Consider the following 72,089-nt stretch of genomic DNA (forward strand, 5'->3'; position numbering starts at 1 on the left):
ATGGAAGACCATCAGAAATGCCATGGTGAAAGAGCATTCAGTGGTGGTCCTCCTCTGAAGGTAAAGGCTGACAGCGGGAGAGGCAACCGCAGTAAGTAGCTTATTAATAGCAACACTGATGAGTCCCTAAAGCACCAGCGACCAGATTATAGTAATACATAACTGCCCAGCAGAAGTCTCTCATAAGATAAAGAGAATACATCCGGGCTCAAGCCCAGGGAGAACCAGATGACATGAGGAGGTGGTCCAGACTCCCAATTCAATGCTGCCCCTATGACTTACACCTACTTCTCACATAGAGAGGCCCATAGGGCCAGCCAAAGCAGTAGGACAAAGCCTTAACTCGTTTATAGGTGGGTGGCTCTGTGTGTGAGTAAGAGCTAAAAATAAATGGAGACTGCAGTGCTCCATTCAGGGCAACCTTGAAAATAGAGGAGAGACAAAAAACATTCCAATGGCAGGAGTTTCAACCAGTACGCTTGATCGCTCGCTGGCTTTGTGTCGAAGGAGAAGTGGTCCAAGGTGAGAATATATATAGAATCATGGGCAGTAATGAATGACATGGTAGGCTGGTCAAGGGTCAAGAAGGAAAATTCTGGGAGCCTGACATAGGGAGTCATGAAGTAGAGGCAAGTGGATAAACATAAGGAAATGGCCATTACTATGGTTCAGACATAGAATGTTCCCTGGAAGAGCTCGTGTATTGATGTTCAGATGTGATACAATTCATTTGTGAGGGTTCTAATCTCATCAGTGGATAAATGCATTGAGGGAAGAATGAGATTAATGAATTAATTGGGCGGTAACATAAGCGGGTAGGGTGTGGCTGCCTATGTTAGGAGTGGCACAGCCAATTGACACTAGCAATCTATCACTTGAGGACCAGAAAGATGGGGGAAACATAGGAGCAGGCCACTGGGTATGGCCTTGGGGACTATATATGTCCATCGGCCCCCTTCTCACTCTCTGATCCATGCTGCCAATCCCTGAGCCCCACAGATGTGACTAAAACCTCCTGAACTGTTGGCAAATAAATCTACCTCCCTCTAAGTCGTGATCATCAGGTATTCTGAGTCATGGCAGTGAGGATACTGACTGAAACAAGCATGAAGTGTAAATTTTTATACCACACATTAATGGCTACTACTACAGAAGAAGCAACAAATATCTAAGTAGATAGAATGGCACAGACAGTTAACATTAGCAATCCATCATTTGAGGACCAGAAAAAATGGGCATACAAATGGAGTACTCACCGTGGCAGAGATGGGGACAACCTATGGGGCCATGGTGCGTGAACTTTTACTCAACCTACCCACAATAGAGATCAAAGTTGAGCTGGTGATATACTATTCTTCAAGAGGAACAATCATTTGGTGGCAGATTGGCTACACTGGACCCCTGAGTGTCATGTAAAGGCTGGTGATTTGTTCTCTCAGGAATAGTAAGGGCTTGTCTTTCCCACCTACAATGTTCCTGAAACACCATGATCTAGGGGCTTAGAATAGCTATTCACACACAACATAGCATCCAATCTACTTCATAGCCAAAGAAGTAGATTAGCGGGCCCAGGACTATGGTGTCCTCTGGTCACATCCTGAACAAAACCATTCAAAAAAGAACTAACCTTCTAGAGCCAACTGACTGTTCAAATGGCTGTCAGGTGCACACTTAGAAGCAACACCCTGTAATGAACCCTAGGAAGTTGCTCCTCACATGTGTATGGAGAAGTGGATGAGTCTGCGTGGCACAAGAGAGGTGCACATCTTAGATCTTCCTTCAAGATGAACTTGCCGCTCAGCAGCCAAGAGTACAGTCAAGTGACAGTCTCCAGCTTCAGCACCTTTGGGATCCACTAAGTGTTTGAGCTGAGCTCATAATCCTACTAGACACCCCTTAGCCAGTAACTGAGCCCTTGCTGTTAATACGAAACTCTTCAGTGTAATCTTTACACTAGAGCTCTCTTGAGCCCTACTGGATACTTTCTCAGACTGGCAATGGTATATGGCTCTTCCACTCAACCTTCTTTCCTTCCCACTCTCCACTCATCAGTGTCAAACTCCACTGCATCTGCAGACTCTCTCTGCCTACCTTTGCTCCCCTTTTTCCTTATGTTCACCGGCAGTTTTGACAGATATCTTTCATAACACAATCCCCCGCATTACTAATTCTATCCCAGGGTCTGATTCCTGAAGGACCTAAACTGACACATGTGATAATTGTATTTTTCTTACCAACCAATATAATATGAGCAACAGATTTCCTACCTCACCACCACCCCACTATGCAATTAACAGGCTCATTAATGATCTCAATTTATACTGTTAACTATAGCACCTATAGAAAGCCTAGAGTCATTAATTCATTCAACAATTATTTATTGAGTACCTACTCTATTCTAGATACCCCGTGGGCACTTGGAATATAGCAGTAAATAAGACAGAATGGAACATATAGAAAAGAAAAAAGAAAAAAAACACCAGAAAAATGCATATCTGTACTCTATTGCTTTTTTTTTTTTTTTTTTTTTTTTTCCTCAGTGAAACTGCCTTTCACAGTACGACAGTACAAACTTCGGCTTAAGTGTAATATGGACCAATATAAGAAAGAGCCAAATGTGAAATCTATGCTGCTGGGTTTTGGTTTTTTGTTGTTGATGATGATGGTGGTGGTAGTGGTGGAGGTGGTGGTGATGGTGGTAAAACTAAAATGGAAAATTATTCAAGAGAATTTTTTTTTCAGTACTGGGGGGATTGAACCCAGATGCACTCAACCTCTGAGCTACACCTCTAGTGCTATTTTTATTCTTTATTTTGAATACAGGTTTCACTAAGTTGTGGAGGGCCTTACTAAGTAGCTGAGGCTGGCTGCAAACCTGCGATCATCCTGTCTCAGCTTCACAAGTACTGGGACTATAAGCATGTGCCACCACGCCCAGCTTGAAAGGATTTTTAAATGAAATTCAGTGAAAGAAGAAAGAAAAATAACTCTCTTCTGCATAAGGAACCAAAAGTTTTGTGGTGGTTGGTAAGAGATTAACCCTTCCAGAATCTTAGTGCTATGTGTTTGAATTTTAATATATACAAATTATACACATAATTTATATATATGTATAATTTTTAAGTCAATCATTAAAAAGAAACTATTACTCCAAATCTACATTCCTCAATGAATTTTCCACCTCAGGATCCAGGTGTTTGTAAATTAAGAAAAAAAAGTATAAGACCAACTCATCCCATACCAAAACTTTGAAAATTAAATGGTATCTAATCAAGATCTAAACTTCAAAGTCTTTAAGGAGAATCCCAGCCAGGTGAGAGAGAGGCACCCAACAGGTCTTGATTGACACTCCCACTATGGATCAGGGACCTGAAAGGCAAACACAGAAAGCCACAGCCAAGGCTGGGTTGACAGGTTTGACCAGGAAAGCCAAACAAGTCTTTTGAGATTTAGACCACTTATTACTTACAAAGTGTGGCCATGAGCTCCAACTCTCTGGATTCCTGGTCCCACACAACAAAAAGGATGATTCAAAACAAAGGGGCCATCTCATTGCAACATGAGCCCTGGGACATCCAGGACTAAGAAGCTAATTGTAGACTGAAGCCAGGCAATTTTAAGGTCTGTAGCTATATTTCAAAGGCGTGAGGCAGAGAAGTCCATACCCTACCAATACATGGGAAGCAATGAGAAACTCATGAGAGTGGTGAAGCAGCTGACTGCAGACTTCCCACCCTCTCATACTCTGGGAGAATAAGATGCTCTTGGTGTTAGCGCTCCATTGCTCTGACTAAATACCTTGAAGGAGGGAAGGTTTATTTTGGTTGATGGTTTCAGAGATTTTAATTTGTGGTTAGCTGACTCCATTGCTTTAGGCCTGTGGCAAGACAGAACGTCATGGCAGAAGGATGGGGCACGGAGAAGATGCTCACCTCATGACAGCCAGGGCATGTCCCCAGTGATCTGCTTCCTCTGACTAGTCCTACCTCCTACCATTTCCACCACTTCCCAATATTCCATTCAGCCACGAATCCATTAATAGACTAATCCATGATGAGAAGAGAGCCCTCAGGATCCAATCATTTCCCTAAAGCTCCTACTCTAAACAGTGGGGACCAGTCCTTGAACACATGAGCCCTTGGGGGACAATCTACATCTAAACTCTAACACTTTGCCAAGACTCAGGTTAGCTGTGGTTCAAGCCTTTGCCCGCATGACTTCTAAGTACCTATTCAAGGGGTCACTCCCCAAAGGCTCCATGTGAATTATATCATTATGAATCTGGTGTCAAAAGTCAAATAAATATTTAGAGTCATGTCTATGCTCACAGGCAGAGTGGGAGAAAACCATTTGTTCAGTCAACCCTACTCGGTAGGGGCAACCAGAGAGGTGAGGACTCCTGACTCACCAATCTTCTGCTTGTTAACCTGCAAATAGTTTACTAACCAAACCAACTTAACTAATAGTCTTTCCCACCTCTAAGATAAGAAAACTAGTGTGTGGTTATAGGAACAACAATAATACCTAGTGATAACACCTTACAGTGGTTTGTGAAGATGAATTTAATAGTATATATAGGCACACGCGTGTAATTTCAGTACTCAGGAAGCTGAGACAGGGGAGGATTGCAGGTTTGCAGCCTAGTCTTTATTTTAAAATAAGGTCTCAAGCTGGACGTGGTGGCACATGCTTGTAATCCCCGCGCTTGGGAGGCTGAGACAGGAGGATCACACAGGTTCGAAGCCAGCCTCAGCTACTGAGTGAGGCTCTCAGCAACTTAGCGAGACCCTGTTTCCAAATAAAATATAAAAAAGGTCTGGGAGTATAGCCCAGAGATAGAAAGCCTCTGGGTTCCACCCCTAGTTCCATCAAAATAAATAAATAAATAAATAAATAAATAAATAAATAAATAAATAAAACAAGATCTCACTAAGTTGCAGAGGGCCTTACTATGTAGCTGAGGCTGTCTGTGAACCCACAGATCCTCCTGTTTTGGCCTCCCAAATACTGGGATTACAAGCATGCACTACCACACCTGATCAACACATATTTTTTTTAAACTTACTTTCAGATATTAAATCATATACTTGATAAATATTGATGAATAAAATAGGCACAGCCCCATTCTCCTGAAGTCTCCTTGCAAAGGGGACATGGACACAAAGGAAATATATTTTCACAAGTTACAAGGACTAAGAAGGAAGCTCATTAATTACACTAGATACATAACTATTACACCTGTGAGGAGACTATATAACCTAGTAAAGAGGACAAAATGTATACATTTTTATGGAAGAAGTATCAAAAGATTTTTAACTCCAGAAATTTTATTTTTTTTCCTAATTTCTCTCTATTGATATTCTGTTTGGTGAAATGTTCTCATGCTTTAATTCTTTGGACATGGTTTCCTTTAAGTCTTTGTTTTGTGTTTATAATATTAATACTTATAAATTATGTATTAAATATGCCTAATAATTTAAAGTCTTTATCTAGTAAATCCAACATTTAGGCCACCCAGGAATATTTTCTATTGACTGTTTTTTTATTTTTCTTATGTATGGCTATACTTTCCTGCTTCTTTATTTCAAAATGAGTGTTTTATTTTTAATAATTTTATGGGCAAATTATAATTATATATCATAGTGAGGCTCAAAATGATACACATATATATTCACACAGGCCTTGGTGTGTTTCCCTTTAAATCCTACCCAGCTACCCACCCTTTTCATCCATATTAGTGAGATTGGTAGTATGACCATAGCATTGGTCAAAGTTTCCTTCAGTTCTCATTCTTCCCTATTTCCCTCCCCTATCTCCTTCCACTGTTCTACTGGTCTTTCTTCTCATTTATTTAAAGTCCCTTTTGTTTCCTATTTTCTCTCTAGCTTCCATAGATAAAACATTTAAACCCTTGCCTTTCTGAGACTGGCTGATTTCAACATTCTCGAGTTCTACCCATTTTCCAGAAAATGACATAATTTTGTTCTTCTTTATGAGTAAAATTCCATTGTGTGTCTATAGCACATCTTCTTTATCCATTTATCTGTTGACGGACACTTAGATTTGTTTCATAATTTGGCTATTGTGAATTGTGCTGCAATAAACATGGATATGCATGTATCACTATAGTATCCTGAGCTAATTCTTTTAGAAAGATGCTGAGGAGTATAGCTAGGTTATATGGCGGTTTCAATTCCCAGTCTTTTGAGGAAACTCCATACTCATCTCCATAGTGGTTGTACTAATTTGCAGTCCCACCAACAGTAGACAGGGCTACACTCCCAGACACCTATTTTTTATATTTTTATTTGGAAACAGGGTCTCTTAAGCCAGTGAGGCCAGCTTCGAACCTGCGCGATCCTCCTGTCTGCCTCCCAAGCGCGGGGATTACAAGCGCGGGGATTACAAGTGTGCGCCATCACACCCAGCTAGACACTAGACACTGGGTATTTTTTGTGTGTGTGTGTGGTGGTACTGGGGTTCCTGGAAGCCCTTCTACCTCCGGGCTACATTCCCAGACCTATTTTATACTTTTTTTAAATTTGGAAACAGGGTCTCTTAAACCAGCATGGCTGGCTTCGAACCTGCGCGATCCTCTGTCTCTGCCTCCCAAGCGCAGGGATTACAAGTGTGTGCCACCACACCACACTAGACACTGGGTATTTTAGACAATATAATGTACAAATTCTGAAAGTCAGATTCCACTCCCCCCTTCAGGATGTTACTATTGCCGTTTTATTGTTGCTCTTTGATAGTTTAATGACTTTCACTAAGCTTAGTGATCAGTCATTAACTGACCAGAAATTTCCTTAGCCAAGCGTGGTGGCACACACTTGTGATCCCAGCATTCGGGAAGCTGAAACAGGAGGATTGCGGTTCGCAGACAGCCTTAGCTACTAAGTGAGGCTCTTTGCAATTCAGTGAGACTCTGTTTCACGATAAAACATTAAAAAAAAAAAATAGGGCTGGGGATGTAGCTCAGAGGTAGAATGCCCCCGGGTTCCATCCCCAGTACCGAAAAAAATTTTTTCCTTAAATGACTTGAAACAATGAATATGCCATTATTTGTTGAGAAGCTCTATATAGCTGTGTGACCTGTCCTCAACACTCAAACAGCTTAACCTCAGCCTTAGCTTTCATTTACTGTGTATGCAGAGCCTCTAGTCTACCAGAGATGAGACACTGGGGCCTACTCGGTCTTCTCCCTGAACATGCACTCAGCCTTGTATATTGTGCAACCTTTTAGATCCCCAGGAGTACCTCAGAGCTTTTCAAAGGCCCCACGGACACCTTGCTCCAAAACAGTTTCAGTGTCCTAGGGACAGGGCTTTGGGAAGAGCCCCATATACGGTCGGCCCACTGTGGTAGCTGCCATACTACCGTTTTCACAACTACTGTGATTGCAAGCTTCGTTTTCAAGGCTACAGTGGAGCTGGAGAGAAGGTACTGGAAGCAAAATAGATTAAAATGCCATAAAGCCCACTCTCTGTACTGAGACTCAACTGTTTCCGTAAAAACTCCTCCAATTATTGATCTAGAATTAACTCTGGTTAATTTCTAGAGTTCTAAAAAGTTGGCTTTGACTATTTTTACCAGAGGTTTGGGTGTGTGTGTGTGTGTGTGTGTGTGATGTGTTACTAGGAATTGACCCCAGGGGTATTCTACCTCTGAGCTACACCCCCAACCCTATTTTATTTTTAAACAGTGTCTCACTAAGTTGCTGAGGTTGGCCTCAAACCTGCAATCCTCCTGGCTCAGCCTCCCAAGTAATAGGATGATAAGTATGCACCACCACACCTGGCTCCAGCTTTTGTTTTATGGAGCAGATTTCAAAGTCTTCATTCATCATTCCAGAAGTCCCAGGTTCTTTTAGAATAAATTGTGCATGAGGATGCAAATAAAACTACACTGAGAGTCCATCTAACCCCAATCAGAATGGCAATCATCAAGAAGTCAAAAAATAATAAGTGCTGGTGAGGATGTGGGGAAACTGGAATTCTTCTACGCTGTTGATGGGATTGCAAATTAGTTCAACTCTAATAATAGCTATATATTTATGGGTATAAAGTGGTATTTTGATACATATGGAAAGATCCAAGTAATGTGCACATCCAACACCTCAAATATTCTTTATGGTGAGAACATTTAAAATTCTTTTAGCTATTTTGAAATATATTATTAACTATTTATTGACCTTACTGTGTCATAGAACACCAGAACGTATCTTTCTAATTGCCTCCTTTTTGTATTTGTATCCTAATTGGACCTATTGCCTGCTGTCTCCCCTTCCCCTGAGCCTGCCAACCACGGCCAGGTCAGCCTGATTCTGCTCTGAATTCGACTTTTTAAATTTCATGAGTGAGATGATGTAGTATTTTGTCTCTGCGCCTGCCTTATTTCACTTAATACAATGTCCCCAGGTTCATCCGTGAAACAAATGACAAAAACTTTTTTGGCCAAATAGTATTCCATTGTAAATATATGCCACATTTTAATCTATTCATCTGTTGATAGGACTTTTAGGTTGTTTCAATGTGGGGGAATTTTTAAATATTCAAGTTTGTGTTAGGATATGGGGCCAAAAGAGAGAGGAGGAGAAAGAAATGATGCTAAGCCTACTGTGCCATCCTTCCTGAACAAACTGTCTTTTATTCATTTGGAGGCTAGGGTGATTCCTTGGCAGAATGGATTTTGCCTAAGGAATGAGCTCTCTCTTAATGCCTCCACTTACCATCATCCACTGGCGTCTTAAGCAAATAGTTCTTGATTCGATTTCCAAATAATTTTACTGTGGCTCAGAAGAAATTACTTTGGCATGAAATGTTAAGCTTTAATCACTATAAAATGTAAATACAAGAGAAAGGCAGGTTCCATACTAAAGGCTAAATCCTAATAGTTTTTCCAGTGGACAGGGGAAGTGACCTATCTATTGACCATTCTATAGAGTAATTTTAAGTTACAGAATCTTTCTAAAAATATTTTAAGCACTTATGCTGTTATATAAAAGAGCTGTTGCTACAACACATCTGCATAAAACTATAATTAAGCCAGACGTGGTGGTGCATGCCTGTAATCCCAGCATTTGGGAGGCTGAGACAGGAGGATCTTAGTACAAGGACAGCCTCAGCTACTTATTGAGGCATTTTGCGACTCAGTGAGACCCTGTTTCAAAATAAAGAATAAAAAATAGGCTGGGGTATAGCTCAAAGGTAGAGTGCCCCTTGGTCCATCCCCAGTACCAAACACACACACACACACACACACACACACGAATTAACTTTTGCCCATAAGTACTATACCTATTCTAGGACTGGAGGTATAGCTCACTCAGTGGTAGAGTGGTTGCCTAGTATGTAACATGCCCTTGCTTCAATGCCTATATCCACAAAAAATTAATATGATATACTCATTCCAAATTTTATATGCTAGGCAATATGATTTAGAAACGGTATAGTCAACAATATCTGACAAGCCAGTCATCTTTAAATTAGCATTTAAAATGTAGTGGCCACATCTCAGCAACATCTTTAATTCAACAGAAACTTGTTTCAGTTTTGCTGTTTTTTTTTTTTTGTTTGTTTGTTTGTTTTCGGGTCTGGGGATGGAATCCAGAGGCATTCAACCTCTGAGCTACACCCCCTGCCCTATTTTTTATTCTTTATTATGAAACAGGGTGTCACTAAGTTGCAGAGGGCTTCACTAAGTAGCTGAGGCTGTCCGCAAACCTCGATACTCTGGTCTCAGCCTCCCGAATACTGGGATTACAAGCGTGTGCCACCACGCCCAGCTTAGTTTTGCTTTTATTCAGCCACTTATAACCATCCTCAGGTTCAGCCAGATTTTACATGGCCATTGAGCATAGTTAAAAGAAATGTCCTGGATCCCAATGCTCCCTGGCAGGTGCTACTGATTATCCTGGGCATTTGGATGATGATCCTCAAAAGATTCTCATACACTACAGTCTAAGACTTGAGATTCTTTCTCTGTAGGGACAAGAGTGGGGGAGGAGAGGAGAAGAGAGGAGAGGAGGAAAGAGAAGGGGGCTAATTTGGAATTTTGTGGCTCTGCTAGGTTATAGATGTGTTGAGTAGTAAGCACAGCATGGAAACCTGAAAATCGTTTATTAAAATCAAATGTCTTCTGACTTTCCAAAGGCATCAGAGTTACCTCAAATATTCACCTAAATACATCCTAGATGTAAGGAACCAATCTTTTAAAACAGTTGTAGTTATCAGGCATTAGGTTATTATCCGGTATAGTGAAATAATTATTTCAAGTAGCCAATCTCCTATTAAAATAGTTTTGCTTCAATGGATAAACATCATTGATATTATTTCATTAACTGTGACCAATAACTCTTTAAAACACACACACACACACACACACACATACACACATCTGGGCGTGGTGGCGCACCCTTGTAATCTCCACGCTTGAGAGATGGAGACAGGATTGCACTGGTTCGACTCAGGTACTTAGTGAGGCTCTCAGCAACTTAGTGAGACCCTGTTTCCAAATTATTTATTTAAAAAATGGGGAGCTGGGTGTGGTGGCACACGCTTGAAATCCCCGCACTTGGGAGGCGGAGACAGGAGGATCGCACAGGTTCAAAGCCAGCCTCGCTGGCTTAAGAGACCCTGTTTCCAAATAAAAAAAGTATAAAAAATAGGTCTGGGAGTGTAATCCGGAGGTAGGTTTTCCAGGAACCCCAGTACCACCAAAAAAAAAAAAAAAAATGGGGCTATAGTATAGCCCAGAGGTAGAAAACTCCTGGGTTCCACCCCCCAGTACCACAAAAAAAAAAAAAAAAAAAAAAAAAAAAAAGCAACAGAGGCAGGTGTGGTAGCATGTACCTATAATCTCAGTACTTGGAAGGCTGAAACAGGAAGATGGCAGGTTTGAGCCATCCTCCTCCAATTTAGTGAGACTCTCTCAGCAACCTAGTGAGATTCTATTTCAAATTTTAAAAAATAAATAGAAAGGGCTAGGAATGTAACTCTGAGGTAGAATGGCCCTGGGTTCAATCCCTAGTACCACAAAGAAAAAAATTTTTTTTCAGTTTTTTTTTTTTTTTGGGGGGGTGGTACTAGGGTTCCTGGAAACCCTACCACCTCTGGGCTATACTCCCAGACCTATTTTATATTTTTATTTGGATACAGGGTCTCCTAAGCCAGCAAGGCTGGCTTCGAACCTGTGTGATCCTCCTGTCTCCACCTCCCAAGCACGTGCGCCACCATGCCCGGCTTTTTTTCAGTTTAAAAGAGATCAATCAAAATATCAATTGGAAAATTAAACATCTGATGAATGTACCAATCTGTCCTCAGGAAATTATTTTTGTGCTGTAGTGAGATGGGTAAGCAAGTCTATTTAGCAATTTATCCTGTCCCATAAAACCAAGAGAGGAGACTCTTCACAACATAAACACAACAAAAACCGAGCATGGTGGCCCAGGCTTGTAATCCCAGCATTCCAGAGGCTGAGAGACAAGAGGATTGAGGTTCTTGGACAGCCTCAGCTACTTAGCTAGGCCCTTCTCAACTCAGTGAGACCCTGTTTCAAAAATAAAGACTAAAAACTAGGCTGGGTGTGGTGGCACACACTTGTAATCCCAGTACTTGGGAGGTTGAGACAGGAGGATCGCACAAGTTAGAAGCCACCCTCAGCTACTTAGTGAGGCTCTCAGCAACTTAGTGAGACCCTGTTGCCAAATAAAATATAAAAAAAATAGGTCTGGGAATGTAGCCCAGAGGTAGAAGGCCCCTGGGTTCCATCCCCAGTACCACACACACACACACACACACACACACACACACACACACACACACAAATAAACAAACTAGGGTTGGGAGTATAGCTCGGAGATACAATGACCCTGGGTCCCATCCCTGGTACCCAAAAAAAAAAAAAAAAAAAAAAAAAATCTTTCCAGATAATTATCAGAAATACCTTGTAATGGCTCTACATGCAGAAAGCTGAGGAATTTCTCAATACCAAATAGCAGTATCTCATGAGTGCTACCTATGTGGGTTTATTACAGTCTTTTGAAAGCATGAGAATTGTGTTGCAAGTCCACTGATTGTTAGCTTTTTGTTAACATAAAAAAATACAGACACAGGCTACTTAGAAACGAGGTTTATTTAGCTGGGCGTGGGGCGTGGCGGTGCACGCCTGTAATCCCCGCGCTTGGGAGGCGGAGACAGGAGGATCACGCAGGTTCGAAGCCAGCCTCGCTGGCTTAAGAGACTCTGTTTCCAAATAAAAATATATTATGGGTTCGAAGCCAGCCTCAGCAACTCAGCAAGGCTCTCAGCAATTTAGTAAGACTCTGTTTCCAAATAAACAGAGCAGGGCATGGTGGTGCATACCTGTAATCCTACTTGGAAGGCTGAGACAGGAGGATAACAGGTTTGAGAACAGTTGCAGCAAATAAAATACTAAGACTCTCATTAACCTAAAGAGATCATTTCAAAGTAAAAATAAAATAGGGCTGGGATGTAGCTTGAAAGTAGAATGTGGATTCAACACCAGTACCACCCACTCACCAACACACACACACACACACACACACACACACACACACACACACACACAATTTAAACAGGAAACAGGACTGGGGGTGTAACTTGGAGGTAGAATGCTCCTGGGCTCAATCTCCAGCATCACACACACACACACACACACACACACACACACACACACATTTATTGAAAACCTTTATATATGAGCACCCATTATGAAACTTTTCCCCTAACATAAGGACAAACACTAGATATCTTCTGTCACCACATTTATTCAAACTGACATCACATGGCTTCTGTTTAGATACACTGAGAACACAGAATTCCCAAAAACGCATAGATTACAAAGAAACATCAGACAAACTCAAACCAAGGTATATTCCACAAAGAAACCAGTTTATCTTCAAAATGCCATGCTATTAAATACAGAGAAAGGCTGAGGAACTGCTCCATACTGAAGAAAACCCAAGATTCATTAAGTCTACAATCCTGGATCAAATCCAGAACCTACAGAGGACATTCTGGGACAGTCGGCAAAATCTGAATAAGGTCTGTAGAGAAGATGGTTTTATCCGACCAATGTTGATTTCTTAATTTTGATGCTATGTATCATAGGCATGTCGGAAATTAACTTAAAAAAAAAAAAAAGAGTGCTCACCATAACTAGTATTCCATCAACAAACACTCCCGGGTTTTGTGGCATGTGTGGATTAGATTAGAATTAGTAACTTGGATATGAGTCTCAAATTTTAATAACCTGCAAACAATCCATCATGAAAAGGATTGAGATCAAGTGGTACTGCACTGACACTAAAAATGAGAATTCACTGAGCACAGGGAAAACAATGGCAAGATGGTCAGTAAAGGGACAAAAAGTCAAAGATAGAGAAAGCATAGAGTATTAAGAGTGTGGGATAAAAGCACTAAAAAAGCAATTGTCCTGTTTGGTCTTGGATTTGGAAAATAACCAAGGATAACAAATATGAGAGACATATAGGGAACAAGCTAGCCTCCTACCTAATGGCTTTATCATATTTGTTACTGGGTCTGTTGCCGGTTTCATTAAAAACTGTCAGCCGGGCATGGTGGCACACACCTGTAATACCAGAACTTGGGAGGCTGAGATAGGAGGATGGCAGGTTTGAGGAGAGCCTCAGCAGGTAGTGAGACTCTCACCAACCTAGCAAGACTCTGTTTCAAAATAAAAATAAAACAGGTTTTGGGACGTAGCTCAGAGGTAGAACACCCCTGGGTTCAGTCCCCAGCACCAAAAAAAATTAAAATAACTGTCAATGCTATACAGTTATACAAAGGAACAAAATACAATATGTGCTACAACATAGATGACACAAAAAATAAACACTATGGCAAATGAAAGAAGGCAAACACAAAACACTACATATTTTATGGTTCTATTTATATAAAATGTCCAGAAAAGACTAATATTTTATAAAGACAAATTAAAATATGGGTAGCCTAGAACTGTGGGTGGGAAGAGGCATTAACTGTAAACTGCTCTATCCCTTAATTTTCTCATCTGATAATGATAATTATAGTACCTAATTCATAAAGATTCTTAAAAGATCAAATGAGATAATATTATATTTAGGAAGGGCTCGAGATACATACAAAAACTCAGCTTAAAAATCTGGAAAATAAACCAGGCATGGTGGTGCTTGTAATCCCAGCGCTTGGGAGGCTGAGACAGGAGGATCACGCAAGTTTGAAGCCAGCCCCAGCTACTTAGTGAGGCTCTTAGCAACTTAGTGAGACCCTGTTTCCAGATAAAATATAAAATAGGTCTGGGAGTATAGCCCAGAGGTAGAAAGCCCCTGGGTTCCATCCCTAATATCACACACACACCAAAAAAAAAAATCTGGAAAATAAAATTTCTTTAGAGGCTTACTTAAAAGTTTATTAAAGGCTGGGTGTGGTGGCCCACACTTGCAATCCCAGTACTTGGGAGGCTGAGACAGGAGGATGGCAGGTTTGTGGACGGCCTCAGCAACTGAGGCCCTCCACAACTTAGTGATAACCTGTTTCAAAATAAAGAAAAAAAAAATAGGGCTGGGGATGCAGCTCTGAGGTAGAATGCCCCTAGGTTCAGTCCCCACTTCCGAAGAAAAAATATTTATTAAAATAAACCTGGAAAGAACATTTTCTTAATATGCATGTAATAAATTGAAGACAGAAAAAAGTATAAAGTTGCTCATTAAAATATGCAACAAATTATATTTCATTCTAAACCTATTCCTTAGTATATTAAAAATAAATATCTTAAAATGCTTTGGGGGAGAACTTTTAAAATATATAAAGCATAAGAATAAAGAAAAAGAAATTTTATCTTGTTATTTCCCTAATATCTGGAGTCTACAAAAACAATAAAGAAAGGCTGAGTCTCTCTCCCTTTCCTAAATCTTTTTAGGTTGATGCCTGGGTGCATAATTCCCTAATTATATGATTTTTCCATATTTTCTACACATAAAAGTCCTTTACTAAAAAAAGACTTCTATTTTACATTTTTAACATAGTAATTATTTTAATGAAGCCAAAAGCACCTATCTCATTGACATGTGTACATTCTCCCACACTGTCCATCTTTTTAACTTAGGGTATAGTACTGGAGGCACTAAAATTTCCCCTTCCCTGTAGGTGTCAAATAGTGATATACCTCTTGAACTCAATCCTGTTCATGGGCATTTTCAATACAGGTTCATAAAGAGAAAAGTTGCTAATCCACCACTCTTATCAAATAAATGGTTGTTTAATTTTAATTCTTTGAAATAACAACTGATTTGAATATAACCTGTGTATCTTTGGTTAAACTATTTTCTCATCAGCATCAACATTTATAATCTCTTGTTTAATCTCTCAGACCATTTATAAAAAGTACTTCAGCTTTCATTATTCTCTGATTCTTTAAGTATTTCCAGAAAAAGTTTCTGAGGAGACACAAATTTCAATATTTAATAAATTTTATCTTGATAACTTCAAAAACAAGTTTACACTTTAAATTGCATTATAAAAAATACATTAGTCTTCACATTAGTTTTACATGGAAATATATAATTATTTTAATATTTAAATATAGCTTTTCTTTAAGCAAAAAAAAAGTGTTACTCAGAGCCCTAGTTACATAAATAATTTAAATGCACAAATGCAAAAACACACTTTACACAATATTGTCCACATACTGTATAACTCAGGACAATTACAGTAAAAATCTATGCAAGATACTGAAAGAGGACAAGATTGATAAAATATTCACTGTGGTTGTAATAAGACCTTTTACGATGGAAAGAATATAATGTATTCTTGACTACACAAAATCACCAATTATTGTATTTAATCTGAAAATTAAGCCAACATTTATTTAGACAAAGGGGCACATTTTGTATCCTATCAAATTCTGAGAGTAATTCATTTCAAATTTAACTTAAATTGCAAGTTTTACAATTTCAAGTTTTTTAGCTTGTCTAAAATAATAAAGGTGATAAAAACTTAGTAAATATTCTCAAAAATGTTAAATGAAATCATCAGTACTGTTTTATACTTTGATATTTTTGGTAATGTAAATTTTAAATACAAACCATTTCCCTATCCTCCCTTAAAATGGTACTTTGAAGAGCTTCCAATGTGTTAAAGATAGTAATATTTCTTGAGCTTTAAAACTTGATAACTTGAATTATAAGAACTGTCCTCTGCATAATGTAATCACAATAGATATGATTTGTCATATTTACATGGTACGATATTTCCATATGAACTTGTTTTTAAGCTTACACTGAAAGAATGCAGAATGTCTATTAATAGTACCTAAGGGAACTATGTGTCTTATTCCACAGGGAAAAAAAGACATCAATACCCACACATCAAAGTATTTTTATATTTTACTTCCTAATCAGTTGACAAGGCTTTCTTCCTAAATGAACACTGAAGGATGATTTGGACCTAATGGCCCACATATTTTAAGAAAGGAAAAATGTTTGTATATAAGGAGGCAAGGTAGAAGAAATGCTATATATGTTGCTTTGCAACTAAAAAATACACATTTGCTCACTTCTTTCAATGTAATTACTGTTTAAATTTAGAAGTAAATAACACCATAACACCTTCAAAACACACTCACAGGTTAAATAATGGCCCCTGAAAGAAAATAATCACATTTACATTTCATTAATTCTAAGGTAACACACTTTTTAATCTCTGAAATCAAGACACGTCATAACACTGACTCTAGTTTCAATAAAATATAGTAGTTACACAATATAGGTGAAATCATGTTTCCCCTTAACATCAATGACTGAAAAAAGATCCAGGATCTTGGCTGAATAGGACAACTGGATACATCCATACCAGCTCAACCAGTGTTCCTGAATAAAGGATGTATATATGCTCAAGTACCTTAGATTTAATACTGTGTATTTTAATGTCTTTTATTTGAACTATTAAAGTCAGATAGTTTAGCATAAACTATCAAATTTATTATCTTAAACTAATAAAATAGTTAAAGATAAACTAATTTGATAGTTTAAGATAAACTAATGTACAGATTTTTTTTTACATGGGCCTCCAAGACTTAGGTTACTAGTTTTATTCAATTTTTTGCTTGTTTGTTTTTGCTGTGTATCTTAACATCTTTTATTTGAACTATAAAAATCAGTTTAAGATAAACTATCAAACTAGTTAGGCAGTTTAAAATAAACAAATTATCTAAATTAGATAAAGATAAGCTAATTTGATAGTTTAAGATAAACATACAGGTAGTTTTTCACTTGCAAAATGGGCCTCCTGCTAGCTTACTAGTTTATTCATTTTTTTAAAGATTAAGTAATTTATTAGTGACAATAATTATTGGCCTTTCCAAATATTACCAAGTCAATAATTTCAGGTCAAGTTATCAAAAGTAATAGTAATGTCTAATATAATCTTAAGATAGGCCCTAATATTAATTTTCACAATAAACTACCAACCCTTCATTTAAAAGGGAGTAAAGGTAGTTAGTTTAAAAAGCCTAATCACACTAGCAAAATCTTTTTCTTTTTAAGATCTAATAATGCTGAAGAAGAAATTTATGTGTACATGTCCAAATGAGGAACATTAGACTTGCAGATTCAATTTAAATGAAACAGAAGGAATTTGTTATATCTATAAAATCACCAGGCACTTTTTAAAAACTGGATTAAAGATTACTGAATCTTGTTCTCTGGAATGCTTTTAGATGAAAGGCAAATTATATATTTTTTTGTGATCATTTAAGTCAACCTTACTCAAAAGCTAAGAGAACTCATTATAATTCCTTCTTTCAAATTATCCAATTAAACTACTATATTGACAATGACACTCTGGAACATATAGGATATAAGTTAGGTATTTGATCAAATTTTTCAAAAGAAGATGGCATTGGTTAGTCTGCTAAATTCATTCTCCCAATGTTATAACTTGCTGGCATGACAGATTATTATAAAATAAATAAAAAGGACATGTTTTAAGGGACAAAAATTCTATATACTGTGCTAAATTATAACAAATTAAGATGAAGATCTACAGAAAATGTTGGACAAAGGCTGCTTTTGAATTTAAGGACCCTAGACACTAATTTTAAATGAATATAAAAGTTCTGAAAAATAATATCTATAGCAAAATAGTTTAAGGTTAGTTTTCCCACCAAAGTTGGGAAAGCTATGTGCACAAAGTACCAAATGTATTTCAATTGAAGTAGTGAATCCTCAACTAGCTGTAACACAAAAACTTCTATTTTACCTCATTATTTCTCAATTTGCTTGCAAGCCGAGTCATCATTCTATCAGAATCTGGTATGTAACATGAGCTTCTCAAATCATATTCTCTAACAGGTATAGGCCTTTTCTTTTTGCGACGGCAATATTTTCTTTTAGGTTTCTGTCTTCCTGCAGCCCTGGAAGAACGCTGCACAGGTTGCTTCAGAGGACTTGTGATAGCTCTTAACTGCTCTTTAGCACCAGCTGGTGGGACTGAGGTGTTCAAAAACATCTGAGTCGATCTCTCCACCTCCTCTAGCCTACTGGCAACATATTTTTTCTTAGAATGCATTCCAAAAAAAGTGGTCCTGGATTGGTATCTACGACGCAAAAAGATAGAGTATTTCGAAATATACTTTCTAATTATATCATTTGCTTTGTTCTGAATCCAAATCGACCATTTTTCTGAAGCTATTATGGTTTTTTGCTGAAGAATAACTGCTTTATAAGCCTTCTGGGAGAAGCTTGAGTGACTACTAGCTGTCACATTCCTTCTCTGAATGTTCTTTTTGCCTTTACTCTTTAAAATCTCATTTCTAACTGATTTTGGGGATTTTCTGGCAACATCCCGATTTACAAGAGTTAGCTGGAAATTATCTTCTGGAATCTCACTGACATTAACAGCCTTTGAATTTTCTAGAAATGTGGAAGATTCACTGGTCCTACTACGTGACCTTAATTCGTATCTTCCTGCTACTGTCATAGTAGATGTTGAAGGAAGGTTTTGTATAGTATCATTCTCTCTTGCACTGGGGATTGCACCATTCCCACTATGATGAATGTTACCACGCTTCCACACACTAGACTGTGGTACCCTTAGTTTCACTGAGGGATTATTTACAATTTTCGATGGGTCATTATGCTTTCTCTGTTTCTCTTTACATTTGAGCTGTTTCTCATTATCAGAAGTAGAGGGGTTCATTTTAGTTAAGTTGCAAGATTCACCTTCCTTAGGTTTCAAATTTCCAGATGAAAGAACATGGACCGAGGATTTGGATTGTGCAGGCTCTGAAGAGTTAGTCTGTGATACAGGATCTTCAACTGTCCCAATTTTGGCTTTTTTTTTTTCTTTCTCATCACTCTCTGAACAGTTCTTTTTTGGTGATTCTTCCTCTGGTATAAAAATTTTTCTTTTCTTCAATGGGTAAGTTATAAAATTGGTTTGAGTTCCATGGCTGACTTTTTCCAACTGGCTCTGAGAAGCCACATTACAATTTTTTTTATCAAAAAGCCTGTCTGAAAGAGCATAATGACAGCATGACTTCTCCAAGGCTACTGAATATTCACCAACCAGTGGAGTTCCATCTGCAGTACGCCCAGGTGACGTTTGAATTGCTACAGTTGTTTGATTAGTGTAATACAATATGACCTTTTCTTCTTCATTCGAAACAACTTTTTTGGTTTTACTGTCACCATCTAAGTCACAGTTATGACCTTCCTTAAATTCCTTCTCAAGTGAGTTAATTTCATTTTCTCTCAGTACTTGAGACCCTGCTTTTCCCTCAAGTGAAGGAGGGGCATTAGGTAAGGCTTCAAGAACTGGTTCATCAGGAACATCTTCTATGATCTCCTTTGCTTTTTCCACATTCCTTACAGAATCATCCATGGGAACAGATCTTGATTGAGTATCATGGTATTCTCTAAGATCAAAAGTTACCTTCTTAGGTCGACGTTTTTTATTAACAGCTTCTTGAGGTTGGTTGGTAACAGAGGGATCACGCTGAAAATCCATCTCAGAACTACTAGTACTTCTTTCTGTATGCTTCAAAATGCCTTTTATACCAGCCACATGATGAACCACTGATGTAGAAGGGGCGGCACAGTTCACTGAAGAAACACTGGGTTCCCCATTCTTATCTTTCAGGCCAATATTGTTTGCGTCGTTCCGAGGGTTGACTTCTTTGTCAATCTTCTGCAGTTCGTAAATCACTGACTGAGAAGTTTCTTCCAAATTAAAATTTCTTCCAGAATCATTAAATTCACAGCTCCTATCCTCTGAGTCAATACATATTTTATCAGGCCCTTGTGACTGGTAAGTCATGGACTGATCTGAGGTATCAACATTAAAATCTATTTCATAACCACAGCACTGACAAGTGGAGTCTCCCAGAATAATATAGTCATTCTTCCGGTTTATTATTTTGAAAGATTCTTTGGGATGGTTTCTCACTGGCCGAGAAGGGTCATCAGAAACATTTCTTACTTCAGAGCCACAAAAACTACAGTAGTTATTCTCTGTTTCAACATATTCTGCATTTATACAGCTGGTTTCTTGGCTAGACATCTGAGATGGGTCAGACACTAACTCAAGGGGGATATTAGGATCAGAAATTACCTCATGATCACAATCACTATCACTGGCCATCACATCCACAAACACCACCTCTGGAGAGTCTGATTCTCCATCTGACATTTGAGATGGGTTAACTAATATCTGAAAAGAGACGTCAGAATCATACATCATTTCAGAATCACTATGTTCACTGGACTTTTCTTCCATGCCAAGCTCTCTCTTCTGAAGGTTTGTTCCTTTGCAAGTCACTTGAGGTGGGTCAACTTCTGACTGCAGATGAACATCAGAATCATATCTTATTTCAGAATAGGGTATATAGTTATTTCCTACATCATTATGAGGTTGGTCAACTTCTGACTGCAGATGAACATCAGAATCATATCTTATTTCAGAATAGTGTGTATAGTTATTTCCTACATCATTATAAGGTTGGTCAACTTCTGACTGCAGACGAACATCAGAATCATATCTTATTTCAGAATAGGGTATATAGTTATTTCCTACATCATTATGAGGTTGGTCAACTTCTGACTGCAGACGAACATCAGAATCATATCTTATTTCAGAATAGTGTGTATAGTTATTTCCTACATCATTATGAGGTTGGTCAACTTCTGACTGCAGACGAACATCAGAATCATATCTTATTTCAGAATAGTGTGTATAGTTATTTTCTAGGTCATCATGAGGTTGGTCAACTTCTGACTGCAGACGAACATCAGAATCATACCTTATTTCAGAATAGCGTGTATAATTATTTTCTAGGTCATTATGAGGTTGGTCAACTTCTGACTGCAGACGAACATCAGAATCATATCTTATTTCAGAATAGGGTATATAGTTATTTTCTAGGTTATTATGAGGTTGGTCAACTTCTGACTGAAGACGAACATCAGAATCATATCTTATTTCAGAATAGCGTGCATAGTTATTTTCTAGGTCATCATGAGGTTGGTCAACTTCTGACTGCAGACGAGGATCAGAATCACATCTTATATCAGAATAGTGTGTATAGTTATTTTCTAGGTCATCATGAGGTTGGTCAACTTCTGACTGCAGACGAGGATCAGAATCACATCTTATATCAGAATAGTGTGTATAGTTATTTTCTAGGTCATCATGAGGTTGGTCAACTTCTGACTGCAGACGAGCATCAGAATCACATCTTATTTCAGAATAGTGTGTATAGTTATTTTCTACGTCATTATGAGGTTGGTCAACTTCTGACTGCAGACGAGGATCAGAATCATATCTTATTTCAGAATAGTGTGTATAGTTATTTTCTAGGTCATCATGAGGTTGGTCAACTTCTGACTGCAGACGAACATCAGAATCACATCTTATTTCAGAATAGTGTGTATAGTTATTTTCTAGGTCATCATGAGGTTGGTCAACTTCTGACTGCAGATGAGCATCAGAATCACATCTTATTTCAGAATAGTGTGTATAGTTATTTTCTACGTCATTATGAGGTTGGTCAACTTCTGACTGCAGACGAGGATCAGAATCACATCTTATTTCAGAATAGTGTGTATAGTTATTTTCTAGGTCATCATGAGGTTGGTCAACTTCTGACTGCAGACGGATATCAGAAACACATCGTATTTTAGAATATGGTGTATAGTTATTTTCTACGTCATTATGAGGTTGGTCAACTTCTGGCTGCAGACGAGGATCAGAATCACATCTTATTTCAGAATAGTGTGTATAGTTATTTTCTACGTCATTATGAGGTTGGTCAACTTCTGGCTGCAGACGAGGATCAGAATCACATCTTATTTCAGAATAGTGTGTATAGTTATTTTCTAGGTCATCATGAGGTTGGTCAACTTCTGACTGCAGACGGATATCAGAAACACATCGTATTTTAGAATACGGTGTATAGTTATTTTCTACGTCATTATGAGGTTGGTCAACTTCTGACTGCAGACGAACATCAGAATCACGTCGTATTTCAGAATAGGGTGTATAGTTATTTTCTAGGTCATCATGAGGTTGGTCAACTTCTGACTGCAGATGAGCATCAGAATCACATCTTATTTCAGAATAGTGTGTATAGTTATTTTCTAGGTCATCATGAGGTTGGTCAACTTCTGACTGCAGACGAACATCAGAATCACATCTTATTTCAGAATAGGGTGTATAGTTATTTTCTAGGTCATTATGAGACGGGTCAACTTCTGACTGCAGACGAGGATCAGAATCACATCTTATTTCAGAATACGGTGTATAGTTATTTTCTAGGTTACTATGAGATGGGTCAACTTCTGACTGCAGATGAACATCAGAATCACATCTTATTTCAGAATAGTGTGTATAGTTATTTTCTAGGTCATTATGAGACGGGTCAACGTCTGACTGCAGATGGACATCAGAATCACACCTTATTTCAGAATAGGGTGTATAGTTATTTTCTAGGTCACTATGAGACGGGTCAATGTCTGACTGCTGAGGGACATCAGAATCACATCTTAATTCAGAATAGGGTATATAGCTATTTTCTAGGTCATTATGAGGTTGGTCAACTTCTGACTGCAGATGGACATCAGAATCACAAGTTATTTCAGAATAGGATGAATAGTTATTTTCTAGGTCATTATGAGGCGGGTCAACGTCTGACTGCAGATGAACATTAGAATCACATCTTATTTCAGAATAGGGTGTACAGTTATTTTCTAGGTCATTATGAGACGGGTCAATGTCTGACTGCAGATGAACATTAGAATCACATCTTATTTCAGAATAGGGTGTACAGTTATTTTCTAGATCATTATTATCCTTCTTTTGCAGGCTTATTTCTTTGGCAGACACATGAGATTGATCTGCCACAAACTGAACAGGAACATTGGAATCATAACATGTTTCACAATCAACTAGTTTATAGCTCTTATCTTCCAGGTAAATATGGTCTTCCTTCAGATTTATTTCTTGGACAGCTTCTTGAAGCTGGCCAGCCACTGACTGACAAGAATCACTGGAATCAAAACTTATTTTAGGACCACAAGGACCACTGCTCTTAACTTCCAAATTGGAATGCTCCTCTCCCAACATCTGTGGTGGTTGAATCACTGATTGAAAAGGGATATTTGAAACATAAATTATTTTGGAACCATTAGGTTCATACCCCTTATCATCCACACAAACATGCCCCTCCCTTGAACTATTTATTTCTTCAAAAGGCTCTTGAATTTTATTAGTCACAGACTGATGGAGTTCATCAGAATAAAAATGTATTTTAGAATTACTAGGTCTGACAATTTTATCTTCCATATCAATATGTTTTTTCCAAAAGTTGCTCTTCTCAACTACTTCTTCAGTTTGGCTGGCCACTGGCTGAAGTACATCAGAATCACAAACAATTTTAAAACTCTCAGCTTCATCCCTCTTCTCGTCCATGTCAACATCTTCATCCTTCCCCAAACTTAATTCCCTAAGCTTCTCAGACAGTAACAGAAGAGAGTCATCAGAATCAAAACTTAGTTCAGAATCACAAGACTGATTGTGCTTACCTTCTATCTCAATGTGCTCTGGTCCCAATATAGTTATTTGTGGTCGATCAACAACTGCCTGAACAAAGCAATCAGAATACGTACTATGTTGATAGTTCTCAATGTCCAAGTACATTTGCTCTTCATCCTCAAGATTTCTTTGTTGAATAGCTACTTCGGGTTCATTAGCTGCAGACTGAATAGAAACATCAGTATCATGTATTACTTTTGAACCATAAGGTTCATCAATTTTATTTTCAAGGCCAGTAGCCTCTTTTTTCCACAGGTTTGTTTCCTTAACTGTTTTGTGATGCTCAGTCTGGGAAGGGCCAACAAAAGTAAAACTTATTTTAGAATCATTAAGTTTGCTGTTTTTGTCTTTCAGATCAACATGTTTTTCCTTCAAAGGGGCCATATGAGGTTGGTCAGTGACTGAATGAAGAGAGCTATCAATATTCAAATTTATTTCAAAACCTCTAATTTCAGTACTGTCATCTGCTGGGTCAACATGGTCCTTCTTCAACACAGCTAGCTGAGGTTTTTCAGTCATGGACTGAGGAAGGATAGCAGAACTTAAAATTAGCTCAGAACCACCATGTTTATCATTCTTCTTTTCTAGAATATGCTTCTTTGTTTCTCTTTTTTTAAAAGGTACTTGTGTTTCAATCATTGGATAATGAGGAATATCACAATCTGAATGTATCACAGAATCACCAAACTCAGCATTTTTACCTTGGAATTCAGCATGCTTTTCTTTTTGAAGCCATATATTTTTAACAACTACTTCGGGTTTATGAATCATTGACTGAAGAGGGATACCAGAATCCAATCTTGTTTTAGAAACACTTAACTCATTATTTTTATTCTCTAACTGTACATGCTCTTCTTTCTGAAAGTTTTTGTCTTTAATGGGATCTTCAGTATGTTCAGTCATTGAATGAAAACTGGTATCATAAGCCAAATTTAATTCAGAATAGGTAGGTACACTTTTCTTATTCTTTAAGTGCACCTGCTCTTCTTTGTGAGAATTTAGCTTTTTATCAGCTACTTCAAGAGAATTAGTCAATGAATGAAGAGGGGCATAGGAATCCAAACTTATTTCAGAACCACTGGGTTTGTCATTCTTCCTTTCTAAGAGTACGTATTCTTCTTCCTGAATGATTACTTCTTTAACAGCTACTTCAGGTTGATCATTTCCTGAATGAAGAGGAATATCAGAATCAAAAGTTATTTCAGAAATACAAGATTCATTACTCTTATTTTCCAGATCAACAGGTTCCTCCTCATAAACAGCTACTTCAGGTTGGTCAACTACTGAGAAATCATGAATATCAGAATCAAAAGTTAGGTCAGAACTACTTGACTCACAGCTCTCATCTTCCAGGTTAAAGTCATCTTCGTTTATTCTTTCAACATCCAGCTGAAACCGCTCAGTAACTGACAGAAGAGGGGAATCGGAATCAAATGTCAACTCAGAACTGGAGCACCCACTGCTCTTAACTTCCATGTCGACATTTAACTCTTTAAGATTTATTTCACCTAAAGCCCCTTGAGGTTGATCATTAGCTGACTGATAAAGAAAAGCATGAGAATCAAAACTTAGATATGAAATGCTAGATTGAACACTCTTATTCTCTAGGTCAATATCTACTTTCTGAGGGTTTACTTCTTTAACCGCTACTTGAGATCGATCAGCCACTAATTGAGCATCAGCATGAAACCCCATTTCAGGATCATGAGACTCACAGTTCATATCCACAAGGTCAGCATTCTTCTCTTTCAGAAGATTTTTTCCTTCAACAGCCCTCTGGGGTTCATCAGCCACTGTCTCATGAGAAACATCACAATGAGGACATGCTTTGGCACGACTGGATTTACGTTTCTTTTGTTTTACGTGGACATGTCTATCTTTCGGTTTTCTTTCTTTGACAGTCACTTGATGCTGATCAACTACTGACTGAAGAGGAACATCACTATCAGAACTTGATTCAGAGTAACTTGATCCATAGCTTGATTCGACCAACTTAACACGAGCCTTCTTCCCAAGTTTCATTTCTGTGACAACCACTGGGGGTTCTTCATCCACTGGCTCAAGTGAGCAAACAGAATTAGCACTTGCTTCAGAGCTACCAGATCCATAGTCCCTATCAACCAAATCAATGCGAACTCCTTGAGGAAAGCTTACTTCTTTTGCAGGCTGTTGGCGGTGGCGGTAGTCATTAGCTGACTGAGGTAAGTCATCCTCACAATCAGAATTCATTTCAGAGCCACTGGTTTCATAGCATTGGTCAACCAGGCTAATGCGCACTTTATTTTGAAGACCTGTTTCTTTAACATTCACTTGAGATTGGTTGCTAACTGCCTGAAGAGAATCATTGCAATCAGAACTTACTTCAGAAACACAAGATTTATTATTCTTATACTCTAAATCGGCGTGTATTTCCTCTAAAAGGGTTATTTCTCTATCAGACACTTCAGATTGGTCAGTCAGTGAATGACAAGAAGAATCACAATTAAAACTCATGCCAGAACCTCCTGATTTATCACTCCCATCTTCTTGGTCAACTTGCTCTTCCTTCCAAAGGTTGAACTCTTGAATAGACTCTTGGGATTGATCAGATGCTGACTGAAGAGGGCCATAATCAAACTCCACTTCCGAACTCGCTGAGCACTTTTGTTCCAAAAACGATGACTTCTTAAAAAGCAAATGCTCTTCTTGGGTACAATCCACATTTGAAAGGTCTTCCCTGTGGCGCTTGGGAATGGCATCTTCAAAGGTTCCTTTATCAGAAGGCTTGCCAGTTTTGTTCAGATTCACTGCTGGGTTAACTGCTAACTTAGAAGATTTAACTCTTACAGAATTCTCAGTACCCTTAAGTTCACGAAATTTAGAGTCAGGTGACAAAGCTGCACCCTGAGATTTTACATCTTTCTGTAAAACCAATTTATCTGAATTTACGTGTAAGTATTTCCTGTTTGATTCTTTAAGATTCTTATGTGAAACTGGTGAAGTTTCTAGACAGGATGATGGCACAGGATTTCTAGAGACAATATCTAGCTGTTCAAAGTGTTTGCCAATTTTGTTTGGATCATATTTGCTAACTGAATCCAAAGAAGCTGCTAGTGGCAATCTAGTAGTAGTAACTGGTCTATCATAAGAACTTGCAGATAAATGACTAGCAGGAGCATTACAAATCACTGGGGGACGTATTAAGTTTTTCCCATTATTTGTAGCTTGACCAACATCTACTGGATTAACTTTTCTCATACCACTCTCAATTTTATGAACAAACTGCAATGACCGTTGCTGTCCCTTCTCTAGTTTTTGAATAACTGATGGTCGAACTGAAACCTCCTGTGCATGTTCCTGATGTTTACTAGGTCCACAACATAACTCTTCACCAGATTCACTGGTTTCAGAAGACTCCTCAGATTCACTGGTTTCAGAAGACTCCTCAGATGTTTCTTCAGGAAAGAACTCATCCATACAAACCACATCAGGTGATGTAGCATCTGAAGGTGTTTCATTCGGTGACCTAAAAAGAAAGAGGGAAAATCCATAAAAATATACTAATATGTTTAAGATGCAGTGTTTCATTCAGTGACCTAAAAAGAAAGAAGGAAAATCCATAAAAATATACTAATATGTTTAAGATGCATAATTACGGTTATTTTCTTTTTATTAAAGGCAATCCTTGAGGACAAAGAGTCAAGGCAATTATACCAGATGGTATACAATATATACTTCAATGAGATCATCATTGCAGATGACAGAGGTACATTGCCAATTGTTACCTACTCAATACAAATGGCTTCTAAACATGAGAAAAATGCAAATAAGGCCATATTTAATTTTTATTAGCACTATAAAGGGAAAAAAGTAGAAATGACTTATTTAACTTTGTATACCTCAGATTTCACCTCAAAGAAAACAGTACTATGTTCCCTAATGAGACCACTTTGAAGAATATTTATTGTATATAAAAAGCATTAAAAAGAAAAAAACCTGTCATAGTTCACCTCCAAGAAAAAAAAAAATAGTACTATGTTCCCTAATGAGACCATTTTGAGGAATATTACTTATTATATATAAAGAGCATTAAAAAGAGAAAAGGCTGTCACACAATAAACATTGACTAATGTTTGCTAGATTATTTCAACACATTGTTTTGGCAAGGATGTAAAAAGATAGATATCTTATTATTATTAGATATATTATTATCTAATAATATAGATAATATATATTATAATATCATATATATTATAATATAGATAATAATATAGATAATATGTTATTAGATATATATTATTAGATAGATATATTATTGTTAGTAGAAGTGTAGATTAGTTTACAAATAATTACTTAACCTTTATGCATACTGGTAAAACTCTATGAAGAACAATTTGGCAAATTCAATTAAAATTAGAAATATATACACCCTCTAACCCAATAATTCCACTATTGGTTTGCTCATGTGTTTAGTGAAGGAATATATAAGAATATTCACTATTTTATTTTTATTTTTGGTAATAGAAAATGACTGGATCCACCATAAAACTCTTCAGTTGGATACTAGTTAAATAACTGATGGGACTTAATGGGACACAAAATAGGTTTCAAAAGTAATAAGGCTCCTCTATAAAGATCACTCACTATAGTGTTAATGAGAAGCAAGTAAGAATATATAGAATTCTAAATACTAATACTACAATAGAAGAAAAAACTTATACACTTAGAATATCTGTAGAAAGGGCATGTAAGAAATTGGTTGTACTTGTTACCTTTACACAATGGCTAAAATAGGAAAACTTTTTTTTTTTTTAAATGAGGTCTTGTTCTATTACCCAGGCATGCCTGGGCTTCTCTTAACTCCGCCTTTGAAGGATCTGGGAATATAGGCATATAGCATTCTGCCTGGCTTAATAATCCTTTTTTAATGTGACTTTTAAATTATGCTTTTGTGTATATATTTCCCATTAAAATTTTTAAATTGTTGCAGGGTGTGGTGGCGCACACTTATAATTCCAGCATTTGGTAGGCTGAGACAGGAAGATCTTGGTTTGCAGCCAGCCTCAGCTACTTAGTGAGGCCCTTTGCAACTCAGTGAGACCCTCTTTCAAAATAAAAAATAGGGCTGGGGTATAGCTAAGAGGTAGAATGCCCCTGGGTTCCACCCCCAATACCGCAAAAAAAAAAAAAAGATAAAAATTTAAAAAAAAAATTTTGTGTGTGGTGCTGGGGATAGAACCCAGAGGCTTTTTACCTTTGGGCTACACTCCCAGACCTATTTTATATTTTATTTGGAAACAAGGACTAAGTTACTGAGAGCCTCACTAAGTAGCTGAGCCTGGCTTCGAACCTGCACAATCCTCCTGTCTCAGCCTCCCAAGTACTGGGATTACAAGCGTGCGCCACCACGCCCAGCTAAATTGTTTTTTATTTATTTATGTTATTTGGTTGATTGATTGATTGCAGGTCTGGGGATGGAACCCAGAGGCATTTGACCTCTGAGCTACACCCCCAGCCCTATTTTTTATTCTTTATTTTGAAACAGGGTGTCACTGAGTTGCAAAGGGCCTCACAAAGTAGGTGAGGCTGTCTGTGAACTGCGATCCTCTTGTGTCAGACTCCCAAATGCTGGGATTACAAACATGTGCCACCACGCCTGGCTTTAAATTGTTATTTTTAAAAAGACCTAAAATTTAATTTCCAAAATGAGCCAACAAATATTTTCTACTAACATCAAGACAAAATGCTTGAGCCTATGTACTTTAGGGATCACTCTTTCATTTGTGTAAGGAGCTGACCTAAGGATATTGCCATGCTCTGAATTCTTTAGTTTTGTTTATGTAGTACTGGGGATTGAGCCCAGGGGCATTCTATCTCCCAGATATACCTCCAGCCCTATTTTATTTTTATTTGGAAACAGGGTCTCACTAGATTAATGAGAATCTCACTACTTGCTGAGAGTGTGATCCTGAGATCTTCCTGTCTTGGCATCCCAAGTAATGGGACTACATTAATAGATGCTTAAAATAAGTGCTTGAAAGATGAGAAACTGACATTTACAAGTCTCAAAGCTCTAATCCACAGAGTCCTATTAATCACAATAGAAAAACTAACTTTACAGTGGAGCAACATGGTAGACACTATCTTAAACAAGAGACTCAAGTTAGTATTTGTGATATGGTAACATCATGCACCATTAAATCAGTACACAGAAGTATACTGCATCAGTTCTGAGATTAATCATGAGAAATATAAGACAGACTGCAATTTGGGAATATCTCATAAAACAACTAGCCTCCAAGGAATTGTTAAAGACTAAGGGAAACAAAGGAAACATGACAACTAAATACAACATGTAAAACGCCAGGCATGGTGGCTCACGCTTGTAATCCCTGTGCTTGGGAGGCTAGGACAAAAGGATCACACAGGTTCGAAGCCACCTCAGCTACTTAGTGAGGCTCTCAGAAACTTAGTGAGACCCTGTTTCCAAATGAAATATAAAATAGGTCTGGGAGTATAGCCTGAGGGTAGAAAGCCCCTGGGTTCCACCCCCAGTACCACCAAATACATACATACATACATACATACATACATACATACATAGTGTAATCCTAGAATGGACCCTGTTCCAAAATGAGGACATTAGTCAGAAAATTGTCAAAATTCAAATGAGGCCTACAGATTAGCTAATGGTATTACACTGATGTAGTTTACTAGTTTTGATTATTGTCTATGGTTATTTTAGATTTAATATTCAGGGAAGCCAGGTAAAAGTGATAAAAATATTTCTTATACCAGTTTCCCAACATTTTTGTAAGCCTGAAATTATTCCAAAATAAAAAGTTAAAATAGACTGGCCAGGCATGATGAGGCACACTTGTAATCTCAGTACTTGGGTGGCTGAGACAGTAGGATAACAGGTTTGAAGACAGCTTCAGTAAGCAGTGACACTCTCATCAACCTAGTTAGACACTGTTTCCAAATAAAATAAAAAGTCGTGCTGGGGGTGTAGGTAGAATGCCTCTGAGTTTAATCGAAAGGAAGGAAGGAAGGAAGGAAGGAAGGAAGGAAGGAAGGAAGGAAGGAAGGAAGGAAGGAAATCATATTAAATTGGTCAAGGTGACATACTCCTGTAATTCTAGCTACTGGATGGGCTGAGGGGAGGAGGATCACAAGTTTGAAACTAGCCTGGGCAAGTTAGTAGAGAGACTATGTCAAAATAATTAATAATAATAATAATACATCATGATGATGATGATGATGATGATGGTGATGGTGATGGTGATGGGCTAGGGATATAGCGCAGTGATAGAGTGCTCTGAGTTTGATCCCTAGTAATCCCAAGAAAATAAATCAGATTAAACACCATAATGAGTTTACAACTCTAACTGTACAAGATAGGGCAAAGTAAATTTTTAGCATCTGCAGAGTTAGCTGAGGTGCACACCAATAGTAGAAAAAGAGAAAACCTCTGCTTCTCAGGACAATAACCAGAATTTAAAAATGGTAAAAATGTTTTAATGGGAAAAAGAAAAATGTGTATAAAGACAGTAGTGTTTCCAGTTCAGTACAACTGTTTCTATGTTTTAAGTTTGTATAATTAGACCTTCTGGGATTGAGCATATGGACCTTAAGGCAGTCTTTTTATTTATTTATTTGTTGTGGTATTGGGGATTGAAACCAGGGGCATTCTACTTATAAGCTACACCTCCAGCCCTATTTTTTATTCTTTATTCTTAAACAGGGTCTCACTGAGTTGTGGAAGGCCTCACTAACTGAAGCTGTCTGTGAACCTGGATCCTCCGGTCTCAGCCTCCTAAGTACTAGGATTATAAGGCATGAGCCATTATGTCCAGTTTAGCAATGTTTCCCTTTAACATAGGACATTACCTTTTTTTTTTTTGTGTGTGTGTGTGTGTGTGTGTGTGGTACTAGAGATTGAACCCAGGGCCATTCTACCTCTGAGCTATACCCTCAGCCCTATTTTATTTTTTATTTTGAAACAGGGTCTCAATAAGTTACAGAGGGCCTCACTAAGTAGCTGAGGCTGGCAGTGAGCCTGTGATCCTCTATGTCACCCTCTTAAGTACTAAGAGAATACTGGGAGCTGATAGTACCAAGTTAGTGAGACTCTTATCAACCTAGTGAGACCTTGTTTCAAAAAATAAAAAATAGGACTGGAGGTGTAGCTTAGATGTAGAATGCCCTCTGGGTTTGATCGCCAGTACCACCCACACACACAAAAGAAGATTCACTTAAAGAAATTTTCAGAACATTAATACATTTACTGTAACACATAACTATGTATTATTATTATTCCACAGAGGTAACTTACCTATTTTCTTGATAATTATATGGGTGGTGTCGCAGTACATCCTGCAAGAAACGTTCCATCAAGCTACTGTTACAAATCTGACGTCTATTTTGTCTGGTCAAGCTTCTGTGCTGAGAACTGAACAAATGCTATAAAGAAAATAGAAAAGAAAATTTTTAAGTAAGTAATACTCATTAACAGTGAGAACTTCACAAAATGAATTCACTTGTATATTCCTGGTAGAAGTATAAAATGATACCCTTTCAATAGAGCAATTCCAAAATTATGTATCCAAAAACTGTAAATGTATCTTTCCCATATATACAGTAAAATTTCTCTACATATATCCTTAGGAAATCATCTTAAATATGGATGACTTATGTCAAAAAGGATGCTTATCACTGTAGTAACAAAAAACTAGAAACTCCCTAAATGTCTAACAATAAAATCATTATAGTATGCCCTAAGATGTAATACCATGAAGCTATCTAAAATAATACAAATAAATTTTACTAACATGAAAAAATGTTACATATCAAAAGAAAAGTGGGGGATACAAAAATCACTTGTATGACTTTATCTCAAACTATAGATTTAAAATGTAGATAAGTAAAAAGAAGAAAACGTACCCAAATCTTATAAATATTTATGTGTGGTATAATTAGGAAGGAATAATTTAAAATTTTTTCTTATTAATAATTATATTTTCCATGAGCAAAAATTTTTAAAATAAAAATCTACTAAAAAAGAGAACAGGGTTGGATCTTGAATTCACCAAAAGCCCTTCACTTTTCTTCATAGATTAAAAATTCTCCCTAAGCAAAATGTCAGAATACACGGAATTCTGTTTTAGTTCACAGATTGAAAGAATTTGTCTTTACTAATATTATTTAGTGGACTAGCAACTGACATATGTACCACGCACAGTGATATGCCATTTATATAATACTCTCACTGAATTTTCAGTTTGAATATGTCCCTTTTGACAGGAAGAGATTGGGGCAGAAAAGGAGTAAACTGCCCAAAGCTGTGCTCCACCTAGTAAACACCAAAGTCAGAACTGGAATCTAAATCATGCTAGCACTGATGGCATATTTCTTTTTCTTTTTCTTTTTTCAGTACTGGGGACTGAACCCAGAGCCATTCTACCTCTGAGCTACACCCTCAGCCCTATTTTTTATTCTTTATTTTTAAACAGGGTCTTACAAAGTTGCAGAAGGGCTCACTAAGTAACTGACGCTGGCTGCAACTTGCGACCCTCCTGTCTCAGCCTCCCAAGTACTGAAATTACAAGCTTGCACCACCACACCAGGCTCACTAAAGGCATATTTTAAATATATGTTACTTGTAAATTAATAACATGTTTAACTTAACACTTAGGAAAAACATAATTTACATATCACAGTAAAGGCGTTAAAAGAATATAAATCAGGTTGTTACCTCTTGATCAATATTAAAACTCCTGGAATTATTTTCTTCTATGTTGACTTAAGAGGTTTTCTCTATACTGCGTCAGCCCCAGTTAACAATCTAAATTATGATGATCTTGGGACTGGGAGAAGTATAGCTAAGTGGTAGAGCACCTGTCCAGCATGTGCAAAGCCTTGTATTCCATCCCCATAACCTTCCAGAGTGTGTGTGTGTGTGTGTGTGTGTGTGTGTGTGTGTGTGTGTGTATTTATCTTCCAGTACTTGGGGTTGAACCTAGGGGCATTCTACCTCTGGGTGACATCCTCAGACCTATTTTTTATTCTTTATTTTGAAACAGGGTCTCAGTAAGTTATGGAGGATCTCACTAAGTAGCTGAGACTAGTCACAAACCTGCAATCCTCCTGTCTCAGCATCCCAAGTATTGGTATTATAAGGGTGTACCTTCGTGCCTGGTTACATTAATTTATATATGCTAATGATATATATGAATGACAGTCTCAAAATCCTCTTACAACAAAACCCCCCACTGTTTAGCACCCATCATCAGAGCTAGACAGCTGATAGTTAAAGAGAAAATTGTACAAGAGAATAAATAAAGATTTAATTAAAATCCAACCTTGTTCTCTCTCTGCCAAGGCAAAAAAAAAAAAAAAACAACAACAACGTGAATGGAAAATTGCATAAATTGTAGTGACCACCATACTAAGAAATGTTCATCTAGAATTCTTGAATTGATATATAATACACACAAAATATGCAAATCATATGCATATAGCCTAATAAATCATCACAAAGTAAACACATCCACATTTATCTATCCATAAAAAATTATTAAGTACCTAGAAATCCCCTTAATGTTTCATACCAATCTAGTACTCCTTTCCATTTCCCCAAAAGTAACTATTATCCTAAAATTTTATGTGTGTGTGTGTGTGTGTGTGATACTGGGGGTAGAACCCAGGAACATTCTACCTCTGAGTTATACCCCCAGACCTATTTTTTATTCTTTATTTTGAAACAGGTCTCATTGAGTTGCAAAGGGACTAAGTAGCAGAGGCTGTCCTTGAACCTGCGATCCTCCTGTCTCAGCCTCCCAAATGCTGGGATTACAAGCATGCACCACCACGCCCAGCTTTCTAAATTTTAATACTTTTTTTTTTTTCTCTGAGAGACAGTACTGGGTAGTAAATCCAGGGGCTCAGCCAGGATACACAAATGTTCTACCACTGAGTTATATCCTCGGCCATTTTTGAACAAGGTCTCTCCGAGTTGCCCAGGCTGGCCATGAATTTTCGATCCTCCTGCCTCAGCCTCACAAATAGGTAGAATTATAGGCATGTGTCATCACACCAGCAATACTATAGTTTTGAAAGGTTGTTAAATTCATATGAATGGACTCATACAATATGTATTCTTTTGCATTCAGCTTCTCTTACTCAACATTGTATTTGTTGTGGTCTGCTCACTTTCACGTCTGTATTCCATCATAGGAACATACATTTTATTTATCCATTCTGTTCTTTATGAACATGAGTGCTGCTTCCAGCATTTGGCTATTACAAATAATGTTACAAAGAACTGTATGTTTTTTTAATGCCAATGTACATACGTTTTTGTTCTGTATATTACTAGTAATCCAACTTCTAGGACATAAAGTTTGCTTATGTTCAACTTTAGTACTCATTGTAACCAACATGGTTGTTCTAATGTTCCAATTTATACTTATATTTCTACCAGCAGTTTATCACAGTTTGTATTGCTTTCTCATCAATTCTTGGTACTGTCAGTCTCTTCAACTTTAGCTGCTACAGACATTCCATGTTTTATGTTATATCACTGTGGCCTTAATCTGCAATTTTTGTGATACCTTTTCATATTTACTGACTTTTTGTTTGTTTGTTTGTTTGTTTTGGTGGTACTGGGGGTGGAACCCAGGGGCTTTCTACCTCCGGGCTATACTCCCAACCTTTTTTATATTTTTTTGGAAACAGGGTCTCACTAAGTTGCTGAAAGCCTCACTAAGTAGCTGAGGCTGGCTTCGAACCCATGCGATCCTCCTGTCTCAGCCTCCCAAGCGCGGGGATTACAAGCGTGTGCCACCACACCCGGCATTTTACTGACCATTTGAACACCATATTTTATAAGTCTTTTCAAATCTTTTTTTCAAATACACGTTCTCTTATTGACCTGTAGGAATTCATTATTTAACTAGACACAGGTTCTTTGTTCAAGAATATTTATTCCCAGTATCATTTTCTTCTTTGTACTTTGTCTTTTCACTTTTTAGATCATCTTTCATTGTTTCTTAACTTTATTATAGGCAGGTATGTTTTTTGTTTCTTTGTGTGTTTTTTTTTTCCCCTTTCAGGGCTTTTTGAGGTCGGAAAATTCCTTTTAATTCCAAAGTTATGAATAGTTTCTATTTGTTTCTAGAAGTTTCACTGCATTACCTAGACTATTCACATCTATAATCTGTTTGGAATTCATTTTTGCATACAGGATTATTTAGCAATAAAGATTCATTTTCCCCCAAAATGTATATCCAACAGACCCAAAGCATTTACCAAAGAAAGTTTTGTTCTCACTGCTCTTCAATGCCACCTTTATCACAAATCCAATAACCACATAGGCCATTTCTAGTTTGTTTCCATGATCTTTCTAACTGCACCAAAATTACACCGGCTCAATGACTGTAGTTTAGTACATTGATAGCTGGTACAGTACATGCTCTCATTTTGATCTTCATTAAGATCATTCTGGTTCTTCTTAGCTTTTTGCATTCTCGTATTTATTTTTATATTCACTTAGTTTTCATTTTAAAAATTTGAGATTTTTATTAAAATTTGTTGGACAAATATAACAATGTGGAAAGAACTGACATATTTAGAATATTGATTCTTCCAGTCCAGGAACATAAAAGTTCTTCTCAATGTTTACAGTTTTTACATAAAGCTTTTATATATATATATTATCATTATTACTTAGGAGTTGATGTTCTTTGATGCTGCTATAAAGGCTAGCTTCTGTATTTATTGCACAATGTCTACATATAAAAAATACAATTTTCTTTATGTTAGTCCAAAGCCTTGATGTTTTGTTTGAGTCATAGTCTTTCCATGTTGACCAGGTTGGTCTTGAATTCCTAGGCTCAAGTGACCCTCCTGCCTTATCTAAGTAACTTGGACTAATGGCACACATCACGACACCTAGCTCCAACAGCATGTGTATGTGTGGGGGGAGGTTACTGGAGATTGAACCCAGGAACATTCTAACTCTGAGCTATACCCTAGTCCTATTATTTTGAAACAGAGTCTCACTAAGTTACAGAGGGCCTCACTAAGTAGCTGAGGCTGGCCACAAACCTACAATCCTCCTGTGTCAGAAGCCCAAGTACTGGGATTACAAGCACGCACTACCATGCCAGGCTTTTAATCACTTTTAATATCTTTTTCTTTAATTATTTCTATGGCTAGTATCCCTAATAAAGTATTAAATATAGTTTTTTTTTTTCTTTTCCTTTTGTGGTGCTGGGAATCAAACCCAGGACCTCACAGATGCTAGCAAGTTTTTTCTTTTCTTTTCCTTTTTTTTTTTTTTTTTTTTTTGTGGTACTAGGGATTAAACCCAGGGGCATTCTATCTCCAACCTACCCCCCCAGACCTATTTTTTAGTCTATATTTTGAAACAGGATCTCACTAAGTTGTGGAGGGCCTAAGTAGCTGAGGCTGGCCACGAACCCAGAACCTCCTGTTTCAGCCTCCCAAATACTGGGATTACAAACTGCGCCACCATGCCCTGCACAGGCATTAAGTCTATTTTCACTTAATATATTGCTTGAATATATTTGGATTTAAATCTCTGTTTTTGTTTTTATTATTTATTTCTATACAATAAACATTTTTCTCTTCCTGATTGCTTTCTTATAGACTATATTATAATCTTCCCCTTCTATTAACTTGGTAGTTATAGACTCTCCTCCTCATTAGTAGTAACAAATTACAACAAACAACCCTAACCTATCAAAGTCTAAAATTACTTTTTACTTTTATTCTCTTTAAGAACAATGTTAAGCTCCTTAGAAACTTACTCCATTTATTGTGTTTACTGCCCTCCCCTCCTATATGGTATTGTTGTTAATCCCACAAAACATTATTTATTTAGATTGCCTACATATTTACCTTTCCATTGCTCTTCATTACTTCCTGTTATCTCTGAGCTTCCATCTGGAATCACTTTCCTTCTGCCTGAAGAACTCCTTTTAGTTTTTCCTTTAGTGAGGGTCTGCTGGTGACAAATTCCCTTAATTTTTGTTTCCTGAAAATATGTTTTATTTCACCTTACTTTTTAATTAGATATACTTATTGGATAGAGAATTCTAGGTTGGCAGTTGTTTTCTTTCTTTTCGCTTTCATTGTTTCTATTGAATACTCCAATACATCTAGGCCCCATATTTCTTCACTGCCTTATTAGTTTTCCAAAGCTTTGAAACATGTATCTTTCCCAAGCTTTCACAGTTAATATAAATTAGCCTGAATGTCATCAACAAAAAAAATTTTTTAGGAACTGAGGATTGAACCCAGGGGCATTCTACCTCTGAGCAACAACCCCAGCCCTGTTTTTTATTCTTTATTTTGAAACAGGGTCTCACTGAGTTGCAGAAAGCCTCACTAATTAGCTGAGGCTGGCTGCGAACCTGTGATCCTCCTATTTCAGCTTCCCAATTACTAGGATTACAAGTGCACACCACCACATCCAGCTAACAAAATCTTTTAAATGTAGATTAAGTGCAAGAATATCAAATGAATATTGTTACATTAAATGTTTGATAAAAAAATTATACTAAATGCTTATTGAATAGAACCTATAGTTAAAGAATTAAGGTTTTACTATTGTCTAAGGTTCAACAAGCAGTCTTCCAGCCAAGTAATGACATAATTTATCAATCTTAAGAGAAATACAAAAGAGAGCCTTGAAATTTATTTTCTGCCTCCTAATGTTTATGACAAGCATTAAAAAGCATTTCTTTTAACAATGGCAGAAAGTAAAAATTCCACAACAAAAATTTTTCTTAGCAAAAATTTGAGGAATTACTATTAGATAATTAAAACAAATGCCACCACACAGACGAATTTCTAAAAGTTATATATATTATCTATCATCTAAAGTATAACAGTTTAACATTGGCAGAATCAGAACATCATTATATTACCACTTTATAACACAATTCTATAGCTTAGAACCTGAAGAAAAACTTGAGACTCAGTTCTAAATTAACAACCCAATCAGAAAATTGTGGCTATTACAACCATCAATAGTTATGTCAAATTCTCAACCTATGATGCTTTTATAAACTCTTCCAACAAAGAGAACACCACTCGATTCATACTGTGATGTTCTTACCTAAAACTAAAATCACAAAGACAACACAAGAAAGCTACCAACAGTCCTGTTGAGAATTTATACAACTGTATTCATTAAGTCCAACATTTCTCATGAATAAAAGATGTAAAATTTCTCAACAGAATATTAACAAACCAAAAACAGGAACATATAAAAAGGATTATAACACCATGACCAAGTGTGATCTATTCCAGGATGCAAGATTAGTTCAATATCCTAAAATCAGTCAATGTAAATACTAAAGACTAAACTGCATCCTCCCAAAGTTCATAGGTTGAGTTTCCAACCCCTACTATGACTATTATTTTGAGAAAGTGATGTCAGAAATTAATTAAGATTACATGAAATCATAAGGGTGGGTGGGTTCCTAATCCAATAGGACTGTTTACCTTCTAAGAAGAGAGAAAATCCATTCTGCTAAGTGGAGATAGAGTAATTGGAAGCTATCCATGAGCTACAAAGAGAGCCTTCAGCAAATCCATATTCTTCAGAACTGAGAGGAATCAATTTCAGCTACCTCGTCTATGTTATTTTATTATAGCAGCCTGAGCTAACAGAGTAATATACTAAATTAATAGACTAAAGGGAATTCTTGCAGCTTTTTAAAGCTTTCTCTGCAAGATCAAGGATGATAAGGATGTTCTCTCTCACTTCTATTCAACACTGATTATACTGGAGGATCTGGCAAAGGAAATTGGGCAGGTTAAAAAAAAAAGAATCCTGATTAAAAAAGCGGTAGTGAAACTATTTGGGTATAATCTTATACTCAGAAAATCCTAAGGGATTCAAAAAATTATTAGAGCTAATAAGTTCCACAAAGTTGCACAATACAACATCAATATACAAAAAGCTATTGTTCAGTATACTAGCAATTAACAATCCAAAATGAATTTAAGAAAACAATTCCACTACATTAAGACCAAATATTAAAATAATTAGAAACAAATTTAACATAAACAGTGTAAGACTTGTACATTGAAAATTAAACATACTGCTGAAAAATAATACAGAAGCTTTATATAAATTTTAGAAAGATACTCCCTGTTCATGGAGTAGAAGACTTAACATTGAGTTGGCTACTCCGCAAATTTATCTACAGATTCAATACAATCCCTCTTAGAATCCAACTGCTTTGACTCCAGCAATTGACATGGTAATCATAAAATTCATATGGAAATATAAGGGAATAACAAAACAGAATAACAAAACAATCTTAAAAAAAGAGGAACAAAATTTTAGGACTTGAACTTCTGGATTTGGGAACATAATACAAAGTTACAATAACCAAGAATGTAGGTGTGATATCAGCAAGATGGCTAACTAGAAGTGCCTGGCATATTTACCTCAACAAAAACAACAGTTATCTCACTCGGATGTTTGAAGGAGGGTTCCAAAGTGAAGTGGGATGTGGAAGCAAGATTGTAGACTATGGAGACTAATGATGGCCTTATATAAAAGTTATGTTAATTTTTCATTACTGTAACAAAATACCTGAGATCATCAACTTATAAAGAGAAGGTTTATTTTGGCTCACACTCTTAGAGATATAGCCCATGATTGGTTGGGTTGCTTCTGGTCTGTGGCAAGGCAACACAACATGGCAGGGAGCATGTGGTACAGCAAAGCTGTTTGTATCATGGCTCAGATGCAAAAAAGGAAGAGGGACCTTTGGTCCCAGTATCCCCTTCAAAGGCATGCCTCCAATGACCAGAAGGCTTCCCAACAGGCCACCTTCTTGAAAGTTTCTACAACCTTCCAACAATATCAAGGCAGGTAATTAAGCCTTGAGCACATGGGCATTTAGGGGACATTTAAGATCCAAACTATGGCAGAAAAGAACTAAGCATATATTATCTACTGTCCCCTCTCTCCAGATCAATACTAAATCAAGAGGGACTTTGTTTAGCAAGTAATAGGTAAGTACAAGGCCAACACCAGACCCCTGTTGAGCAAATGCCTAAAGTATTTGCTATTGGAGAAGGCTGCATCCCTCACAAGTCCTGAACCCAGTCTGCGGGCTGCTGGGTTACCATATTATTATTGCATTGTCCCATAAAAAGAGCAGAACCCACATTGTACTCTCCCACCCAGGCTCCTTCTGCAAATTCCCATCTTGAAATCCTACCTACCCAGGGTCCTGTGAGGCAGCCAGGAGGCTGCACCCCGTAGTTCAGTTGACACAGCTCTTCAAATCCGACAGGTGGTCCACCCTGAGCCCGCTGGGCCAAAAGAAGGCCCTGAAAAGCAAACAGATAACCCAATTCACCCATTCTTGGCACTGAGAAGCAAACAAGCAGCCATCCCCGAGCAGCACAGTCCATAGATGTCCCTGTAGGTAATGAGGCAGTGAGGATCCATTGTCCTACTGCCCTGGAAAGCAGCTCGAGTGGAATGCAGCTGCACAGCCCTCCCTAACCTCCAGAGGCCCCAAGAAACAGATATGTGATGTATCCTGAGAAGCTCAGCCAACTGAGGTCCTAATAAATAGATAGGAGACCCACCCCCTGCCCCCATGAAGCAAGTAGCCCAACCTGAGCAGGTCAGCCCCAAGAAGCACTTCAAGGTCACCTTAGCAGCCCCCAAACACTGACAAAGAGCCCTGCTCCAGTGTAGATCAGTCCTCATTTGGCCTTCATGCACTGACAACAATCCCATCTGCTACAGGGTACATGACACCAGAATTACCTAAGCCTACCAAAGCAGCCTCTTCTATCTAGCTCTTAGAAAATGATAGGACCCCTCTTCTGCCTCCCCTGTTGGCCCAGTTGTGCCTCATCTACATGAGCCCACACAGTCCCAACCCCATGCAAATCACTACTACAGATGGGCATACCTATCAAGAGTCAAGAGCACTTTACACAAAGCCACCAACAAACCCACCCTCCTAAGACAGTTGCACCCCAGCTTGCTGCGCAATCCTACAACTCCTGATATATAGCACTGAGAGAACAGCAGGCATTGCCAACACTGACTACAGCTAAAGAACTTATGTGACATAGGCTAAAACACTGACCTGAAACTAAGATCAATATATTTTACCCAACCAATACCCTAGGACACATCAAAAGGAGAAAACTGTACTACAAAAGCCACCCTATAAAAGTGATACACACAACTGATTCACCAGATGTACAAATATTAATTCAGAGACACAGGAAGCACAAAATCACAAGAAAACAGGATAGAAAATCAACAATTATTTAGCAACAAACTAAAAAGAAAAGGAAATCAACAAACTACCTGAAAAAATTCAAAATAAGATTTTTTTTTTGCAGTACTGGGGATGGAAGCCAGGGGCATTCTACCTTCAAGCTACACCACCAACCCTATTTTATTATTATTCTTTATTTTGAAACAGGGTCTCACTGAATTGCAAAGGATCTCACTAAGTAGCTGAAGTTGTTGGCGAACTGCAATCCTCCTGTCTCAGCCTCACAAATGCTGGGATTACAGGTGTGTACTACCACGCCCGGCTCCTATTTTTTATATTTTATTTTATTTTATTTTATTTTGGTACTAGGGATGGAACCCAGACCCATTGTACCTCTGAGCTACACCCCCAACCTTCTTTTTTTTTATCTTTTGAAACAGGGTCTCACTGAGTTGCGGGCCTCACTAGTAGCTGAGGCTGTCTGCAAACTGCAATCCTCTGGTCTCTGCCTCCCAAATGCTGGGATTACAAGCGTGCACCACCATGCCTGGCATTTATTTTATTTTTTTTATTTTCTTTATTTATTTAATTTTATTTTTTGCAGGTCTGGGGATGGAACTCAGGTGCATTCTACCTCTGAGCTACTCCCTGCCCTATTTTTTTTATTCTTTATTTTGAAATAGGGTCTCACTGTGTCGCAAAAGGCCTCACTAAGTAGCTGACACTGGCCATGAACCACATTCCTCCTGTCTCAGCCTCCCAAATGCTGGGATTACAAATGTGTGCCACCACACCTGGCTTCTCCCTCCCTCCTCCCCCTCTCTCTCTCTTTCTTTCTTTCTTTCTTTCTTCAGGTCTGGGGATGGAACCTAGGGGCATTCTACTTCTGAGCTACACCCCCAGTCCTATTTTTTTTTTTTTTTTTTTAGTCTTTATATATATTTTTTGAAACAGGATCTAACTGAGGTACAAAGGGCCTTGATAAGTAGCTGAGGCTGTCCACGAACCGTGATCCTCCGGTCTCAGCCTCCTGAAAGCTGGGATTACAAGTGTGCACCACCACGCCTGGCTTGATTCTTTATTTTAAAGCAGTGTCTCACAAAGTTGCAGAGGGCCTCACTAAGTAGCTGAGAGGCTGGCCTCAAACCTGCAACCCTCCTGTCTCAGCCTTCCAAATACTGTGATTACAAGCGTGCACTAACATGCCCATATCAAAATAATGATTTTAAAGAAACTCAATGATGTAAAAGAATAAAGACAGATAATTCTATAAAATTAAGAAGACAACTTATGATGTGATGATAAATCAGCAGAGATAGAGGGGGAAAAAAACAACAACCAGAAATCAAGGATCAAGGACAAGAAATAATTTTCAAGCTTGAAAAACAGGTCTTTTCAAATAATCCAGACTGACACCAAAAAAGAAAAAGAAATTTAAAAAAATAAATTGGTCTATAAGACTTAGGGCAAGGAAACATTTGCATTATAAATATTCTAAATTAGAAGAGAAAACAAAGGGAATAAAAAAACTTATCTGATGAAATAACTGTTAAAATTCTTCCAACTCTTGAAAAAGATATGAACATTCAGGTCCAAGAAGCTCAAAGGACCTCTAGTAGATTTTACCATAAGAGCTCCTCTACAGATCTGGAATGTGTCAGACTTGGTCCTCAACTTGGCGCTATTAGAAATGGTAGAATCTGGGCTGGGGACACTGTTCAGTAATAAAGAGTACTTGCCTTGGGAGTACAAGCCCTAGGTTCAGTCTCACAAAAATCAATATCTATCTATATCTATCTATCTATCTATCTATCTATCTATCTCTCTCTCTCTCTCTCTCACACACACACACACACACACACACACACACACACACACACACACACACACGATGGAAATTTAAGAGGTTGGGCAGTCACAGCACCTAGGAGGCTGAGGCTGGAGGATTACTTACCCAGAAATTCAAGATCAGCTTAGGCACAATAGCCAATGCCTTCTCTTAGAAGGTGGTAATGGGGTTGGGGAGGATGTTTAAGATGTTTTGAAACCAATAAAAAGTGAATCAACATACCAAAACCTATGGGATATAGTAAAACCAGTACAAAGAGGGAAGTTTATCAATCCCTATATTAAAGAAGGAAAAAATGATTTAAAATAAACAACCAAACAATGCAACACAAGAAACTAGAAAAGAACAAACCAAACCCACTCTAATAGAAGGAAATATATCACAAAATCAGAGAGGTAAATGACAAAAAAATTAATGACATGAAGAATTGGTTGTTTAAAATATCAAACAAAATCAATAGACTTCGAGCTAGAATAATAACTGCTGGGAGTGTGGCTTAAAGGTAGAGTATTCACTTAGCATGTGCAGAATCTGAGTTCAATCCAAGGAAGGATAGAGGGAAGGGAGATGTTACTACTTATATTAGAAAAATAAAAAGGGTCATTAGGAACTATTATGAACAATGATATACAATAACAACAACAAAAACAAAAGCCTAGAGAAATGTGTTTCTAGACACATAGAACCATAAAGACAGAAAAGTTGAACAGAGACGAGTGTGGTGGTGCACACTTGTAATCCCAGCACTTGGGAAGCTGAGACAGAAGGATCCGAGTTCACGGACAGTCTCAGCTACTGAGTGAGGTCCTTTGCAACTCAGTGAGACCCTGTTTCAAAATAAAGAATAAAAATAAAATAGGGTTGGGGGTATAGCTCAGAGCTAGAAAGTTCCTGGGTTTCATTCCCAGTACCACAAAAAAAAAAAAAAAAAGATCTGGCCAGCGATGGTGGCACATACTTGTAATCCCAGTACTTGGAAGGTTGAAACAGGAGGATCGCAGGTTCACTGCCAGCCTGAGCTACTTAGTGAGACTCTATTTCAAAATAAAGAATAAAAAATAGGGCTGAGGGTATAGCTTGGAGGTAGCATGCCCCTGGGTTCAATTCCCACTGAGAAAGAAGAGGGGGGAGGGAGGGAGGGAGGGAGGGAGGGAGGGAGGGAGGGAGGGAGGGAGGGAGGGAGGGAAAGAAAGATTGAGTAAAATTTATCAGTGAATCCATCTGGACCTGTACTTTTTTTCTTGGGACACTTATTATTATTGATTTAATCTTATTATTGAGCTGTTCAGCTTTTCTTTTTTTTTCCCCCTTTTATCTTTCTTTTTTTCAAATCGATAAACATATCACATCAACAGCATCAAGAATGAAAACTTTATAATCATCCCAAAAGATGCAGAAAAAGCATTTGATCAAATTCAATATCCTCACATAGCTGGGCATGGTGGTGCATGAGTGTAATGTTTATTTGGAAACAGGGTCTCACTAAGTTGCTGAGAGTCTTACTAAGTAGCTGAGGCTGGCTTTGATCCTGTGTGATCCTCCTGTCTCAGCCTCCCAAGTACTGGGATTACAAGCATGTGCCACCAGGCTTGGCTTTGCCAGATCTTTAAGATGAATGAATGTAGATGCAACAATTACCAACAAAATACTAATAAAATACAACAGCACAAGCCATACTTGTAATTCCAGCATTTGGGAGGCTGAGATGGGAGGATCACGGTTTGCAAACAGCCTCAGCTACTTAAGGAGGCCCTTTGCAACTCAGTGAGACCCTGTTTCAAAATAAAGAATAAAAAATTGGGCTGGGGGTGTAGCTCAGAGGTAGAATGCCCCTATGGTTCCATCCCTAGTACTGCCAAAAAAAAAAAAAATACAATAGCACATAAAAAAGATTATACATCACATTTAAATGGGATTTGTCCCAAGAATGCAAGGATGGTTCACCACATACAAATCAGTAAACATAATATATCACATCAACAGCAAAAAGGATGAAAACTTTATGATCATCCCAATAAATGCAGAAAAAGCATTTGATAAAATTCAATATCCTCACACAGATTACACTTGTAATCTCAGTACTTGGGAAGCTATGACAGGAGAATCTGGGTTCAAGGCCAGCCTCAGCTACTTAGTGAGGCCCTCCAAAACTTAGTGAGACCCTGTTTCAAGATAAATTTAAAAAAATAGGGGTGGGTGTGTATCTCAGAGGTAGAATGCCCCTGGGATCCCTAGCACCACACACAAAAAAATCAATATCCTTACATGATAAAAACCTCAAAAAAATGAGCTGGGTGTGGAGGTACACACTTATAATCCCAGCATTTAGAAGGCTGAGACCAGAGAATCGCAGTTCATGGACAGCCTCAGCTACTTAGTGAGGCCCTCTGCAACTTAGTGAGACCCGGTTTCAAAATAAAGAATAAAATAATAGGGCTGGGGATGTAGCTCAGAGGTATAATGCCCTGGGTTCCATCCCCAGTACCGGGGAAAATAAAAATTAGGTAGAGAAGGAAGATACCTCAGCATTGACAAACCCACAGCCTACCCACATAGGTAAAAGCTTAAATCCATTACTTCTAAGATCAGGAACAAGCCAAGGATGTCCACTTTTAACACTTATTTGATATAGTATGGTAAATCATATGCAGAGTAATGAGAGAAAAAAATAAAGGGCATCAAATAGGAAAGGAGAAGATTAAATTTCCCCTATTTGCAGATGACATGATTTTATATGCAGAAAGACCTAAAGATTTCACCAAAATACTACTAGAACTGATAAACAAATTCAATAAAGTTTCAGGATACAAAATCAACATATAAAAATCTGTAGCTTTTTAATACATCAATAACAAAATTGTAACAAAAGCAATTCATTTCACAATAGCTACAAAAAATTAAAAATATCTGGGAATTCAATAAAGCAAGTGAATGATCTCTACAATGAAAATTACAAGACCAAGAAGAATGAAATTGAACAGAACACAAAAAATGGAAAGACATCCATGTTCATGGATTAGAAGAATATTGTTAAAATATCCATTCTACCCTATCTACAGATTCAACACAACTACTATCAAAATACCAATGAAATTCTTCACAGAAATAGAAAATAAAATCACAAAATTCATATAAAACACAAAAGGTACTGAGTAGCCACTCTTGAGCAAACAGAGCAAGAGCTAGAGGCAATACAATACCTAACTTTATTATTTTTTTGTGGGTCTGGGGATAGAACCCAGGGGCATTCAACCTATAAAGTGGGACAGATAGGTCTATGTTTAAACACACCAGTTAAGATAAAATTTGGATAAAATGTTATAAAAATTTGGATTTCATGTTATTATGGGTAAAGGGAGAAAGTACAACCACATGAAAGACTAAAACAAACTACAAAGAAGCCGGGCGTGGTGGCGCACGCTTGTAATCCCCAGACTTGGGAGGCAGAGACAGGAGGATCGCGCAGGTTCGAAGCCAGCCGCGCGCGCTGGCTTAGGAGACCCTGTTTCCAAATAAAAATGTAAAAATGGGTCTGGGAGTGTAGCCCGGAGGTAGAAGGGCTTCCAGGAACCCCAGTACCACCAAAAAAAAAAAAAAAAAAAAAAAACCTACAAAGATATAGTAACCAAAACTGCATGGTACTGATATAAAATGAAAGCCCAGAAATAAACATATTTACAACCAACTGATTAGCAACAAAGACAACAAGAATATACATTGAAGAAAGAATAGTCTCTTCAATAAATGGTGCTGAAAAAACTGAGTATCCATATGCTGGATACTCATATTAGGCCTTTAATACTCACCATATTTTAAAAATGAGCTCAAAATGGATCAAAGACTTAAAAGCAAGACCTCAAAAATATAAAACTACTAGAAGAAAACATAAGGGATTAAACCCAACAGCATTCTACCTTGAACTATATGTAGAGCCCTATTTTTTTCTCCCAGAACTCGGGATAGAACCCAGGGGCATTTTACCTCCGAGCTCCACCCCCAGCCCTATTTTTTTACTCTTTCTTTTGAAAAAGGGTCTCATTAAGTTGCAGAGGGCCTCACTAAATAGCTGAAGCTGGCCGCGAACCAGCAATCTTCTTGTCTCAGCTTCCCAAGTACTGGGATTACAAGCATGCCCCACTCACCTGGCTCTTTGTTTTTTGGGTTTTTTTGTTTTTGTTTTTGTTTTTTTGGTGGTACTAGGATTCCTGGAAACCCTTCTGCCTCTGGGCTACACTCCCAGACCTATTTTTATACTTTTTTTATTTTGGAAACAGGGTCTCTTAAGCCAGTGCAGCTGGCTTCGAACCTGCGCGATCCTCCTGTCTCTGCCTCCCAAGCGTGGGGATTATAAGCGTGCGCCACCATGCCCGGCTGGCTCTTTTGTTTTTATTTTGAAATAAGGTCTCACTAAATTGCTAAGGCTAGCCACAAACCTGCATTCCTCCTATCATAGTCTCCCAGTACTGGGATTACAGGTATGTAACCCCATGCCTGGTTTAGGCAAAGCTTTTTGGATATGATCCCCAAAGCACAGGCAACAAAAACAAAAATTGTTAAATGAGATTACATAAAACTAAAATGCTTCAGCACAGCAGGGGGAATAAATAAATATCCTACAGTCTAGGAGAAAATATGTGCAAATTGTACATCTCACAAGGTTTTAGGTATTTTTGTTTTGGTTTTGGTGCTTGAACCCAGGAGTACTCTACCATGGAGCTACACTCCCAGTCCTATTTTATTTTTTATTTTATTTTGAAACAGGGTCTTGCTAGGTTGATGAGTCTCACTACTTGCTGAGGCTATCCTCAAACCTGCAATCCTCCTCTCAGTCTCCCAAATACTGGGATTACAAATCTGCACCACCATGCCTGGCCCAGGGATGTGTTTTCGGACTACATAAAGGATTCAAAGAACTCAAAAGCAAAATAATAGCAATAACAACAACTTGGCTTAAAAATTGGCAAGGATCTGAATATACATTCTCAAAAAAGGATATACAAATGGCAAACAAGTACACAAAAAATAATCCAGTAAATGCCATTCAAAACCACAATGAGATATCATCTCACTCGAGTAAGAAAGACTATTATCAAAAAGACAAAAAATAATACATGCTGGCAAGGATATGGAAGAAGGGGAATGTTCATATGCTGTTGGTGGGAAAGTAAATTAGTACAGCCATTATAGAACAGTGTGGAGGTCCCTCAAAAACTAGAAATAGAATTGTCAGATGATCAAGAAATCCCACTACTGGATATACATCCAAAAGAAAAGAAATCAGCATGTTAAAAAGATATCTGCACTTCCATGCTAACTGCACAACTTCCAGGCTAACTATTCACAATATCCAAGAAACGGAATCAGCCAATGTGTCCATTGGTAAATTAATGGAGAGAAGAAAATTGGTATGAATATCCAATGGAATATTATTTAGCCATAATAAAGAATGGGATCTTGTCATTTGTAGTAACACCAATAGAACTGGAGGACATTATACTAAATAAAATAAATCAGATGAAAAAAGACATTCTGCATGTTCTCATGTGTAGAAGCTAAAAGGCTAATCTTGTAAAAGTGAATAGTAGAATAATGGTTACCAGAGCCTGAGAAGGATGTGGGGCAAAGAGAGGATGGTTAATGAGTATAGGAGTATAGCCATATAGGAGTAACTTTTTTGTGTGTGGGGGGGTAGTACTGGGGTTCCTGGAAACCCTTCTACCTCCGGGCTACACTCCCAGATCTTTTTCTTTTTAGATATTTTTATTTGGAAACAGGGTCTCTTAAGCCAATGAGGCTGGCTTTGAACCTGTGCAATTCTCCTGTCTCTGCCTCCCAAGCGCAGGGATTACAAGCATGTGCCACCACGCTGGGCTAGGAGTAACTTCTAATGGTATATAGAACAGTAGGATAACTATGGTTGACCAACATTAATTATATACTTTAAAAAAGCAAAAAGGATTTTCAGTGTTCCCAATACAAAAGAAATAATTATCTGACTAGATAAACATGCCAATCATCTAAGATCTGACCATGACACATGATATGCGAACTGAAATTTTACAGGGAATAATTACTCTGTGTCAATTAAAATATATAATATAATATACATATTATATCTATGGGGGGGGGTACCTGGGGTGGAACCCAGGGGCTTTTCTACCTCTGGGCTATACTCTCAGATTTATTTTATACTTTGGAAACAGGGTCTCACTAAGTTGCTGAGAGCCTCACTCAGTAGCTGAGGCTGGCTTTGAACCTGTGCGATCCTCCTGTCTCAGACTTCCAAAGGCTGGGATTACAAGCATATGCCCGGCTAAAAATATATTTTTTAAAAGACTATATTATACTGGCATTAGGGGAAAGATATGGACCAACAGAATAGAATTGAAAATAAATAAACCTTTATACTTATGGACAATTGATTTTCAACAGATATTATCAAGAAAATTCAATGGGGAAAGGATAGTCCTCAACAAATGATGCTGGAATTACTGGGTATTACATGCAAAAGAAGTAAAGTGAACTGCTAGCTCGTATCACATACAAAAAGTAACTCAAATGGATCAAACACTGAACAAAAATAATAATTATAAACCCCTTGTTTTAGGTGGTGGGGATTTCAGGGGCATTCTGTCTCTGATCTACACCCAGCCCCCCTTTTTTTTAAGTAAATTGCTGAGGATCTCCCTAGGTTGCTGAGTCTTGAACCTGCAATCCTCCAGTCTTAGCCTCCGAAGTATTGAGTGCGCACTACTCCACACCCAGTTAATTTTTAAACTCTTAAAAGAAAACATAAACATCAATTTTCATGACCTTGGACTAGGCAATCCTTCTGACATCAAGAATGCCAGCAATAGGCTGGCATGAAGTTCAGTGATTAGAACACTTGCCTAGCATGCATTCGGCCCTGGGTTCAATCCTTAACAACACCACACACACACACACACACACACACACACACACACACATACACACACACACACATACACACACACACACACACACACACACACACACCCCACAAATAAAAAACAAAAAAAACAAAACAAAAATAAAAACCTTTGTGAATCAAAGCACACAATGAAGAAAGAGAAAGACAACCTACAGAATGGGACAAAGTATTTGCAAATGATGTATCTCATAAAAGTCTAATATGCAAAATATATTAAAACTCACAGCTCAACCATAAAAGACCTATAATTCAACAGTAAAAATACAACAAAATTTTAAAATAGGCACAGGATTTGAAGGCACTCATCCAGAGAAGAGAGCCAATAAGCACATAAACAGATGCTCAATGACATTTAGGAAAATGCATATCAAAGCTACAATGAGCTATATCATATCCACTAAACATGGTCATAATAAAAGGAGAAAATAACAATATATAATAATATATATATTGCTGGTGTTAACATAAAGAGCAGAGCTTTACTTTTTTTTTTTTTTTTGCAATACCAGGAATTGAATTCAGGGGCATTCTACCTCTGCACTATATTCTCTGGCCCTTTTTATTCTTTATTATGAAATAGGTCTCACTAAATTATAGAGAGCCTCACTAAGTAGCTGAGGCTGGCAAGGAACATGCCATCTTCCTGTCTCAGCCTTCCAAGTACTAGGATTACAAGCGTGCGCCACCACACCCGGCCAGAGCTTTACTTTAGAAAATAGTGAGGCAGCTCCTCAAAAAAATTAAAACACAGTTATTACTATATGATCCTATATACTATGTATAATATATATAATTTAAAATATTATTGAATATTTAAATATTACTATTATTAAATTGTTAAATATTTAAATATTATTAAATATTTAAATATTTTAAATAAATTAAAAATCTTTGGGTGGAGTTTCCAAGAGAACTGAAAATATGTCTACGCAAGAATTTATCTACATACGTCCACAGAAGCAATATCCATGGTAGCCAAAAAAAGTAAAAAGTAAAAACCTTCATCACTTATTGAATAAATAAAGGCATTATCTTTATAATGGAATATTTAGCCATAAAAATGAATGAGGTACATTCTATGACATAGATGAAACATGAAAATATGCTAAAAAAAAAGCCAGACACAAAATGCCACAAAATATCAAGAATAGAAAAATCTATTGAGACAGGAAGTAGATTAGTGGTTACTAGAGCTTAAAGGTAAAGGGGAATACAGAGTAACTGATAGGGTTTCTTTTTAAGGTGATAAAAATGTTCTGGAATAGACAGTATATCACTTTGTGCATATACCTAAGACTTCTGAATTACATTCTTTAAAGGGATGAAGTTTATGGTGTAAGAATTATATTGTGTTTAAAAAGTAAAAGAATCTCCATACCAAGTCCTCTCCCCAACAGCAGCTAGTATGATCCCTTTAAAGTATAATCATAGATTCCCAAACTTATTACACTGTCCTCTTTTCAGAAAAAGAAATATATAGCGTACCACTTTCAAAACTCCTTATTTGACTCCATGCCCCCTGACTGTACCCAAGGCTACTGCAGCCTCCTCAGATGGTTTCAGTGTCCCCCTTCAGGGGTGGAATCGCTGACTTTGGGAATCTATGAGTTAGATGATTAAACTCATCTATTCAGAGCCCTGAGATGAAGCCCCAAATCACTAGAAATAAAATGAATAGTCCTTACCGTAACCAACAAGGTCTTATCGAATCCACTTCTTTACTTCTTTATCTATTACTTAGCACCCACCATTTCCCTACCTACATTGCAGTCACACGGGGCCTATGGGCTTTGGGTTAGCTTTAGACACTAACACTAGATACTTTTCTATCTCAGGTTTCTGTCCTCACGCTCTTTCCTCAGCCTAGAAACTTCTCCAAATATATGTAAGCCTACCACTGAAATTCATTAAAATTTCAACTCAAATGTCATGTTCTTTTTTTTAAAAAATTTTTTTTCTTTTATTTTTTGTGGTACTAGGGATTGAACCCAGGGCGCTCTACCACTGAGCTATATCCTCAGCCCTTTTTATTTTTTATCATGAGATGGGGTTTCACTATAAGTTGCCCAGGCTGGCCTCGAACCTGTGATCTTCCTGGCTTAGCCTCCTGAGTAAGTGAGCCACTGTACCCAGAAAATGCCATAACCTTACCGGGCCACCGTATGTAAATATCACACTCCCTTCCCTATTTTATTTTCCTCATAAAATTTATCCCAATCTGACATATCATGCACTAAATTTATAATTACTCCTTTTTGGTTTTACTGTACTAGAGTGTAAGTGCCATGAAAAAAGAAATTTGGCTTTATTCATGGTCATATCCTTAAAATCTTAGACACTATCAGCTAGCTAGTAGATTCTTAATATAATTTGCTCAATGAATGAATAAATGAATTTAATAAAATATAAAAGAAGAGAAACTCACAACTAAGGTTCTTAGAGGTATTATCATATTGGTAGAAACCTCTCACCTGTTCCAAGTTAGGATACTGCACACGGCAATAGCTGCAATATCCTTGTTTCCTCTGCATCTTGAATAACCAAAATGGCTACTGTCCTTGAATAATCAAACTGAAAAAAAAACAAAAGTGGCCAAAAATCACCATAATTCCTTACTACTATGAGGAAAATGGCTCAAAAATCCACTCATATTTCTAATAGTAGTTAGGAAAATATCTAAAGCAGCCATGAGCTATTGAATCAATCAGCAAACCTAAAGTAGAGATAATCTTATCTCTCTTTCTTTCTTTTCTTTTTATTTTTTCTTTTGGTGGTACTAGGGATTTAACCCTGGGGCATTCTACCTCTGAGCTACACCCCAGCCTTTTTTTACTTTGAAACAGGGTCTTGCTAAGTTACCACACACCAGCCTTGAACCTGCAATCCTCCTGTCTCAGTCTCCCAAGTACTGGGATTATACGCAAGTACCACCACACCTGGCCACGTAGTCTTAAGAAGCAGACAATATTTATTTATTTATTTATTTATTTATTTATTATTATATTTTTTTTTAGTGGTACTGGGGTTCCTGGAAACCCTTCTATCTCCGGGTTACACTCCCAGACCTATTTTATATTTTATTTGGAAACAGGGTCTCTTAAACCAGCTGAGACTGGCTTTGAACCAGCACAATCCTCCTGTCTCTGCCTCCCAAGCACAGGGATTACAAGCGTGTGCCACCATGCCCGGCGAAGCAGACAATATTTAGTGATGTAGGTGACTAAATTTCTTATATATTTGATGATAACTCACTAGAATTATTAGAAACTAATTCAGTAAAGATTATAATACTCAGCCAGGTATGATGGCACACACCTGTAATGCTAGTTAGTATCTGGGAGACTGAGACAGGGTTGCAGTTTCAAGGCCAAAACACACTAACTTAAGGAAGATTCTGTTCCAGAATTTAAAAATAAAAAAATAGGGCTGGGATGCTATAGCTCAGAGGTAGAACCTCTTTGGGTTCAATCCTCAGTACCACAAAAAAAAAAAAGAAGAAGAAGAAGAAGAAGAAGAAAGGAAGGAAGGAAGGAAGGGAGGGAGGAGAAAAAGAAAATATTCAATTTGGTTTTGTTTGTTTTTGATGCTGGGGATTGAACCTAAGGACATACCACCTCTGAGCTACACTCCCAGCCCTTTTTTTTATTTTGATACAGGGTCTTGCTAAGTTGCTAAGGGTCTCACTAAATTGCAGAGGCTGGCCTGGAATCTGCGATCCTCCTGTTTCAGCCTCCCAAGTACTGGGTTTATAGGCATACACACCACACCAGGCTACAATACTCAATTTGTAAAGACAAATTACTAAGTTATTACTATGATATATTTATTATCATCTTATGAAACTCATTAATTTTCCCACCACGTTTCTATACACAATTCCAGATTATTTGAACTCTCAGTGTCATATATAATAATGTCTAATTCTCTGCAATAAGAATAAAAATACCACATGTCAGTTTCTGCTTAGTTCATAAATGAAGCAGATTTTAGAATAATTTACCCAACAAAGTTCCTAAAAATAAGAATAAGAGCTAAGCCTCTAAGACACCAAACATTTCTCTTCTGACAATAACATAAACCGAACAAACATTAGAATTGGTTTCCTAACGGTGCTTTGCAATTTCCCAATGAAACTAGTCTCCTAATTTCCACCCAGCTACAACTATAATCCTTCAACATTATATACTACAGTAGTTTCCAAACTAGGCTGAATGACAAAATCATTCCCCCAAATTCTGAGTTTGTAAAGTTGAGTTAAAGTCTAGGATTCAATTTTTTTTTAATTCCCTGGGTAATTCTAATGCATGACCAATTTATTAGTTGACACAATGTATGTAGAGTTGTGAATTTTTTTTAGGGGGAGGCACTGGAGACTGAGCCCAGTGGCATTCAACCTCTGAAGCATACCACCAAGCCTGCCTCCCCTTCCCCGCTTTTTTTTTTTTTTTTTTTTTTTTTTGGTGGGTCTGGGGATGGAACCCAGAGACATTCAACCTCTGAGCTACACCCCTTGCCCTATTTTTTTATTCTTTATTTTGAAGTTGCAGAGGGCCTCACTATGTAGCTGAGGCTATCCGAGAACTGCGATCCTCTGGTCTCAGCCTCCCAAATGCTGGGATTACAAGCGTGCGCTACCACGCCCAGCTTCCCTCCCCACTTTTAAAATTTTGAAACAGAGTCTTGCCAAGTTGCTGAGGCTGGCCTCGAACTTGCAATTGCCCTGTCTTGGCCTCCCAAGTACTAGGATTACAGGCGTGCGCCACCACACCCGGCTGAGTTGTGGTTATTTTAAGTAAACAAATTATTTCAATGCAATTTTCTTGTTGTTCCGTTTGAAAAGAAGCAAAAAATAATTTGCCAAGTTTCTAATTGTAATTATTTAAACAGTCTTATCTGTTGGAAAAAAATATAATAGAAACATTCTGAGTATTTCTAAATAAGATTATTCTACAACAGAAAATATTTAATTATAAAATCAGTGAGTGAAAAATGAAATTACAGCCTTAAAACCAACAAGATGAGGAAAACCAAAAGCTTCATTAAGACAAAATTCTATCATAACATTTACTTACCTATTACTTTTTACTGAGAACCTTTGATTTTCTGACTTCCCACAATTATGAAGAAAACAAATCAATTAAACCAGCATCTGAAATAATGTAAAAAATTACTTACGGTCTTTTTTCCACTAATTTACCTCATTTATTAATCTAAAGCAACAAAATGAGACAGATTTTATAAATTATACTTGTAGATAAGCAATTTTTAGGTCAAGAGAACCCTAGAGTGTAAATCTCAACTTTGAAAATCACAAAATGACACACATTTTTGTGATGTATTGAAAACATAATTAAAACACTCACTGAATGAAAGGCAAAATAAAAATGAATGTAATACCACATGCAAAAAGGTATTTTTCATCTTTAACCCTTATGGCCTTTAACCCGAGTGACACTCTCACTTGCCATTTCTATTCCACAATTATGAGTTACAATGAACCAGAAGCATACATTGGTGTTTTCAAAAATTCACTTGCTAAAAACCTCACCTAAAACTTACCAGATCCAATTCCATTGTGGAGGAGCCCAGGCACAGCATATTATGCATATACTTAAAATTCCCCAAAATGATTCCAATATAAGCTGATCCAATAATGTCAGTTAGCTTTTTTTTTTTTTTTTTGGTGGTACTGGAGGTGGATCCTAGGGGCTTTCTACCTCCAGGCTATACTTCAAGATCTATTTTATATTTTATTTGAAAACAAGGTCTCACTAAGTTGCTAAGAGCCTCACTCAGTAACTGAAGCTGGCCTCGATCTGCACAATCCTGTCTCAGCCTGCCAATTACTGAGATTACAAGCATGCGCCACCATGCCCAGCTATAAATTAGCATTTTTAATGAACAAAATTATTCCTTATCAAAAGGATCATTTCTTCAGGGTATGGGATTATATTACTTTGTATGACTGAATTAATTGGTCATTCTATACAAATTCTGAATCTTACTAGAACCTATTTTTTAATAAAGTAACAAATTACTCATAAACCAGGCATGGTAGTACATGCCTGTAATCCCAGTACTTGGGAGACTGACACAGGAGAATCTCAAGTTTGAAGCCAACCTGGTAACTTAGTAAGACTCTCTCTCAAAAAACAAAAAGTGTGCCAAGCGTGGTGGCTCACACTTGTAATCCCTGCACTTGGGAGGCAGAGACAGGAGGATCGCGCAGGTTTGAAGCCAGCCGTGCTGGCTTAAGAGACCCAGTTTCCAAATTTTAACAAAGCATAAAATAGGTCTGGGAGTGTAGCCCTGAGGTAGAAGGGTTTCCAGGAACCCCAGTACCACCAAAAATAAATAAATAAATAAATAAATAAATAAATAAATAAATAAATAAATAGTGCTGGGAATAAAGCTCAGTGGTAGTACCTCTGGGTTCAAATCGTAATACCACAAAAATACATACATACTTACATACATAAATGAATAAATAAAACTATTTACCTTCAGCAGAAAAGGGCAGGATTTCATCAGGCTATGTTAGTCCTGTAAATATCTGTAAAACAAAACAAAAATTTTAAAAAGGTTAAATTTCAGCTAGGGGATGTAGCTCAGTGGTAGAGTACTCGCCTAGCATGTACAAAGCCCTGGATTCAATCCCCAGCACCCCAAAAGAGAAAAAAGTCCCATAAGTGTCTACCCTTGAGCAAACAAGTATCCCCAAGTCATATTTAAATTTAAAACGTGACATGTTTCTAAAATAAAATATTAATTTTTTAACACAAAACATACTGCATACTATAACTCACTGAATGGCACAACCATGACCTCCTAAGGTGTTCTGGAGCAGAGTGACTGTGCTGGCCCCTCTAACCCACCACCAACACTTCAGATTTCTGGCGTCCAGGAACAGTAGCTGTAAAAGAATGTAAGGCACAACTGTGCCTTTGGTAAGGTTAAGAACAAAAATGCTATCAAACCCAAAATAAGATTCATGAAAGACCTCCAAAAGAAATATATATACGTGAAATTAAGTTGGATCCTAGAGTAATCTCCCAATTCTGTCCACTTTACTGAAAAATATTGTTAGTTCTTTATCATTCACCTATATAAATGGACAATTAAGCAGGATAATCAGGTTTTTATTCCTCCACATTGTTGTGGGCAAAGTATTGATCCTTACCCAGGATCACGGTTTAAAAAAAAAATCCGGGCTGGGACACAGCTCAGTGGCAAAGTGCATGCCTGGCAAGTGCACCACCCTGGTTCGATTCCCAGTTCAAAAAGCCAAAAAAAAAAAAAGACCCCCTTTTAAAAAAAAATCCAAGCGAAGCACTGTAGTGTCGGTTTGTTTGTAATACCAGTACTTCGGGAGGCTTAGAAAGGAGAATCATAGGTTCATAGCCAACTTAGCATAGTTCAGCAACTTAGCAATGCCCTCCACAACTTAGTAAGACCCTGTCTCAAAATAGAAAAATAAAATAGGGCTGGGGGTATAAAATGTCCTTGAGTTCAATCTCCAGCACCACATAAAAAAAATAAACTAAAATTCCAAAGTTGGGTATGGTGGCACGTGCCTGCAATTCCAATACTTGGGAAGCTAACAGAGAATCACAGGTTAGAGGAACAGCCTCAGAAAACTAGCAAGACTCTTGTTTCCAAAAAAAACAAAAAAGGGTTGGGGGCATAGTTTAGAGATGGAATGCCCGAGTTCAATCCTCAGACACACACACACACACACACACACACACACACACACAAGCAAAAAAAAAAAAAAAATTCCAGCTGGGTGTGGTACAGCACGCCTATAATCCCAGTACTTGGAAAGACAGGGATAGTTTCAAGATAGCAAGACCCTGTTTCAAATATAAAATCTAAAACAGGCTAGGGATCGAATACCCCTGGGTTCAATCTGCAGTACTGAAAAAAAAAAAAAATCCAACCCTTGGGCTCTTAACAGCCAGTGACACTATCATAAAATAAATGCTAATGAGTTCAATAGCAAAGTTCAGTTTAAGCTGGAGTGGTCAGGGATGTCAAAGTGGATATGGTTTTTAAACCAGATTTTGGAAAAAGGGTTTGTATATAAATGCATATATGCTTAAGAATTTGCTTAGGTCAGGAAAAGCACTGGTACAAAAGCAAAAAAGAATAGGTACACTTGTAGATAGTAAATTAACAAGTTCAGTTGAACCTAAGATTTCATTTGTTAACTTAAAGGGCAATAAAGCAAGAAAAAGCTGACAGTTTTAACATGGTAGGATTCAAAAACAGACTAAACAATTTAGACAAATCTTTAGGCAGTGCAGTTTTTTTTCTGAAAGAGATATACTCAAAAAGTGTTTTAAGAAAATTCTGGAACAATGGTTGCCTCCTACTCAAGCAGCTTTTCAAAAAGTAAAAAATAAAACTATAGACTACTCAGCCCCACTAACGATACTGAAGAATTAATTAATTGACAAGATATCCAAATTCAAAAATCAGTATTCCTGAAAGCATAATTTCATTTAGGCTTGTAAAATCGGAAAATATACATTTTAATTTTTTCTTTAAAAATGACTTTCATTAATTTTTATTACAAAAGCAAAACACACTAAAGTACATTTATAAAAATAAAGAATGTAAAAATCAGCCATAATTCCACCACCCACCATTAGTTAACATTTGTTATAAATTCTTTTCTGCTCTAAACATATTTTTACAAAAATGGAATGGTACTGTACATTCCATTCAATTACACCCCTCTCTCATTTAACATATATACTGAGCACCTTTATATGCCACTATATATATTTCCAAAACAGAATGATTAATTATTACACAGTATTTCGTTTTATCAATGCAAAACAAAAATCTGTCTTACCTGACAAGAACCAGCAGTTTGGGAGTCAATAATTTAAAAAATATATACACACATATCTTTACTATTTTAATTTACCTAAATGTATATATATGCTTAGGGTCCAGCGGGGCTTTTTTTTTTTCCCCCGTCTTTGTTACTTGGGGGTTTTGTTTGTTTTTGTGGACTGATTAGAGTTCCAACTCATGTGTTTTCATAAACCACATCATAATTCACCCTCAACAAGTTTCAATTTTTATTGCTCTAAAGTAGAAAAAGAACCTAAAGACATTTTCAAATCTGAGCACAATTACGATTAACACTTAGAATTTTTCCTAACCTTTTATAGTTGTCACGCCTAGTTTTGGCTTTTGCGACAAATGACTTTTTTTTTTTAATCCAAAGCGTGCAATCTATTTTTTATAAAAATTTTTAATTCTATTTTTTCAAATGATATTATCGCTTTTATTTCATTGATTTTTGTAACATTTAAAATTGCATAAACCCACCTGGGGCAGTAAACAGAGATATGTGAACCGCTGGAGATTTTTTTTTAAAGAAATATTTCTTGTACATCTGAGATCTGTACCAAGTGCAGAGATAAACGTCAATAAAAATATTGTTGAAATGATATTGGAGTTGTAGTGCGCGTTTCTCAAGCTGACTGGCACTGTAATAAGAGCTAACAAAATCGAGAATCCTCATAGGAAATATTTTTCAATTGCCTGACAAAAGAGACATCAACTTAATAGAAAAAAAAGAAAGACAATGGGGGGGGTCTGACTTTTTTTTAATAAGACAATCTAAATTACCTGTCTAGCAGTCAGAGAACAATTGTGAAGCAATCACGAAACATTTGCCAAATAATGTAGAAAATGACCATCTTAATTCAGGGGAAGTTCCTCCATACACTAGTAACAAATTTTCAACTTTTTTTTATTACCCATGCTACGCTGGCTTTCTTCTCACAACAAGCCTTATCCATTACATCTTAATAAAATAATACCAGCGAACACTCAGTGAGAATTTAATCTGAGTAGGAACCCTTCAACAGCCACAGACATAATCATGTAAATACCAAAGAGCGTTAAATCGCAGGAGCCTCGATCGCTCCCACTCAACAAATCAGGAAACTGAGGTTTAGAAAAAGGCGGTATCTTGTTGCAGGTCTCACACCAAAACCAGGGTCTGTCGATCTCAGCAGTTTGCGCCTTAACCTCTTAACTTCTATAAAACCTTCCTGTATTTTTTGAAATGCAAACTGTTTTGGTGTTAAGTGGAAACAAACAATTAAGGACCCAATTTACTGCCATAAACAATGTCACTATTCCCCCACCCCCTGCAAAAAAAAAAAAAAGAGAAAGAAAATGGATTAAACTAACATTTAGTTTAATTGCATCGTCGCTCCCATTCCGAGTGCTGGCAATACCTGGGGATTCGTGAGTTTAAATTTATTTAGCATGACACCACAGAAAACAATATTTTTTATATTACCACCCAGCACACACGCACAGGCACACATGCGCAGTTAAAACGAGGTTTCACAAAACAATACCCCTCACTACGTGTAACGTATTCTCGTATTTTTCTACGGTATTTTGTTTCACGGTGGTTTTTTTTTTTTTTAGTGTATTTTATTAACGCTAGTCCTGCACCACTCAATTTCACAATCCACGAACGCGTTGAAAATCGCAGTCTGAAAAAAAACACCCGCCTCTGATTATGAAGCTGAATAAACGCTATCTTCCAGAAACCGGTTGCTACCCTGAATTCTGCTTATTTCCAGCCAATCGACTGGCCACTGCAGTCCTACGTCATCAAATCTTTTAACGAGTTTCTTTCCAGCCTTCTACGCTTTGGTTACAAATGATCCCGAAAAAAGTCTTCGATGTATTAAGTGAGGTGTGTGTGTGGGGAGGAGACACAACACAAAACACCCCGACTTCTAACACCCGTCTATAAACATGTCTGCATCCAATAAAAATAAATAAAAATAAAACAGGAAACAGGGAACCAAGAGACCCCCGAAATTGTTAGCAAATTCCCTCCCAAGGATGAGATGGCTCCGGGCTTTCTTCAGCCCTTCCCTCCCCGCGCCTCAAATCACTGCAGGAAAACAAACAAATACTGGGAACACTGGTTAAAAAGAGCCTTCCCGGCGGGCGGCGCGGGCCCCGCGGGCTCCGCACAACTGTTGCTCGCGGCGCCCGCCGGCCCCGCACTCCCGGCCGCCGCCCGCCGCGCGGCAGGTGGCGCCGCCCGCCCGGCCGGCCGCCGCGCCCCAGGTGCCCGGCGCTCACCTCCGCGGCCCGTCCTCGGGCGCCGGCGGCGGGTCCCTCCGCGCGGGCTGCGGGCCGGGGGCCGCTGCAGGCGCGAGGCGGCGGGCAGAGGGGCCGAGCCGCCGCAGCCGAGCCGCCGTCTCCTCCCGCGCTCCTCGCTCCGCTCCGCTCCGCTCCGCGCGGGCCCCGCTCTCCACTGGCCGCGCGCAGCCGGCCGCCCGCGACGCCGTCGCAGCCCCTCTGCAGCTCTGACGTCAGGCAAGGTGCGAACACTCGGCCCGCGGTGACGCCAGCCCGCGCCGCCCGCCCCGCCCCCGGCGGCTCCGCCCCCGCCCGCCCCGCCCCCGGCCCCCCGCGCGGGGAGAAGGACCCGGGCGCGAACAACGGCGGCCCGGCGAAGCAACACGTGAACGCGGACGGGAGGCGGGCGGAAGGGGTTAATGGCGCCCCCGGGCTCCCCGGGCTCGCTCTCCCGCGGTGAAGTCCACCGCACAAAAGCCGGGCCGACCGCGGGCCCCGGCCGGGCGCGGCACCCAGAGACTTGCCTTTCGCTTGGTGGGGGAACTCTCTGTAAGAGGAAGCCTAAGGTCTCTCTTTGACAAAGGAGGAGACTGAGGCTCTGGCCAGAAGCTGGGTGTACCACGTTTTACACCGCGGAGGGAAGGGTGACCAATATTAACAGCGATTTGTCATTCAGTTGCATTCGCCTCTCTACACGCTGTGGTTGCAGGGGTGCTTAAAAAACAAACAGTTTAAATGTAATCGGGGACACAAACCTAAATCAATTACACTACTGAATAGATCACCATAATCTGAGATAAGGAAAATAATCGTTATCTACAGTGGAGAGGGGATCTGGAGAGCTAGGTCTTGTGTAAAAATAAGCCTAGAATGAGGTACTTTGCTCTTTGGCTGTTGCTGTGATTTCCAACCCACCTCTGTGGTACGGGAACTAAACCCAGGGCCTCACACAAACTAGACAAACACTCGACCCTGAGCTGTACCGCCAGCCGTAGATGGTGATTTTTTTTAACACCCCCCCCCAAAAAAATACTGATTTCTTTCCACATGCCAACCTTGGAATTAGAGAAAGAAATCCATTATATGTTAGCCCAGCTACTATGACAATGTATTTCATATATCATAATACAGCCCATACACACGCACGCGCGCGCGAACACACACACACACACACACACACACACACACACTTTAACAAGATGCACCGGGAAATCAGGATGTGTCTTACAAACTCTGGTCCAGGTGGCAGTATTGCCTATACAGAAAAACTTGAATGTTCCTGTTCAAATTATCTGTATTTTAAATTAGTAAATTGCTTTAAGATAAGAAAACTCATAAAAGGGAGTTAACAGAGCAGTTGCTCCAACTTGAAACAGAGATTTTCATGGGGAAAGAGATTCTCTTAGAGAAGAGAATTTTCCTGAAACCAAAAAGATTTATGTGAGAGGCTGAGACAAGAGGATCGCAAGTTGAAGCCAGACTCAGTAACTTAAGTGAGGCCCTCAACAACTTGGTGAGATCCTGTTTCAAAATGTAAAATAGTGCTGGGGGTGTAGGTCAAAGGTAGATCGTCCCTGGGTTAAACTGTCAGTAGGATGGAGAAAAAAAGAAAGCGAGGAGGGGGAGTGGGGGGAGGGGGAGGGACGCAAGAACCAGGGTATGGCTCAGTGCTAGAGTTTGCCTAGCATTTTCAAGGCTGTGGTTTCCATCCCTACATTGCAAAAAAGACGGAGATGGAGCTGGCTAAAAGCTATTAAACGTCTTCCAGTAGCCTCCCACCCCGATACTGGGGATTGAGCCCAGGAGAGTCCTACCACAGAACTAAATCCCCAGCCTCATTTTCTTTTTTAATTTTGAGAAAGGCTCCTCCACTAAATTGCAGAGGCTTCAAACTTGGGGTTCTCCTGCCTCAGTCTTCCCATTAGCTGGGATTACAGGCACATGCCACTTGCCACTGCGCCTAGTTTAAAAGCTATTAAACAACTGTGTGTGTGTGTGTGTGTGTGTGTGTGTGTGTGTGTGTGTGTGTGTGTGTGTGTTACTGGGGATGGAGCCCAGGGACATTCTGCTTCTGCGCTACACCATATATATATATATAAAGGTTTTTTTTGAAACAGGGTCTCTTAAACCAGCGCGGCTGGCTTCGAACCTCTGCCTCCGCCTCCCAAGCATGGGTCTATTTTATTTTTATTTGAAACAGGGCTTTGCTAGGTTGATGAGAGTCTCACTTCTTGCTGAGGCTGTTCTCAAACCTGAGGTCTCAGTCTCTCACGTACTAGAATTACAGGTATACACCACCACACCGGGCTGCCGTTATACTTTTGAGAATCCCTAATTACCAACTACATTAGTTCTTAGTGCATTTGAAGAATCTTTATCTGGATAAAGTATGAGGGAATTTCCCAAAACAATGAAAAATGAATCGGTTATTATGACTGATGCTCTTAACACCACTGAAGACAGAGAATTCAGGATGTTACCTGAAATCATTGGCATCTGGTTAGATCAAGAAAGTACCAGCATCAAAACTTTTAAGAATAGGGTCAGCTGCTTGGAAGAAAATCCTCCATTCAGTAAAGAAGCACTCCTTTAAGATTTGATATGTTACCAACACTTTTGGTGGCACAAAAGATAATACTGTATGGACGACCCTAAGCATCGACCGTGGCATCTACAATTTATTCAATAAGTGAGTCACAAAACTTAAGTTCTGATGAACAGGGAGTCTAAGGCAGAAGGATCTTAAGTTTAAGGACAGCGGGGCAATTTAGGGAGACCCTGTCTCAAAATAAAAAGGGCTGGGAATAAGCCGGGCGTGGTGGCACCCGCTTGTAATCCCAGCATCGGGGAGGCTGAGACTGGAGGATTGCAATTCAAGGACAGCCTCAGCTACTTAGTGACGCCCTTTGTAATTCAGTGAGACCCGGTTTCAAAATTAAGAATAAAAAATAAGGCTGGGGGTGTTGCTCGGAGGTAGAATGCCCCTAGTTTCCATCCCCAGTACTGCAAAAAAAGGGTGGGGGGGGACTGGGAATGTAGCCTAGTAGTAGAGTAATCCCCAGTACCTCAAAAGAAAGTTAACCTCTGAATGTGGGGACGTTTTTGGAATACCTTAAGCACTTTTATATTTCCCCTTTTTATGAACGCATAAAATTGTTACATAAATCTGTGCCAAAATCTGAAAGATCAGCAGGCATGGTGGGCCCACATTGTAATCCCAGTGCCCGGGAGGCTGAGACAGGAGCATCCCAGGGTAGCACATGGGAACTTACTGAAATCCCATTTCAAGATGAAATAAAACCAGGCTGCGAGTGCTCAGAGGAAGACCACCCCCGGATTTAACCCCCAAACCACATGCACACATCGAAGATGAAGAAGAAAGAAGGAGGAGGAGGGGAAAAAGAGGAGGAGCTGCTGAAACAGTGCTTTTACAAGTGTGAAATTACAATAATAAATTTTAAGAAATCACTGCTGTGATTTAAGTGGGCAGAAATTTTTTTCCAGCATGATACTGTCTAAAAATAGAGGAAGTGCCCTTCCGCATCAGAATAGCGGTCCATCCAAATCAGATTTCTGTGTAGAGGAGGTAATGGGTACATTTTGTGGAAGAGCTGACTCAAAGACATAGTTGGAGCATTTGTTTCCAATAATTCTTCACCAATTCTAACTCGATTCAGCTCCGTTTCCCCTGTCTTAATTCTCTCCTCACCTCTTTTGTTTCTATTCACCCATTTTTAAAACTTTCATTGCACGTTTCTTGCTAGCAGAAACACAGTCTGCAGTTCTCCAAATATAGTGCTTCTAACTTCTGGGAATAACCCAGACTGAAAATGTTACTACCCCCAGACTTCCTTATTTAATTCAAAATCATCCAAAGCTATATTCAACAAACTGTCAGGTTTTTTTCTTCCTTCCTTTCTTCCTTCCTTTCCTTCCTTTCTTTTCTTTTTTTTTTTTCTTTTTTTTTTTTTATTCTGAGGTCTGATCTTGGTGAAAGAAAGAGAAATAAACCAAGTAGTGTGGGCGTATATGAATGAATCACTTTGTTTTGGTTTGTTTTTGGTTTGTTTGCAATACTGGGAATGAAACCCAGGAGCATTCTACCTCCGAGCTATACCCCCGCCCAATTTTTTATTCTTTACTTTGAAATATGGTCCCGCTGAGTTGCAAAGAGCCTCACTGAGTACCTGAAGCTGTCAGTTCATGGCAATCCTCCTGTCTCAGCCTCCCCAATGCTAGGATTACAAGCGATCACCATCACGCCCGGCTGAATGTATCACTTTGAATCTCACTATGATGTATAATTATGACACACTGATAAAAGTATAAAAGAAAGTAAAAAGAATGGTTTGCAGATTCCACAAGGTTTTTGGGGCCCCACACAACAACACACTACAGGAACAGCATCAGTAAGTCCAAGACTATCTCTCTGGGGTTTTTGTTGTTCTTTTTACAATAATCAAGTTAAGAGCATTCACCTTGGCAACCAGAACACAACATCAGATTTGCCTCTTTTGTCTGCAGTCCTCCATAATTTATAACAGGAATACCCCTTACTCTGTAGCACACGGAAAGGACACACTGATCACAGGGCGCAGAGACCGACTCTGGTAAACACAGTTACTCCAGAGGCCAAGGCAGGAGGATCCAAAGTGAAAGGCCAGCCTGGGCAACTTAGGGAAAGCCTGTCTCAAAGAATAAGAAGGACTGAGGATGTGACCTGGTGGTGGAGCCCCAGGGTTCAATTCCCAGAGGAGGGAGGGAGGGAGAGAGGGAAGGGAAAAAATAAATTAAAATACTCTCTAGAGCACCATCCATTGCCCAAAGGACTTACAGACCACTGAGGACCCGCCCTATAGCCCAGAGGCTACTGAGACATCCAAACTATGCCTTCTAAGTTTGCACCCCTTGCTTACCTAGCTTTGGCCAGTCGTTGCCCAGAAGCCAGGGTAGAGCTAGGCCAATCATCCCACTTGGGAGGCTGAGACAAGAAGATCGCAGGTTCAAAGCTAGCCTCACCAATTTAGTGAGGTTCTCAGCAACTTAGTGAAATACTGTTTACAAATAATAAATAAAATAGGGCTGAGAGTGTAACATGGAGGTAGAATGCCCCTAGGTTCAATCTCCTGTAGAGGAGGAGGAGGAGAAGGAGAAGGAGGAAGAGGAGGAGAAGGAGGAAGAGAAGGAAGAGGAGGAGGAGGAAGAGGAGGAGGAGGAGGAGGAGGAGGAGGAGGAGGAGGAGAGAGGGAGGAGAGAGCAGCAGCTGCTGCTGCCAGGGTAAAGACCCACAGATGCCCTCTCTCCTCTCTCTCCCGCACTTCCCTGCTGGCCCTGTGAAGTGCTGCACCGCCAGCATCTTGGGGATCCCGAGTCTAATAATAACCCCTCTCTTCTTGGCAATCACTTTCCCCACTCTGTCTTCTCTATACTTGCACAAGTTTGGGGTACAGTGTTGCACCGCTTGGCACAAGGAGCAGGGTGGTTAGAATCTGAGATGAGGAATTCTTCACTGCCCCGGGCTTCAGAACTAGCCCCCGAAGACAGCGGCCACTATTTGAGAGCAAGCTGCTCACGGCTTCTGTTCCAGTTTCCTGTCGGGGTATCGCCCTGCTTTCACAACCTGCAACTGGAGGGCCGCAGGAGCGGGGCTCCACTAGAGGACCTAACTAGATGGCATCACATCCAATGCGTGGAGCTCAATAGATGGCATCGCACACAGTCCCAGCCACCAGCAAGGTCACCTGTGGTTAGCACAGGGTGCGGTAAAGCCTGCAAGGCCTGCAAAGCCACAGAGTGGTTCAAAAAAAGTCTGAGGAGGGGGACAGCCCAGAGCTCCAACAGGAGAGTGCTGGGGCAAACCCTACCGCAAAGGGTCCAAAGAGGAGGAAACTAGTGAGCCATAATGAAAAATGGTCCAAAGAAGACACGGGTAAACCACACCGCAAAGATAAGAAACCAGGAGGTCCCAAAACAAAAGACTTCTTTAGGCCAGAAGACTGCCCTAAAGAATGCCAGGACAGTCACTAGTAAGATCTCAGTCCTCACTTGGTTGTACCCACTTGTAATCCCAGTACTCAGGAGGCTGAGACGAGGATCAGGCAAAACCAGCCTCGGCAGGTTAGCAAAGCACTCGGCAACCTGTTTTTGAGACCCTGTTTCAAAACACAAATAGAAAGGGATGAGGGTGTAGCTCAGTACCCACAAAAATTAATCAATTAAGTAAGTACCTGCCTGAGAAACTTCAGTGTGGCCAGGAAAGTTTACCATGTGCTATAATTAAGACCCCTGAACGCCCCCCTTGTTAGAAGAGCTTTAACTAAAGTACAGTACTTATAACTCAGAAACTTCTCTCTCAATAAACTGAAAGCCATAGAGTTCATTTGCAAGAAGGCTAAGTTTATTATTTCCAGGTTTCTGGAGGATGATAGAACCCTAACTTAAATAACGGCAGCTAGCAGACATTGCTGGCCTAATCACATTGATAGTGACCCTGGCATACTATTTCTCCCTCTTTCTGCTTTTCGGAGCACAGAAGTCATTTAAGCTGAAAACATTATGCAATGGCTTTACTTAAATTACAAGCAACACGTTCATATTTGTTTCCTGCATAATATACTGACAAGTCAAAAGTTCCATGGCTTGATGAGATTCAAATGAAAACATTTATGGCAATAGAATCAACTCTAGGACAACACAAGAGTTTTTATTCTATTACTGTGCTCAACGATGCTGAAATTGTATGGTTATAGGTCAGATTCATTTTGCTCCTGGCTAGTGAAACACATTACTGCTGGCATGTGTAGTGGCATGGGCCTGGGATCCCAGTCGTTGGGAGGCTGAGACAGAAGGATTGCAGGTTTGAGGACAGCCAGAGCAATGTAGGGAGACTCTCAGAAACCTAGCGAGACACTGTTTCAACAACAAAAATGAATGGAAAGGGCTGGAAATGTAGCTTGGAGGAAGAATGCCCTTGGGTCCAGTCCCCCATACTACACACACACACGCAGGCGCACACACATGCGCACGCACACACATGCACACTATCTATACTATACCATATTTCAATTGGAATCAGAACTTTCAAACACAGTATCACAATTGTTGGGAAATATTCTTAAGAGTCTTGTTTCCTCGTAGGTCTACCTCATAGGTCTAAGTGGTGCAAATGTCCTTTTATGTCCTGAGAAACACGGCAAATCTGTCCTTCGGCGTTAGCTACTGCAAATATTGATGATTTGTCTGATTTTTTTTTCTTCAAGGGCTATTAGTGTTGGTTGTCTATAGTAGTAATTGAATTAATTCAATAGCCTGAAAGACACTGCTTCTTTCCTTGCAAAATTTATATCAATTCTAATTCATGTCTACTGTAGAAAAAAAGTACTTAAGGGGTTTATATGTCAACCATTGGATGGCAAATTTTATGTATTATATAGCCATTATCCCTATCTGCAATGCACTCTACTAACAAGAAGGTTAAAAAAAAACTTCATAAATGATGTCCTCGAATTTCTACAGTGTATCCTATGACTCTGGTGTCCTAGTTCTGCAGATGTAGCAAATCCAAATTCTATTCCAGCAACGTGAGGAAATGTCCCACCCAGAGCTGGACATTTATAAACCAACTACTGTCAAGTGCTTCAAGTGGCTGTGCACCTGCTACTCTGAAAACTGAAACGGGTCCGCTATGAAAAGGACAGCCAAGAAATCATGCAAAGCGAAATTCCTCGTTGGCTGCATCCAAGCAGACTTTTTCTGTGCATGGTACTGGGGACTGAACCCTGGGGTGCTCTATCTTTGAGCTACAACCCCACTCCTATTTTTATTATTAATTTATTTTGAAACAGGGTCTCTCTAAATTACTGTGCATGGCCTTGAACCTGTTAACCTCCTGTCTCAACCCTCTCCGAGACTCATATTACATGCCCGGTTCCTTTCTGAATTTATGTCATGATGTTCTTACCACATACAGGTGGACATCATCTTCGTTAGAGAAACTCAAAAATTTGCAGATTCTGTAGCTCTTGTGAGCCCAAGGCAAAGAGACACCATAGCTGTAGTATCAAACAGTCCAAAAGTAAAACCAATTGAGAGTGCTTACACTGGCAATCAAAATGCAACCTCAAGCAGATCTGCACATTCTTTCTGCGGTTCCCCTTAGTTTATAACGTAAATGCCCCATACTCTCGGGAGCAGACCAACAAAGCCCTGGGTCGAGACACCTGATCACAGGGTCCTGAGGCTCAGGAGACTAAGGTAAGAAGATCAGAAGTTGGAAGCTAGCCTGGGCAACTTGGTGAAACCCTGTCTCAAAATAAAAAATAAAAAAGGGCAGGGGCATGTTAGAGTGCCCCTGGGTTCAATTTCCAGAAGAGAGAGAGAGAGAGAGGGAGGGAGGGAAAGACAGGACAGAGGGAGAGAGAGGGAGGAGGGAAAAGAGGGGAGAAAGAAAACAAGGTCCTAACTATCGAGAGAAAACTGGAGAAAGAGAAGGGAAGAGAGGAATCCCCGACTATAGGAAAAATAGAAACTGGGAACTTTGGTCGACTGATGACTCAGACCATACAACCCTTCCATTCTGTGCTCAGTGTCAGCTGCAATTTCTATGGACATATACTGCTCTTAAAAATTGCAAAGTTCTATAAAGAGGGAGAAGGAGAGGGAAAAGGGAATGCATGGGGGAGAAAACAGACTAAATAATGTTATGTGCCTATAAGAATATATCACTATGAATCCCACTGTTACCTATAATTATAATGCACCAATAAAATGTTATTAAGAAGGGCGAAGCTTGTGTACACTGTCTACATCAATGGGTTTCTTGTAGCCAATGGCTGAGGACCCTGAGTCTGAAAAGAATCCCTGCCTTCTTGGTAATCACTTTCCTCAATCTGTCTCTCTATACCTGCTCAAATTCGGGGTACGGTGTTACACCCCTTGGCCCAAGGAGCAGGGTGTTTGGAACCTGAGATGAAGAATTCTTCACTGCCCGGCTTCAGAGAGTGGCCACTGCTTGAGAGCTGAGCTGCCCTGCACCCAAATCTACTCTCAGCTTCTGTCGGGTATCGCCCAGCTTTCCTAACCTGCAACTGGGGCTGCTGCAGGAGCTGAGTCCTCCCGAGCTGCAGCACCGAGCTCTGCGTGGGGCTCCACTAGAGGCCCCTTTATGGCCTCGTGCACAGTTATGGCCACCAGCAGGGTCACCTGAGGTTAGGCAAGGAGTGCGGTGCCGCCTGCAATGCCCGCGATGCCACAAACCGGTGCAAGAAAAGACTGGGGAAGGGACAGCCCAGAGCTCCAACAGAAGACGACCAGGGTGAATCGCACCATAAATGGTTCCAAGAGGAAGAAACTGGCAAAACATATAAAAAATGGTCCAGAAAACGAAGACCGGCGAACCCTAACAAAGATGGTCCCAAGACGAGGAGATAGGTAAACCATACCGATCACGATTCTGCAAGGAGAAGGCTAGATGACCCGTACAACAAACAGTCCCGAGACGAGACGGGCCCGGGCAGTGCCCTGACTGCCACTAGTATTACCTCAGCCCCCTTCAAGTGTCTGCGGAGAAATCTAAGTGTGAGCAGGAAACTTCGCTATTCCTTACAGCCAACACACGTGATGACAGGCTCTTGCCGCCCTGGTTAGAGCCCAATACATCACCATTCCTGAGTACCTTCAAGGGTCTCGATTGTCCCTGGTTCCCATCAAAAACAGGAAAGCTGGGCTCAGTGGCATATGCGTGTAATCCCAGTACCTGGGACGGGAGG

General features: G+C 38.8%; 1 protein-coding gene across 1 annotated transcript; it reads right to left on the minus strand.

Moving 5' to 3' along the window:
* Positions 1–18,272: 18,272 nt before the first annotated feature.
* ZDBF2 (zinc finger DBF-type containing 2) lies at positions 18,273–53,717 on the minus strand (the record flags this gene model as incomplete). The annotated part of the gene is given in 4 exon segments (XM_080689342.1): positions 18,273–20,915; positions 23,346–27,615; positions 32,425–32,552; positions 53,658–53,717. Coding segments are annotated over 4 exon segments (7,101 nt in total).
* Between the last annotated feature and the right edge of the window lie 18,372 nt (positions 53,718–72,089).

The sequence above is a fragment of the Muscardinus avellanarius genome (genome assembly GCF_963383645.1).
Source record: "Muscardinus avellanarius genome assembly, chromosome: 2".
In the NCBI taxonomy this organism is placed as follows: domain Eukaryota; kingdom Metazoa; phylum Chordata; class Mammalia; order Rodentia; family Gliridae; genus Muscardinus; species Muscardinus avellanarius.